General features: G+C 38.9%; 2 long non-coding RNA genes across 4 annotated transcripts; both read right to left on the bottom strand.

Moving 5' to 3' along the window:
• Nucleotides 1-29477: 29477 nt before the first annotated feature.
• Nucleotides 29478-41851, bottom strand: LOC120497038. Its single transcript, XR_005626422.1, has 3 exons — nt 41817-41851; nt 38605-38678; nt 29478-29565 (listed from the first exon to the last, which is right to left on the bottom strand). It is a non-coding gene; the product is annotated as an uncharacterized LOC120497038 (long non-coding RNA).
• A 7720-nt stretch (nt 41852-49571) lies between these two features.
• LOC120497036 lies at nt 49572-71799 on the bottom strand. 3 transcript variants are annotated; one of them, XR_005626419.1, is made up of 6 exons: nt 71540-71799; nt 56689-56799; nt 56051-56151; nt 53764-53863; nt 51324-51446; nt 49572-51129 (listed from the first exon to the last, which is right to left on the bottom strand). It is a non-coding gene; the product is annotated as an uncharacterized LOC120497036 (long non-coding RNA). The 3 variants fall into 3 exon arrangements; XR_005626417.1 differs by lacking the exon at nt 53764-53863; XR_005626418.1 differs by lacking the exons at nt 51324-51446; nt 53764-53863.
• Nucleotides 71800-72089: the final 290 nt, after the last annotated feature.

Genomic DNA, 72089 nt, shown 5'->3' with positions numbered 1-72089 from the left:
AGCTGAGTTTTCAAAAGTCACAAAAACTTTTTTTGTTTTTCTTAAAATGAAACCAGACAGAATTAATTTCTATCCTTCATTTTAAGAACATTTGCTTGTTGTAATAATTTTTTTGTCTGTCTTTAAAGATAAAAAACAAAACATAAATATCAATAAATATTATTTTCATTGTGGAATTTCACTGCAGGACCTTATTAATAAAGACTAAAAGAGAAAAATAAAACATATTTAAAATAAAGTATGTCATAAATTCAGTAGCTTGTGCAACTGAAATAAAGCCAGATTGTCTATTCTCATCATTCAGGATTTACTCTTTATATCTTGATGTTACCACAGATTTCAGTTTTTGTACATAAAGGTACAGAAATAGCAAGGAGAGAGAAAACTTTTGGAAAAGTTTTGTTTCCACTCCTTCCAAAGAACTGTTGTCTGAAATCCATTCAAATGTACCTGCTCCATAGCAGTTAACATTTTTAAAGTAACTCAAATTCAAGTATTCTAAATTACTTTATGAACTAATTTTAGAAATGCCACTAAAAAGCAGAGGAAGTTTGAAATAAATTTCTAGAATAGAATTTCTAGTCCACCTTAAAATTAGTTTAGGCGGGATTTTCTTGTATGCGTAATCATGTGAAGATTTAGACTGCATATTTACTGAATTCTTTATTGGGAGAGATTTTGGATAGTGTCTGGAGTCTATTGGTAAGTGGAAATAAAAATACAGAGCAAATTGATCAAGCCCAAAGGTTGGTTTTAATTAGGAATTTTTAGCTTACTGCATTCCTTTCACAGGTCACAGACATGCTAGTGATTTTAATGAGTACATCCCACTAACATCCAATCTTCAAAAAGACAACTCCTTTTTTCCAGAGTTAGTTAGAATATTATCTCTCACGGCTCAATAAAGATACATATTGGCCACAGGGCTGCAGTTTATGCAGAAGTTGCTCATATCGTAGCAGTGAACTCTCAACCACAAGTATCAGAACAAAGGAAAAAAAGTCAGAACAAAATTTCGTTCTTTCAAAAAATGTTAAATACAAACCTAAGTGCTACAAAAGCAATGTACCACAGTTTAATCCTACATAATTCATACAAACTACTTGATTGCAATAGTAAATTAAGTAATATGATTTTCCAAGTTTCACCAGATTTTAAATTATATATCCTCTCAGAAGAAAGTTTACTATTCTGAGCATTGCATTAGCTCTTCCTTTAGCAGTACACAGCTAAGAACTTAGTGCCTCAGAGCTTTCTATTGTGTCTGAGCTGTCCAGTCATGATGATCTTCCTGCAGCTTCGAAAGTTGTTTAGATGCATGTGAAAGGCTTGTGAATAATTCTCAGTTTGATCTTTTTCAGACAACAATGAAAATACCTAAAAATATTTGATAATATGGCATAAACTAAAATTCCACTTACTTCAGCTTTGATAATGTAGCACCATTTATATGCAGTGGTGTTATCATTAGCAAACTGCACCCTGCATGCAATTTAACCAAATTCAGGTTAAATATTTGCTTTTTGTTAGACAGCCACCAAGGTGCATTATCACTATTCCAATCACAGCTGATCTTCATGTTTTCTCCCATAAGTCCCTGCACTTCAACCTGTGATTATGCTTTCCACAGATTTTTTAGAATTCCCAGAATACTTTGCAAGATCAGATATTAATCACTTATTAATATCTGATCTTTGCAAGATCAGATATTAATAAGTGGCACTGTTTGTGCCACTTATTGCCAACCAAATCTCAACAATTTACAGAAACTATTTGATTTTAACAAAGTCCTGCTATTATTTAAATATCTATCAAAAAAAAATCAGAAATCTTAAAACAGGTCTGGACTTTAGTAAATGACATTCCCACAGTATGAGTCAAAACTGACTCTTCATGGAGTCGTAAAACTACACATGGAATTTTGAAAGTGAACGCACACAAATCACTCCTGTCAGAAGTCCTTCACTAAGCAATTATGTGGCATTCACCTTTAAATCTTTTTTCTCTCAGTTTTGTACCACTTGTGAAATGATTGATGTCTTTTTCTATCCAAAGAGAACAGTGGAAAGAATATTGTCCTCATTTAAAAAGATTTAAGCAGACCATAGAAATGTCCTGAATATTGATTAGGAGTTAGCTTGAAATGAAAATGAAATTCAGCTGTAACTGTACAGTTTCACAGCACAACTTAAAAGAGCAAAGATGAACTGAAATGTGTTAAGATTGACAAATATATATTTTTTAAAAAAACTGGAACTAATAATAGCTGAATTGTCTATTTGTCACAAATACCCATAGGCAAAAAAACATTGTGTTTGCACAATGCATTACTGAGAAAACATCAAATAAAGGCCAGTAGGTTCTTCTTATGTCCTTCATAGGAAATTCCGAGCTAGTATGGAATATGTAGTACCTCAATGTTCATCAGGACAGAGGAACAATGCCATGCAGCTCTCCAACAAATCACAACTAACCAACACTGTTTAAAATTAGATTTTCCATGAGTAATCCACATAACAATTTTTTTCACGTCATGGTTCTATTGAAGAGATTTTGATCTCCCTGCAGATACTTCATAATTCACAGTCACAAACTAGGTCCTTAGCGTTACCAATTAAAGACACAAAGAGGGGTGACAGTAAGACCTTCTCTCAGCATGGGTCCATCAGAGTTGTGCAGTTTCTTCCTGCCCTCCTCCTCTCCAAAAGGTCCCTTAGACATCTGTTAGACTGATTGCAAAAATTATCAAAGCATAGGTGACTCAAATCCTTCAGTTTCAGGCTCAGCCATCAGCTGAAACAGAATGCACCAGGTTTGAGTCACAGTTTCCCCATACCACAGGCAGGTGAGATGTTAGAAAGCCACAATGGCACAGCACTTGATTTGAGTGACATGAACATCTCCTGCCCACCCAGACCAGGCAGCTCCAGCCCTGAGCATGGGGCACCAGCCGGGAGATGGGGAGATGCCAAGGCCAGGCCAGAATCACAGAATCAATTTGGTTGGAAAAGACCTTTGAGATCATCAAATCCAACCTATGAAAAAACACCACATTTTCAATTAGACCATGGCACTAATTGCAGTATCCAGTACTTCCTTAAACATCTCCCGGGGTGGTAACTCCACCACCTCTCTGGGAAGCCCATCCCAACTCTAATCTCACTTTCTGTGAAGAAATTCTTCCTGATGCCCAGCCTAATCCTCCCCTGGCACAGCTTAAGGATGTAGGCCTGTCGGTGGGCATGGCACAGGGGCACCCATTGCCAGCAGGACCAAGGAGATGAGCCCTGCAACAGCATCCATGTCAGGGTAGCAACACAGGGACTTCTTGCTGCCCCCGGGCCCTGGGATAGGAGTCCTGAGAAAAATGTCATTATTTGAGTGGTAGAATCACCTAGCCAGGCCTTTAAAAACAAGCAAAGTATGTTTTTTATTTCTGATGCTTGGTCTTTTGGCAACTTAACCTTTTTCTCTGACTCAGCTGACCAGTTTATAAAGTGAGCAGAACAATATCTACTTTAGAAGAAATTTGGCACCCCTGATCCTCATGTTCTCAAAGTGGTAAATATTACTACATTGCAGAACTATGAATAAGAAGCCAAAAAACAATGCTTTATTTTACTCAGGCTGGTTTTGTCTTTCATTAGAAATGCATTGAATATGGAGAAAGAGGAAAAACATGCTGTTGTCCTTCCCTTCTCCCTTTCCCAAAATTACTACATTTACAGGTGCTGTTGAAATATAATTTACACCTTTTAACCTCCATCTGTGTCATTTGCAGGAGTTATGACAACATTTCACCAATCCTCTACTCCCATCCCCATGGAAACTGCCATCAAACTGCCAAAAATGAGCCAGAATGCTTTAAACTAATCACTTTTCAATGGAGGAAAGCCTCTTTTTTTTCCTGGAGCTGTTTCCATGGGATCAGAAGCCATTGCTGCTTGCTTAATTGTTTAAAATCTTGTCAAGTGCACAGGCAAGTGCTCAGCCTTTTTAAATGTGACTTTTTGTTTTGAATCAGGTTTCTAAAGCAGAATATTCTACCTGATTCTTCTCCTATCCCACCTGAGTTGTCCACCACCAAAAAACTGAACTCAACAGAGTTTTAACAGTTGGAAACATGGAAGAAGTTTCATCATTTAATTTTTTAAGAAAGTTTTCAGGGGAATGAGTGATAGAGAGGATATGTATTACTTTTATTCCACAGGGTAGTTCAGCACCACTACGAAAGAAAGAATTCCTGGGCTGGTACTACCAGCCAGCACAGAAAATGTATCACGAGGTGGAGACTGCAGTCACAAAGATCCAATAGACTTCCTTTGAGAATTTCCATTCTCACCTATAACACCTTTATATCAATTTCCTAACATTTTTTAAAGAAATTGGAATATCAGGTTTCCTTGAGAAGAAGTGAGCAATAACACCAAAAGGCAACTCTCCTGGCTACTGTGAATTCAGAAGGTATATTTTGTTACACAGTTCCTTGAATAAGTACTGCAAGACAAATCAATTATTTCTAGGTTTACAGTTTAGCCCTATACTAGGAAATGTCCTTTAGTGTAAACATAAATTTTCTTATGAAGTTGAAACTTCTGAGTCCACAGTCTGTGCTAATGGCAAACAGCTAGATGTCAAACCAATCTGTTAAAATTATACAAGCATGCCCATGAGCATGTATATGTCTCTGCTCAGGTCAGAGCATCAGGTTCTGTAATAAATTCAATCATTTAAATTGGTAAAGGCACAAGTTACTGTTAATTCAGACAATTATACTAGCCCTGCAAGGGGAACACAAAAACATTTCCAACTACATTCAATGTTTTACACATAAAATATTATAGGAAAAAATGTTATTTATACCAATTGTTTTAATACAAAGTTATTTGGAATCTACAATCCTGTATTTGGAATTAGGACAAAGCATAACACTCCTATTAAAACATTTGGTTATTTTTGAACAGGTCTGAAGATATGCAATCAACTACATGGATTTCCCCTATCATAAGATTACACTGCATTTTGTTCCAAGTGCATGAGAAGCAGGATTTGAAAGTAATAAGTATGTGACTAAGTAAATACCAAGAGAGGGGGATAAAAAGAAGAAAATGTATCCTCACTTCCACCTCTGTAGCATCCTGCAGGTTCCTGGAAGGATACAGCAATCAGGAAATGGATTTTTCAGAAGGACTAAATATCCTTTAATGAGACCAGCTGCAGCATTAAAAACCTCAGCAGCTTAAAGTGGTGGACCAAAGAATGAGACCAATATTTCTTAGGTACCAAAATGGGGCAATCAGGTTGAGAACTCTGCATGAAGTACCTGTTTTTTTAGAGGTTAGTTTGATTTGCTGGGCTTTAAATCAGGATACAACTTTCTCCCTGGATCTCCTGAAACCTTTGCATTGACTATAAGGTTAGCAATTAGCTCTGGCACAGGACAGGTGCTAACCACACCTGAAGCCAAAGTAATTTGAAACAGCTAATTTTGAAAACATTGTTATTTATCCTGGTACATTTAATTGTCAGAGCAGTGATTCAGTTTAAAAGAAAAACCCTCTAATGATTGTTTGGCAACAAACATCAAATCAGCTTCTCTATTGACTCTTTTATAACAAGTTTTCTAAAGATTTTGATCTTCAAACAAGACCCAAATGGCTGTTATAGAAAAACACTGTTAAAGGTTTTCAGATAAAAGCAAAAGAAAGGCAAAGAAAGGCAGCTATGCTTTCTTCTTGTTGATGTTAAATGATCAATTCCATTTTTCTGGAGCTAGATGACCACTGGCCCTATCAGGCTCTTTAATCTCTCATCTCAGGCCTTTTCTGGCCTTTCTTTCAAAGACAGCATACCTTAATTCAGCCTTCTCTCAGATTCAAAATACAATATCTCACTCTTTATAAACCAATCCTTTTTGTTCTGAAGAGTGCACAGGAGCTGAAATATTCTTACATTCCTGACTTATACTGTAGTTTTTCTTTAGATATTGTTTGGCAAGCTCGTAAAATTCCACACATGCCAGGTCTGATGTAGAAACTTCACAACAAAAAGCAATGCAATCATTTTGCCTGACAACTTATTCAGAAAGGAAAAGCAGTATAGTATTAAAATCCACTAGTCATTATTAAAGTGAGATAAATGCTACATTATTTTCTTTTCCGTTATCCTACACTATTCATATTTCTGTGATTCTAGAAAAGCTGATATAGAAGTAAATTAAAATTTACTTAGGACTTAGTGTCAGGAATTTTGGTCTTTATATTTCTCATTATTCATCTGTATCTTCCTAGCAAGAATGCTGGTATTGTTTGCAGAAGTCATTTTTCTCAGTCTCATCACTATGGGACTTGATACTGTTTTTTATTAATGAGTAATCACTATGTATCAGAGTCTTGCTCATTTGTTCCATCTAGGAGACAATTCCTGTCCTCAGATGCCATTCGTTTGAACAGGAGACTCCTGCATACATCCAGTTCTTTGTTCTTCCTGTTTGTGGGGTTTTGTTTTGTTTTAGCACTTAAAAAGAATTTTAAAACACTCTGGAAAAATAAATCACATGCATGTAATAATAGACCGTATCCCCACCCCCCAGATGGGTTATTTTGGGTCACATTTCATTTTCACATCAAGAAAAAACTGGATGAATAGTGAATGGGAAAGTATCATTATAATTGGAATCCTGCTGGTTTATGCAGGCCTGCACATCTGGAATAGGGTGGGAAAAGAGAAAAAGAAGAGTGGGATTCTTCTCACTAGACAAAACCAGGGAGTCTGGAAAGCACATGTCATCTGGTTTCTTAAGTTACAGCGAAAGTTAGCATTCAGAAAAGAAAATGTTCAGCAACAAGCCCTCCCTTCCCACACATCTCAGTTCAAAAGTGCTCCTGTTCTCTGTTTGAAGCTGTACCTCCACCACCTTGGCTGGTCACTTTCTATGAATATGTGGGTTATTTTCCTGCTCTGTAGGCCCCAGTGAACACTTAACTGGGGTATCAAAGTGATTCCTCTCCAGCCAGCCTCCTAGTTACAGTTTAACAGGAACTGCCCTCGTTCCATACAGCAATTTAGACAGGCAAACACGTTCATTCATGTGACTGATAAAACGTGTTTGCTTTGTGTTAAAGAATCTATAAAAGCCTTTTCTAACACTGTATTGAAAGAGTCATGAAGGTTTCATTAGTGGTAAACAACTTCAGTGCCTTATCTGGGTCACTATGGTGTTACACACATGGGTCTGCGCCCAGGGGCCTTTACAGCTCTTTGGAAGCTTCATCTTGAACTCCAGCTGAGCCCCCAGGCGGGGAAAGAGCAGGGGCACGGCCTCTCCGGAACTGTGAAATTACACTCTGTCTCACAGATGAGAGGGGTGGCACGTCCACCCCAAGAATGCACGTCTGCATCCACTCCTCAGAGGTGCCAGAAGGGAGCCAGGGAGCTCCAAAGCATGCAGCTAAGCCACTTCTACGCCACAGTCCAGGAGAGGGACAATGCATGCTGTTGGCTAAATATATGCTACAGGAAGAAGCCACAAGATTACATTAGTCTGTTTTAAAAGACAGTGACAGTGTGGTGATGTACTGTGAGGAAGTATCACATGACCCAAGAATTATTCTTTTTATTACCATTATTTTGTCATCTCCATCTTATTTAGCTCTCCATGCATACTTCCCAATCCATCATACAGCATAATTACATTCAATGAATGAGCTCTCAAGTTACATTGCAAAAAGAAACTCATTCTTAGAAGTTTCTCAACTGAGTCGTAAGCAATTAAAACCATCTCCGAGTGCTTTGTTTAATTTTCTTCAATGGAAGAAGTCTTAGAAGTAGGTAGAAGTAATTTCCTTTTCAGAAGGGCCATGAATTCTTATTATGGCATATGAATAATGCATTGTTTTATTTAAAACATCTGAAGAGCCAGTGTGGGTCTGCTGAAAGCTGGACCTATTGGCAACATAAAGCAGAGGACTAAAGTTCTGCAAATAGTGCAGTGATGAGGGCTGCCTCATCTGTCAGACACCGGGGGCCTATAGAAGAGGGGATCTTGTCTTGTTCCAAGCACAAAGTTGGCTAGAGACATGTTTAAAAAAGTAACTTAATAAGACCAGTCTACTTCATATAGGGCAAGTTATTCGGGTGTCTCAGCCACTTGACCATGAGCAAGATCCAGATATTTCCCACTGAAAATAGAAAACTGGTAAAAAAAAAAACTTCCCTCAGTGCTGTGTCGCTGAAGCAGCATATCCATCATAGTCAGCATGGTCAGTTTTTATAACTAACCCTTTCTAACCCATTTTATAACTCAACACTAAACCATTTTATAATGAACTCTTTCAGATCTTAGGCAGAGAACACATCAGGTTTATTCTGTAGCTGCAATTCTGACTGCATAGTTCTACCACCCTTAACATCACTTTGTCTTTGCTACACTCAGTAACCCCTACTAACAGGTTCACCTTAAATGTATGGTCAAGAGATTGGAGCAATTGGTGCACAAGTGTGTTTAGAAATGTAAATGGTTTTGGGATCTGCTCTTATTTCTGAGAAACATTGCATTTGTTAAAAAAATACAGTTATAGTAGCAAAATCTTTGTTTCTGAATAATGTTTGCATAATTAAGACTCACACTTAGGTACCTATTTTTCTAATCTCAGTGCCTTCTGCAAAACATACAAAGTGATTCTTCACAATTTCTAATGGCTGTCTGAACAAAAGGCTCTTTGTGCACTGCAGGACCAGAAGCTTTACGTACAGTAAATATTTGAGCTGAAGGTGTGCTACTGATAGATTTGTATGCACCATCGGTTTTTTATGTTCTTTGTGTCATTGGCTTGCATCCCACTCTGTGGCCCAGTAAAGTAAATGACTGCTCAGAAAGCTGTTGAGCAGGAAAGAACCTGCTGCATAATACACAAATTGCAACAGATGATTGCCACTTCAGACAATAAAAATCCTGTTATTTTTAATAGCTGGGAGAATGTATGCTTCTTGGACTACATAATACATTGTAATGACTCACAAGACATTTTTAAATACTAAAATTCCAACTTATTTTACTTCAGATCCACCTAGCCAGGTCAATATATTAAAAATATGACCACTTAAAGAAGAAAAAAAAAATGACCAAACTTAGTCAACTAGCTATTTCTATGAAGGGATAAACAGCTTCGATGGACCTATTATTCTGCCTTAATTTTAGGAGAGAAAGCAACTGCTTCAGATAGGTGCAACTTTTAGGCAGCAAAAATATATTAAATTAATTCTTTCTTTATAGGTGTTTTTGTTTCTCTGATAAGTACTTTATTATAATTGAAGAAAAATACCCTTGAGAATGAGAAGAGGCAGAAGACTTGTCTTTGTTAGATTGGAATTTATTTCATTGTGTGGGGACAAACAAGTTAAATTTAAGTTACTTCTGCTGCTATTACTTGCCTAAATCCTCCTTTACCAAAAGAATAGCCCTATTGTAGTATCACTGGTATTAGCTAAAGGGTTAAGTAAATAAAGCTGGTAGAAGTGTCAACATGATATAACACTGTTCTTTTTTCAAATACCATATGAATGTGAGTCCTATCATGTTCTTCTTCCACTTAAGTGCCAAAAACAAGCCAAAGGTCTCAAAATCTCATTCTCTGTCTCATGACTAGAATGAGATGCTGTACAATGCTGTACTTGGTGAATAAAAACTGAGCCATGTGCATTGGATTTCAAGATCAAAACAAAAAAGCATGCTTGAATCTCTACCAGGGATTTAACTCACAGAAATTCTAATAGGTATCCTGGAACAATACCACACTATTTATTCTCTTCCTGTAATTTTGGCAACTTTATTCCTGCAATATAGCATTTCTAAGATTTTTTTTTAATTGCTTATACAACAAGCAAGGTTATTTTTAGTATTAATCCTTACAATGAGGTAATGGGAACTTCCAGATGCCAGACCAATCTATGTCTGGCAAATGATGTGCCCCATGTGGCCTATAATTAACCCATACTCTGTAAGATGTGCCCCAAAGACTTAGCAGAACCTTCTTTGAATGAGAACAAAAGACATTACACCTAATTTAATGACATAAATTAAAAATACTGAAATTGAACCAAAGACTAGACCCATCAATATTATCCTCTATATTGACATTTCACCAAGCAATCAGGGGATTTTTAAATTCTATTTGGGGATGTTTTCTCAGAGAAAGGAGGAAGAGAAAAAAAGCAGAGAAGGGCTAGAAGGTTTTACAATGAGTATTGGAATGGAGAATTTTGAGCTTAGATGTCCTCCAGTTTTTAATTCATAAGCATAATTAACAAAATATTGATAACAGGATAGAATTCTTTAATCAATGCTGTAAGAGTTTCTATGAGATGTATGATTATATTGAAAGAAAATGTATTGGCTTCCTCAACAAATTACATTACACAGTGTTCTAGTGTAAGGTGCCAGGGGATCAGAGGATGCTTCAGGTTGGAAAGAAGCTCAGAACATCTCTCGATCAACCCTTTGCTCAAGGCAGGCTCAGGCATGTGGCCAGACCAGAACACTCAGGACTGGGACCAAAATGATTTTTAAAACCTCCAAGGACAGAGACCACACAGCCCCTCTGGGCACTGTCTTCACTGCTTGACTGCCCTCATAGCAAAGAGGATTCTTCCTGAGTATGGTTTGCTTCTCTCTTGTTTCAGTAAATACCAGCTGGGTCTCACCTTCCCACCTCGCCCTGCTGTCCACAGTGGCAGCACTTTCCCACTTTCCCAGGCCCTGCAGGGCTGCTGTTGGTCTCCCCTTAAAGCTGCCTCCACCCCAGGCTGAATGCCCACTGTTTATCTGCAGCAACTCCATAGTATGTAACACAAATCATCATAAATCCTCCTGCACTCGGGCAAACTTCAGCTGATATCACCCCTAGGTGCGTCAATCAAAGAAAATGCTGACAAGTGGCATGGAAGCTGCAATCGTGCTGCTTCCATCAAATGGACTGCATGAACCAAAAATTTACTCCAATTCCTAATTCCACTGTCTTTCACTGCAGCCTCCAGCAGCACCTCAGGCGTGCCACATGAACCAATGAATTTTTTGTGCTGTATTAAAACGTGCTGCAACTCTAGGCATCATTATGGCTGTGAGAATAGTGAGTTGATTGTACAAAACAAACTGTTGACTGCATTACAGCTTCCCAATGCCAAGAATATGCACCTGATGAGGGAAAAGGTAACACAGAAAGTCTGCTACAGATACAGCAGGTACACTATCCATGCAGAAATTATCTTTTACTATGAGTGTATTCTGATGTGTAATTTCATACCTTTCTACCCACCTCTAGAGAGGCATCAAAGGTCTGAAAACTGAAAGGTTTTTGTGAGGATATAAAGAATATAATTATGAGTTATTTAATGAGTACATTCATTTCTAGCCCATTGTACAATGTTCCATTATATATTATAATGGAAATGATCTCTGTGTGTGACTTTTGGCTTACTCCACCACGACACCAGCCAGCCACCCTTAGGTAATCATGTCCCTGCTAAACCAGACACAGATGGCTTTTGCATGGAGGCAGATGAGGAACTTTCTTGCATCCCATTCCACCACCTGGCTCAGAAATGTGATAACAAGCAGCCAGGGATACAGTCACATCTGATATTACCACAGCCACTTTTTCTACCATGAATATTTATGATAGAAGTGTAACCAAAACATGGATACACTTATGCATATGAGAAGCAGAAAGCAACTTTGAAAAAAAAGTAGTTTACATCCTGCCTTTAAGACACTGGTCTGAAATTTCAGTTTAACAACACATTTCAAATTTTTTAGCATGATCCTATATGAACCATTCAGTCTCTCTTACCTGCAAAAAACAATTGAGAAATACCTTTTTTGATGCCCACTCTTTGTTTCCTGTTGTTGTTTTATACCGTCTGCCCTTTGGGGAAAATACATTAATTTCTCCTTGCAAGAGCTACACAGTATGGAAGAGTAAATCTGGTTCAAGTAGATGTAAATTTGGAAGGGTTTTAGATCCTAAAGTTGAGCAGGATAAGTGCACACAGCAGAAATCAACAGCCTGAGACTCCATCATGGTGTTTGGACAGGGGTTTAGGTCTACTCAAGCACCAGAGCTCAGAGCACGCTCCCCAGCACCCAGCTTTGCACCCATGAGCTGCATTCAGTTTAATTGGTGTTCTAAGCAATAATGGTACATGAGGTCAAAGAACAACTTACACCTGGAAGCAATATGGAAACCTGAAGATGAATGTGGAAACATAGGATACAAAGAGTGTGGCAATGGAATAAATTATCTAGTAAGATTAACTTTGCATTTATAACCTTTCAGCATTCCACTGGTCACTTAACAAGGAAGGACAATTTAGGAATGCTGTTGGCATTCACAAAGCCATTTGTAGTTCTCAACATGCTTTTTATTGTATCTAAGAAATAAAGTTATTCTGCAGCAATTCTTCAAGAGAACTTAGTGAACAAATAGGGCAGCAGGAGTGAGAGGTTTTGGTGAAATACAACATTTAACACTCCTTTGGTAGTCTGAGCACTCATAAGGAAAACAGAACTTAGCCAAGAAAGCAATTAAAACTTCAAGCCAAATCCTCTGAGAGCATAAATCACTTGCACTATTTTATACAAGGTGAAGAGCTGGTCCTGAAATGAATTCACCCTTCTGCTGTGTTATCAAAGAACTTCTATTCACCCCTCTTGCTCACCAGTGCTTGAAAGGAAGCATCCCATGAAGTATATGCCAGAACCCACACAATATATCTCACTGCATTTCCTCATCCTATCCCCTCTGCTGATGACCTCTGGACCCTTTCTTTCAAATCCTCTGTGTTCTGATACCCCCACAGCACAAACATGGTTACCTATTTCCTACAGAAATAAACTTTGTTCAGTAACCATGGACATAGCTTATCCAGTCAGGAAAACACAAAAAACAACTGTCCATTGTGAAAAAAAAATGAAAAGCTCCTGTTCCCATTCAGTGACCCCATCCCCACTGACACCAGAGCAGCAATTTTTCTTATCTGAGGAAACATGACCACATGGGAGAAGATTACAGGCTGGAATATTGCAGTCACATTGAGCAATACCTTTCTTTTTCCTCTTCTGTAATCACAGTACTGAAGGATAGATCTGACAGGATTTTATTGACACAGACTTTTTATAGATCGAGTTAAAAGGTCCCCAGACACTCATTCAGCTTCCTGTACATATAGTACAAAAGCACTGCAGAATCACTGTTAATGAAAATACATTTTACTGTGAATAAGCAGGGTAGGAGAGAGGGGAATTCCAAAAGACCTTACCAGACACCACTTCAGTGGGGCACATTACCTGTGTTAGCTTGCCATAACCAAACAGGAATACCTTCTCTTATCATTAAGGGAATTGTAAGACATGGCCTCAGTCCTTAGCCCGCATCTATCTGATTGAACTTTGGCATACATCTCCTTCACCTCATTTCCCTATCTCAACAATAAAGACTGGTTCCTTCACTTCATCTATCTTGTCAAATTAGACATGTACATGAACCCTTTCACCCTACGTAATGTGGTTGGAATAATGTAAGAGAGCCCTGAGAGCCTTGTATCCAGCCACAAAAAGATCCCTGCAGTGAAACACAGAAGCCATAAACTACTTACAGAAGCAGCACACTACATCACATAACAGTCTGATCTCAGCTGAGCTTCCAGAATTAGGTAGATTAATTATAACTTTAATTTTATGTATTTTGAGATCCTTAGCTGAAGAATTCTGTGAACTATCACAGTAATAGCATCAACACTAGTTAAAATTGGAAAATAACTGCTTCCTTAGCCTCTTGTTTTCACACATTTATCCATTTTTGACACTGATTTTTTTCTATGCTTTAAGGTAAAAACAAAACACACCAGTGTGTCTTGCTAAAACGGGAGCAAATTCCCAGCAGCTTTTGTGCTATGGAACAGTGGGAAAGAAATGCACATAGACACACTTTTCCCATTGTAATGAAGCTCTAACCATACTTGTTTTTGAATAGGGCAACAGCAAAAACAGTTGAAATTTGAAATGAGACACTTGGCACACACATTGTCCTTAATAAGAAGTACATGGTGTGCTGTGTTTGAGGAAGACATGGGTTTTGCTTTTTTTTCCTCAGTACTAATTGACTGGAAAAAAAAATCCCTTCCAATTTTAACAGAGCCTAATAAAGCTGTGCTTTTCTGACATCACAACAGTTACCTTTACCTAGACTGACAAGCTCATGGGCTGCTGAAAAGATATCTGTGAAGGAAATGTTCATAGATAAATAACATCGTACTGTCTGATTCATAAAGTGATAGAAACCTGAGGAAAATGACCTAAAAGTGGTGGCTGATCCATCACAGACCAAACATTGGCTCTTGCAGCTCAGACTTAACTCAGTCTAAATCACAGTTGGAGCCAGAACGCCCATTTCTTCTGGAAAAACTTGTGATTGTCTGCGAACTTCACTATGCCCTGAACTGCCTTTTCACTGAGCTGGAGGCCTTCATTCCTCTTCTCCAGTCATGAATTATTTGGAAATTATGGTTCTGGATGTCCCACTTCCTTTGTAAATAAGCTTAAAGCCCCTTTCACACTCCTGCCTGTGGAGAAAGAAATGCTGGTTTACACTGGATGCTGCTGCTACCACCCTCACCTACCTTCAGAGTACAATTCTCCTGCAAGTTAAATAACAACTATTTTCACAGAACTTTTTTATTTTTAACCTATTTATGGCCTTATTTAATCCTTCATCTCTGTGGCCACTAGAAGGTCACATCTGTAGTGCACTTAGTCTGATCTGTCTCATGGTGAGAGTGGTCCCTGAGCAACCTCCTTATCCTCTGGATCAAGAATTTGAAAGAGAAAAGCATGGCTATACAGGCCACTTACACGCAGTGTATGCCATCAGAATCCTGAGCCATTATTGGATCAGACCAGAGGCACTGAAGATTACATGCAAGACAGCAAGCCAGAACAATGTCATGACTTAAAGGATTTGGAACTTCACCATGTGTAATCCAGGAATATGGTCATACAAACGTCTCCATTTATGGACACCTGAAGGAATCAGGCTGGCATGGAGGGCCACCAGTCTGGATATCTAGGCCCTATTATCTCTAGAGAGATCAAGCACAACTGAAATACAAAGGCAGTTGAGCATTAATCATAATCTAGACGTGTCAGAGTAATCTGCCCAGGCAGAAACAAGAAAGGGGATATATTTACAGGATTGTGAACATGCATGTCACTCTTATTTAATGTTGTCTTTTAGTCATGGAAGATACTCATTTACAGATTGCTCCATAAATAGTTGTAACTTTCCCCCTGACCCTGCAACCAGTCTAACACTTTGCAAACTCCATTTCACCTGCCCCATGCAGCATCACAGTGAAAGCTCAGCAGTGTATGGTCTTTCACTCACGGATCTTAGCTGGTTAAGTTTCCAGCTTAGCAGATATAAAACATTGCTAATGCTCATAATTTAACATTGCAGCAAGCCAAACCCAGGTTCTAACCAGAAAAACAGACACCTCATACGTGCTGCTCTAACTTTCCAGCTCAAATAATTGTCTTGTGCCTGCCAACACAGGACACATGAGTAAGACATTGGCAGTGAAATGAAAACTGCAAGATCAGTTATCAAAGTTTGCAAGCTTTTCTTAGCAACAGAAAAGGCAACCATCATTTTCTGTCTATGCAGGATTTCAGCACAAACAAGCCTCTTTAATTTCATGAAGAGAGAGTTTTTCAGCCTCACATAAGAGGTCACGTACAGCATTCTAGCAGTTCTGCCTGGATATAATCAAATATAGAAGTGCCCACTGCCTCTGTCTTTCACTTCTTCATTTCCCATCCTCTAGTCACTGACAACTTCAGCTAATTATAGCTGCACTTTCTGCTACCTTTTGATTGCTTTTGAAACTGATCCTAAGAAGGTCATATCCAACACCATTATTTGGTCTGTACCAAAATCATAGCATCTCCTTGCAACACTCAGTCTAAAGTGTCTGGCATTGCTGTGAGTCTGGGATAACAGTCTAAATCCTGATCCTTTTGCTGAAGCATTCCAAATTACGAGAAAATATTTTTCTCCCCTGTAGGTCTTCCTAAACCTTAAAGATACTTGTGAGGACTGCACATTAGCAAAGGATCTGGACTGAAATCTGAGATGTGCTAGGACGACACGATTCTTCATATCTGCAGAAACGTGTCATTAGGAGGCATCCACTGTGGCAGAGCCATTAGTCAGAATACAGGTTTAAAGGCAAGAAGTGATGCCAGGGATTCTGGCAGGAAGTGTCACAAAGCTGTGCCAGAGAAGACAGGAAAAGCAGCTCAGTGAGATCACAGAGGTGATCTTTCACATTCACCATTCTTAGTCTTCAGCCAATACCAGGTTGGTGGCAACACATGATAGAAAATCCTGGGGAATGAAAAACTGTAGCAATTACCACCAAAATGCACACTCCACCATGCCACATGTGCCATTTACATCTTTCAGTACTCTCAGTAATTGTTCCAGCCTCAAAACACAGAAGCAAAGCTAAATTTCATTTATGCCTTTCCTATTCTTCTTGATCTGTCATGATTTAAAATTCAGAGTATAATAGATCCATACCTATGTTGTTATCCACCATCACAGGAAGAATAATTTTCTAGAGAAACATGTAAGTGTTACAGAAATGGTGAGAACCATACTATAATTCCCAGTTCTACTCCTGCTGATGATGGTTAGGACCACTGTAACAGACCAAAAGCAGGGAAGTCTCAGTTCTGGTGTGCTGCACAGTCTGCAGAAGACTTTAGTCTGTTCACTTTATGGTTTACCTCTTTTGCTGACCTTGGACACAAAAAATTAGGCTTCAGAGGCAATCACTCATACTGATCAACCCCAAACTCACAAAGCAAAATAACACCTCTTCTACCAGGCACTGCTGAAGCACAGATTCAGACATGTCTTGGTTCCAAGCTCTTGCTGCAGTACCAGGCCTCTTCAGCTTGGGAGCTAGACCCATGGAATCACCTGGGCTTTTGCAAACCAATATGGCATAGTGTCTTTTATTTAAAATATACACACTCCCTTGCTGCTGAAAGAGAGCATTTTGATACAGTTATATCGGTAATTCTGAATTACAAGTTCTTAGAAAGAGATATTGAAGACTATTTAAATACTGGTGCTTCTTGTTGAACTTAGTAGGGGATGAGGTTGCTCACCGCTTTTCAGATTTCCCCTTATTGTACAGAAACAAAAGTGAGCTCACTAAAGGGTTGTAAAACTTCATTGTGCCTTACAGAGTTTTAGATTAGTTTGCACAGAGGGGGACTGAGGGGAAGACTGTTGGGTTTTGGCTAGAAAATCATATTTTAGAACAATGCTAATCAAACTACTAATGACTATCCCATGAACAAGCATGGCCAGCATTGTTCTCTGCAAAATATGTACCAGCATTGTTCAGAGACACTAAACGAGGATTCTTTTGGCTACAATTCACAGTGCAACATATCATATAATATCATTCTGAGGAAGAAGGCCTAATGCTTTGGATACCTACCTGAATATTATTGGTACCTCCTCACTGGAAACTAAGATATCAGCAATGCCACTTTTTGCCAGCCTTTCTTCCTTCAAAGCAAATATTGTGGACTACAAGAACAACTGTTCAATTCCAGCTAAATGAGCAACAGGTCAGCTCTAAGTAAAATAACTATAAGCCCAAAACATAATAATATAATAAGACATTTCCAAACATCCAAAAGATTGTGTTTCATTAATAAGCTGCCTTAAATGCTATTTAAACAAACTTATCCACCACTAATACCAATGTTGACATTGCCCTGGATTTATAATGCATTTTCAAAGGTCATTAATATTGTCATCATCAAATATTCAGCATTTCTTCTCTGAAAGGAGAGGATTTTTGTTTTCTTATATTTGATCTGATAGTATCAAAGAGAAAAAATTCATTTTTTTTTCTGCAAACACTTTTGACTCAGTTCTAATTCAAGACAAAAATAAACTACATATACTCTGAAACTCCAAACATCCCACCAGGCAGGAGCTCAGTTTTCTAAGCAATCTTTATCTTCTGTAAAGATAAGCCATTTTGAATTTCTAGGAAGTTTTCTAAATGCAAGCTAGCCTGTTCTACCAGGACACGGTGTTATGGAAAAAGAATGACAAATACAGAACACCCAGGCAATATTCCATGTGTGCCTTATTCTTCCCTTCAAGATATGACAAATACTTCTGCTGTCCACCCTACTGACATCAAAGCTTCCTTCGGCCCACCATTATCATGGCTGAGCACCAAAGCAGTTGCTGGGTTTCCTTTATTTGCTCCAGCTACAAAGGAAGGAAACATTATTTCTCCTACAGAGAGCCCATCTTAACATCCCTGATGAACACCAGCTAAGGCACCTGGAAGGATCCCAGGAATGTTGGAGACAAAAGCATGGAAGGCCTGGAGCAGGTTATAATGGTTGTTGTTGCAACAGGTCTAAGCAGAGATGATTCCTGTTGCCTCATATCAGACTGATCCTGAACATAGACTACCTTATGAAGAAAACATTCTTTGTTTCCACACCAGTTCTCACACTCCTTAATCTAATCCCTCCTGTCTAAAATGGATGTTTCCATCTGGAGTCCTCTCATAAGTCACAATATACCAAGGTGGATATTTTCATTTTAACATGGAAATTCTACAAACCAAATCACTGGATGGGAGTGATCACTGAGTCAGAGCACCCCAGACCAATAACCTGACATAACTGTTCTCAGTACCATGGGTGGTGGCATTCACATCTGCCTCTATTCATATCTCTACCTTGTTTACAACAAATAATCTAAATTATAGTTTGATAGAAGAGGCCATAACATCTACTGAACACGACTGGATGAATTTATTTGAAAATTATTCTAAAATGTATTGAACATGAGATGCACAAAAAGGTCATTAAATATGCATAGGACGTCTTAAAAAGACTCCAATAAATGATGAAAAGAAAATAGTGTTCAAAAATGCCCACTTAACTACAGACCTTTGGCTCACTTAACAGCTGCTGGAAAAGGTATTACAGGACTTGCAGACTCTTGCAAAAATTCTACTTCGGAAGGCAAATACCTCAGCCTGGCACAAGTTTAGAAAAATAACTAGGCCAGTACAAAAGGATGTTTACTGTATTACATTTCCCTTTTAAATGTGGGCCTTGTTTCTTCTATTAAAATAACAGTATGCATGTGCTTTATCTAGGTTAAGTTATCATTTCATCAACAAACAAGTGCTGCACAGCCCCTCCACCCAACTTTGGAAATAGCCCAAATAAAAGAAAATAAGAGCTGTAAAGAAACACCTCAGCTTTATTACTTTACTTTTCTGAAGTACATCTTTTGTGTGATTCACATGCTTTGCCCATGACACCCATTTAACAGCTGGGGTGGCTACAGGAATCACTGAACCTGTCTCACACTTGCCTTTATCCACTTGGCTGTCTCACAGACAAAACAGGGGTTGACAATCCAAGTGTATTATGAGGGTCTAATAAGCATAATAAGCATATTTATATCTGAAGCTGCTATTCTGGCTTTCAGCACAGCAGGTAAGTCCAGTTTTGATAGTTCACAGCACAGAAATCTATCTGTTATGTGGTATGAGAAGCTGTTGTTAATGAAGAGGTACTTAGCCTTTAATACCACTAAGCTTTTCTTCTTGAGAAAGATGACACAAGGCAAGAGAACAGGAGAGTACAGAGCCCCTTCTGCTAAAGCAAAAAGATAATGCAAAACTTGGAGTTGTAATCTCATGTGCATAAGTTGATGCCTAGGGAGTATTATATACATCCTATTGTTTGCTATACCAACTGGAATTTTGTTTATCCAGAAGGTTCTTAGTTACATGAGTATAGCCCCACATGGTATTAACTGGGGAGGATGACACTTATGAGGATTTCCACTACACCTGTGTGAGAGAGACACTGACAACAGGGTCAAGCCTTGTGTTCAAATCAGCCCACCACAGGAAACCTTGTGCATAATAGCCAAGGGTATAGCACATTAAAAATACATTCTGAGAAGAAAAAAATGTCATGATTTATATTGCAGCTACCAAAACCTCCTTCTTCTCCTTTGCCATGTGCAAGTCATTGTTAAAAGAGCCTCTTTGGTCAGGCCAAGAAGGCTGGCGTAAGGAAAGGGAGGTGCCTGGTTCCTCAACAAGAGATCCCATTAATATTACTGATAGACTATTCTTTAAAGAGATCCATCTGTTTCTTATTTGGCGTATTCAGAATAGTAGCTTGTTACATTTTTACAAGAATCAGTGTGATCCAAGAAAAGCAGAACCTCATGTAATGAAAGAAAAAGAGGGAATACTTATTAAACAATCCCATCAATGCTGTACAATTTAAACATCCATCTCTAAATGGCTTCAGTCTGTTCCATTCACAGCTGTCAAATTTCTTTGCTACAGTGGGAAGGAGACAGAAGGCTACTTATTTCCCTACAGTTTTGCAAAATATGCATAAAAGTAACATCTCCTAAGTACATAATAAATCTCTTCTTGTGAGTCACTGTGAAATGCTGCCCTTCATAGCTGCATTACAAACAGGTTCCTTCGCTCAAAATCCTAAGCTGCCTTGCAAGAATTTAAGCTGAAGGCAGGATCTGAGGTAGGATGAAGTCAGGTTAGGGCCAGTCTATGACAGTAGGTGTCTTTGAATAACAACAGAGAGGGGAAGTCTAGAAGGTGTGCTGCCAAAGGTGTGAGAAAAAAGTGTCACAGCATAAACACTAGGTCTTTCTTCAAGTATCAATTTTGTGATTTCTGAATAACAGAGAGGGTTTGTATTTAGCTTGTACTATATATAGATATATAGATACATATATAGACACATATATAGATACATATATATAAAGATAAGATTTTTCAAATATCTGAAACAGTCAAGAGCATAATTTCTTAGTGAATGTAGCCAATAGAAAGTTATTTGGAATCAAGTGTTTCTGCTAATGAAGAATTAAGCCTAACTTTTAATATTATTTATCAGCACTGCCCCTTCTTGCGGTTGGTACTTGAATCAACATTGTAAAATGTTATATGCCTTCTAGACTTATAAGGTAATTTAATTGTATTCTAAAATACTACTAAATTATCTTTAAGATCCCTTCCAACCTAAGCCATTCTATGATTGTAGGATACTATTCCAATGTTTGGAACACATGTAATCTATTGACAACAATCATGCATAAGTATTTATATGATATTTAATAATTGACCAAGGAAATGACAGGATGAGGTTGCAACAACCAAACCTAATTCTGAACTAAAGTGAGAATTCACAGTTGAGGTTTTGAACAGTAAGACCTATATCAGATCAGAATAAAAGTTTGGTACTAAGACTAAGCTTATGAGAGGTTATTTGATGTTCAGAGACAATATTATTTTCAACAATGTTTCTATGACTTCTATCACTTATTTTATGTAACTGTAGATTCAGAACATGCCAGGAATCAGCTGTAATCAAGCCAAGTAGATAATGCAGTTAAATGCCATTACTATTAGCCTCCAAATAATTGCCTTTTTAAAATTGCCGTACAACTGTGTACAAGAAGCATTCTTCTTTTTATAGAGAAGTACTTATTCCATAGACATGAAGAGAGAGAGTAAAATAGCTGCTGAAATTTTCCTGAGTCTGCAGATACAAAATCATACACCAGCAAAATCAAATGATCATCAGAATTCAGAAACAAGAATTGCCAGTGAACCAAATTTTAGTGGCAGAACCACAAGCGGATATGCTTCCTTTTCAGTTTCAAAATGAAAATGCAGTTAATCACTTTCATGGGGCATGAGAGGAGCAGGAAAACAAAATTTCCTGTGCCTTCAAACACAAGCTGCTTGTGCCCAACAGAAGGAGGAGCACAGCCCTGCCTCCTGTGAAAACTCCAAGTGCAAAGGGCAGCAAGTACCACACACCCCTGTTGGTCCCTACTCCATTGCCAAAATCTCTCCTTTGATCTTCCACAATGCCTGGTGCTCTGTCAGCCCAAAAATAACACTGGTGTTATGCTTCAAATTTGGGATTTGAAACAATGCAAAATGAACTGGTTAGCAAAAGAGTGCTACTGATTAGCACAGACAGCAAGGGATGAAATACAGAATGCTCTGTGACAATGAAGGCTCGTATAGGAGCAGGGCATTTCATCTTGTCATATATTAGGCTAATTCCACAAGCTTCTTCTAATGCACTGCCAGTTTGCAATATGGCTGGAAGGAGGTCTGGGCACAGAAAATAAAAAAGACCTCTGGTTTCCAAAGCTGGAAGGATTATGGAATGGATCTTTCAAAACGACTGGAAAAAGATGCATCGTGAGGCATCATTCCTCTCCAGGACTACAGAGAAGTGCTGATGGTTTACAGAGACCACTGTTAATTCCTCCAGCTCAGAAGAGTTCTCCTCATAATAAATATATCCTCCTCAGGATATGCAGACACACTTCAGTGGAGACAATGCATTTCCTTTCAGCTGTCTAGCAATGAAGACATCTTGATCCCAGGGGCAATGTTAATCAGACTCCAAAAGGACCTCAGCCTACTTGTTATTATTTCAAAACTTTGCTTGAAAGAAAAGAAATTAAAAGAGAAAGTAAAGAGAAACCTGAGAATACAAATATATCTACAAGTACATCCTTGACACCGTTGGAGCTTCAGAATGGTCTGTGCTGGAACTTACTGTGACTAAGCAATGCAATGGAAACCTCACAAAAGACAGGACTTCCTACACACTGCCTTCATCATTTTTGATGGAAAACTTATGATACAACATATTAGCTAAATTTCATATCTACTTTAATTATTTTAGTTCTTTCTCATCTAAGACTGAAACAACAGAGTAGAGATATTTTCAAGCCTGAAAAGCTATAAACCTGTACTTAAATGGGCAGTTTCCAATAACTGCTTTCATCAGAAGTGTGATTGATCCCTGAGAACACAGGACAGACAGCACATCTACCTTGAGGAATCACAGAATAAGCTGGGTTTGAAGGGACCCAAAAGGATCATCAAATTCAGCTCTTAGCCCTGCACAGGACCACCCCCAAGAGTCAGCATGTGCCTGAGACTATTGTCCAAATGCTTCTTGAATTCTGTCAGGCCTGTCTGCCTATGACCATTCCCTAGGGAGCCTGTTAAAGAAATTAATTTCTAGCACACGTGTAACTTTTATCTACTTGTTTACAAATTGTGAACCAAAAAGTGACATGAAATACCATATATGTGGAACTTAGGAACACAAACCACAGAACTATTCCAATCTCAAGCAGATGTAGGGAAAGAAAAATCTCAAATATCGGATCACTCTCACTCTTGTCTTATTGCACCAGCGAAGAAAAACAGTTGCCCAAAATCTATGTCTCATTATAATGCATCAGTAAAGCAACTAAGGTGACCGTAGACTTCTGGAAAGCATTGGGAGCCTGGGTTAAAGTTGGAAGCGAGCACAGGGTTTTCATAAGAAGAGACACAGTCACAACTGACAATTCATCAAAACTGAAATTATTCCCAGAAGAACTTCCTGTCCTTAAAATTTTTTTTTAAATGTTTTAAAAAAGGAAAAGCCCCAGATTTTGAAATTCTAGAAATATGTCATTTCAACATTTTTAAAACAAAAACTCTTGGGTTTGTGGTTGAAAGCATCTTTTCCTGTTGAAACTTAATTTAGTTTATATTAAAAGGTTAAAAAAAGAAAAAAGGGGTCACCATTAAAATGAAATATGTTTGTTTGTTTCTTAAGTCACTCATATATTCACTGAGTCCCATGCCAGGCCTAAAATTTCAAAATCAACAAAATACTGTAGGACAAGAAAACTGTTCTGTATACTCACAAAGCAAAAGGAACATTAGCAGTTCAAGCTCTTCCCAGTTTCCTTGCAGTGCAGCTCCAAAATTACTTTTGAGAATCCCCCTGATGAATGGAAATATAGTCTAGTTCCCCAACCTTTTAAATGTTTAGAGACCTTTTTAATTTCTTTTATATTATTATGCTTTTTTTGGACAAAAACTACACAGCTAGCCCTTACGGGACTAAAATTGAGGAGTTACTTCAAAAAAACACCGCCAAACTGTTCTTTTAGATTAATGAATTCAAAGCATTAAATATATACACTTATATTTTACTATGGCCAATGCATGGAAAATAGATTAGTGACTGTTGATGCTGGAACTATTATGGGAAACTAGGTTGTGGGGGTTTTTCAAAGGATAATATATTTGAAAAACTTAAGATCTGTTAGAGGCTGAACTCCTCTTTTTCAGAATCCATATTTTCCAATCATCTTCTCAGAAAAGCACACAGCACAGTAACAAGAGAAAGTTGAACTTATTTGAATCAATTCAGGTTATAAATTTATGAAACTTAAGACCGGAAAAGACTGCTTGATAAAGCAATCTGAGTGCTTCTATAGGACAAACGATCAAATTTCCTCTGGCTTCTATCACCTTGTGGTCCCATCACTGTATCTGACTGACACAGTGTGTTTGGCTAAAGCAAGCCTTGATGACAGCCCTCCACCTGAGGGACAGCTGAGATATTTATTTAGGCACAACATACGCATCTAGAACATGGCCACTAAAGGGAGTTTAGACACAGACACAAAGGTAACTAGCCACTGACAACAATCTAAAACCTTAAAAATTCCCTCTGGAATTATGCATATCCATTTTGGATACAAAATCATCAACTTTCCCTGAAATGGTTGAAAAGCTGTATCATGATGTTTTTTTCAGTTTTTCTAGGATTATCAAGGACACCCCAATTATGCAGTCCTAGCTGTGCTGCCAAACCCACTCAGCACTGAAGAACTAGTTCTTCTCATGTCCAGCTGTTCAGTCAGGCACATCTTTACCAAACTTTCAACTGACCCACTGAATTCAGGTTTCTGCAGTGACTGATGTCCCAAAATTCTTGAAGTCTGGAGGTTGTAAAAAAGCTGTTTTCAATTGCAGAACTGCTATAGAAAAAAAAAAATCATCTTTTAAACAGTGTGCTATGTTATCCTACAAGGAGAAGAAAATGGAAGTTAAGATTAAAAAGTCATCTACAATAATGAGGAATATCCTCAGATTTTCTTCATGGGATGTCTTTTATTTCACTGAGTGAGCCTAGTTTATTGACTTTATTGACTTCAATAGATCAGTCGGGAAACAGCAGCCTGCATGCTTACTTGTTTATGCATCCTTTTATGAACTAAAGTACATTTTGCTCTCCTGGGAAGAGGAAGTGTCTCTTTAGTCCCCAAAACTAAATTTCCATTATCATAAAATAATGCTACTAATATGAGTTATGATAGAAACACTTGGAAACATTACAGTCTGTAATTTTTTTAATACTTTGGCATAATCAACCCAAAATCAGAAGATGCATTCAGATTAGTGCTCTGGTCATCACTACTTCTAAGAGTTCTTTGTAAGGTCTTTGTGAAATTATAGACTATAGCTCTTAAAGCTAAAAAGGATCACATAAAATATTTCATGTTGTTCTCTGTAGCACAATATAATTTCACCCAGCTGTGAATCCATTGTGTGCTAAGGCATACCAACCGCTCTCAGTTTGCAGACTTCAAGAAATGGTAAGCTCACTGCTCCTCTTCATAATTTGTCCCAGTGGCTGATAACTTCATTGTTAGCAACTGAGGAGTAACGCTAATCTAACTGGCAACCAAAAAATACTGGGAATAGCACTACCTGTTTAAACACTGATATGCAAGATAATTAACCTTTTTGCCAGGTCTGGTCATTGTAAAAGCAATAAGGATTTAAGATTTTAATTTATTAAAGCAAATTTTTGCATTTGTCTCTCATTCATTCATGTTTCTAGAAGCTTATAAAATTTGGAGGCAAATCCATGTTCTGTTTTCCATCTCCATAGGCCACAATGCTTTCAAACAATGACTGGTACTTTCTTCTGTAGCTTTCTGTGATTTTCATGCAGCTTTTTTTCAGGATAGAATGGAAGCCGCCTTCTCACAATGAAATTATTCCCATACGCATTCATAGCTGAAAGTTCATGAGAGCTGCACATGCACAAAAAAGGAATAAGAAATGTGAATACTCTTTGGGACGCCACAGAACACATTTCCAGATAAAATAATAGTCTGCATTTTTGTAGATCTTTCCGTCTTCAAAGTACTGGACGTGCATTCATCATCAGATATTAAATATCCTATGTGTTATTTTACTAAGGTTCAGCTTCTGAGCATCACGGTCAGATTCAGCTGCTGCAGTTCCAGGGGTGACAAAAACCATTGTGTGACTGGAAGACTCTGTAGTGCACCCGACTTTGACACATACATTGCCAGCAGCATTCTTGGAAATTTCACTCCCTGGAAGAAGGGTAGGATATGGAAAGAGCGTGTGGCACAAAGGCTGACTGCTACCATTTATTAAGACCAGGTGGTCTTGATGGGTGGGCTACAACCCCCTTATCTGCCCTCCCTCTGCAAATCTGTACTTACTTTGAAGCTTTACACTTACAAGTTCTGAGTCCTTTATTAGAAGCTGAGGCTCAGCAGCGCAGAGGATTAGTCTTTATTGTCTCACTCATGGCCAGGCCTGTCTGAAGGTCCTTTTCTTCTGTAAGAAGTGGTTATTGACAGCAGAATTCCTGTGGAGGATAACTCCCAGAATATATCCGTACATGGCAAGGAACCACGGTGCAGTGACTCCTGAGGCAACCTGACAGCTGAGATAGTCCTGAAGCACTTGCAGAGGAGCTGCTGAGGTCCCAAAGGAGACTCAGATATGTTTATATGGCCCTGCACCCAAGTAGTAAGCCCTCACTCTAGCTCAGAGTCACCTTGATAGAGCTTTACCAGCTCAATGCCCATCTCACCATGACCACAGCAACCCATGGCCAGGAACTGCCCACTGCAGGGGATTGTTACAGCAGTCAGCACTTCAGAAATGAATGCACAATAAAGACATAAAGAAAGCAATAATATACTTTAAAGTTTCATGTTTAGCATCTGTTACACTGGTGAGATGGAAGCCTAAGTTTGATTTGATCAAACTAAGCAATTCAAGCATATTCTGCCTAATTTTAGTCCAAAGAAAATTGTAGCAATGCAGAAGCAGATGATAAATCAAAAGAAGAAAAATAGAAGTTAAAGCTCTGTTCTGGCCTTTCATCTTTATTACCCTTCTTTATGTGCATATGGTAGGTGTTCAATTCTTTCCAAGTCCGTATGATATTCCCTTGTGCTTCAGGAGCTGTAGAGCTGTAGTTGTCTATAAAAAGGCAACCTAACAGTTTCCTGTGACTGAGAGTTGAATGTGTTATTTGTTACCAGCTGTCCATAGATAGTTTGAGCCTATGTCTTGACTTTAAGTGATCAAACTGACTTTAAACCACTCACTCACGGGGTGCATTCATGTTTAGAGAGAATTCTGTTGCAGTATTTTATTTCTGAATTATGCCATATGACTTTTTTTTCCCCCTAAACCACTATTAAAACCAGAATCTGTAATATGCCAAACGCAGACTGCATTTTTTGGAAAGCTGATACCAAACGTAACAGTAAATGAACCCTTCTGAAAGGTTAAAGTTGCTTTCATATAAAACATTTTCTACCAGGAAATGGAAGTGGAATGTTGAACTAAGCATTTAACTTGAAAGAACTGTGCACAAACTCCAATGGTTGCATTATATTTTAAAATAAAAAAAGCAAAGAGTTTTTATAAGCATACATATTTCTAGCTTCATAAAAAGGGTATTATGGTGACAAGGCAAAATGAATCCCAGTATTTTGGATGCTTCTTTTAACCTTCTAAAAGCTCCCTCCCTGTTCTTTAAATATTCTAGGGCGAGCTTTCACAATATGGTAAAATTCATCTAACAGTTCTGCTCCTTTCACTTCCTTTGCATCCTTTCTTCCCTGACGTGCAGGCTCATTCCTTCCCTTCCACTTTCTGATTTTCACATGGCTCCTCAATAAATACAACTGGATTACTAAACCAACAGAAAGCTCTCCATGTTTTTATTTTGCTGAATTGTTTTCCTACCAGCTGGCAAGGTGAACCAGCTCCAGAAGTTATATAGAAATTAGAGCTGGTGGAGAAGCAATGGTTGAGAACAGCACCCAAGATCTTCTTGGAAGACCTCAAACCCTTAAATCTCCTATTCTACATGATGTGATTGCCTCTTAAAAAGATTGCCTCCTTTTTGAGATGGTGGACCTGTTGCAGTAGATTCTGCAAAAAACTAATGGATGAAAGTAATTGTACCAGACCTGCTACTTACAGAGACAACAAAGATTAATGGCAAGCATGCACCATGCATGCACCATTGCTCAGGTGCAAATATTCCTGCATGAGGGCAGTGATCTCATGACACATCTTTATAGAAAGCAAACAAAAAGTGTCTGTTTCCTGGGTACAATCTTTTGGTTTGGGAGGAAATTAAAAAATGCCGACTTTACACAGTTTACTTGAACTTTGATTTTGATTCTGTGATTATTCAGGAAGGGAAGAAGCCATCCAAATGAGCTTGACATGCTGAGCTGCTGCCGATTTGCCAGATTCCAGTGTCCTCAAGTGTGACACAACGTTATTATTCAGTGTCCTGTATTTAAAATCAGAAGTGATTTAATCTGGCTCTCTGCCATACCACTTGCTGACATGATGACACCATGTAAATAATGCATAGCTCTGTGACCACACCACTTTCATGCCACATGCTGGGAGAAACAGACAACATCTGCTATTATTATTAGCCACATCTTAGATACCTTGGAAATTTGAAAAATTAACATCAAAATTACTTCAAATATTTGTAGTCTTCAGCTCCAAACTTCTTCGTTACAGCTCAAAAGGAACTTGTGCATCCACAGTGATTAGAAACGGAGACTGCTGATTTTTATTCACATCCTTTCAAGGTCACACATCTAAGACCATTTATAAATAACTGAGTTTGTTAACTGACACAAGAACACTGGCAAGACTTATATCTGCTGACTGGAAAGGCCACCATTTTAGAAGAAACCTCAAAATATAACAAAAACCCATTTCTAGACTGCAAAATTTGAAATAATTAGTATCAGACATTGCTCCCTGCTAACAGTACACAGTCTACTTCTACTCTTCAATCATTTCAAAAGGTAAACCTACCACAACGCCATCACGGCATGCTCATCAAACCAAAGTGAAATTGTGGTTTTCACTGGGGAACACTGTAAAGCAAAAAAGCATATCTAATATAATACCTGCTTCTTACATTAGAGTCTTTTATCATCTAAATATCATACAACCTCAGTCGTATTGAGGGCAGACAGAAATATAATCTGCATTTCACGGGACATGTAACAAGATCAGAAGTTAACATCTATAACACTGGTACCTAGCTACTGCTCCATATCCTCTCCCCTTCAATCCTCTGACTACCACACAGAGAAGGGAATGCTGGTATTTTTACCTTTTTGCAGTTTACAATAATGTAAAAATTGCTCTTCTTCATTTCCCTGGGCCTATGTTGTCAGAGCAGGACTGTGATGTGCATTCTTCCTGTGAAGACACACAGGAGTAACTATGAAGTCAGGAGAGAGAACAGAATACAACAATGAAAAACAGAAAGCTAGAAGTTGGGTAGTTACAAGAAGAAGGTTAGAAGTTGGGGTGGCTGTGTTATTGTGGAGAACTTACCTCAATCTTCACTCTGTGGCCATCACTAGTGAAATGCACCTATAGAAATATGCATTTGCCTACTAATTTTAGATTCCCAAAGCCTGAAATAAAAGAATATGTGGCTCAAAACCACTGAACTGTGCAACTGGATCATGATTTCTCAGGGCAAAACAGATGTCTTGCCCAAATAAATTCATTTAGAAACTTTGGAGCATGGCAAACATAAAAAAGAAAGGGAGGGCTTCTTTTCTTTTTCTGCTCCTATGAGACAGTCAGAGCACAGAGTAATTTGATTTCTTTCTGTTCAAGGAAGAATGCACTGGACAACATTCTGTACTTGTTCACATTGTTCAAAAGGATCAGCATTTTGAGAGTCCCAAACCAAGACCAATTCTTTCTGTTTTCTCCTTAAGAAGACCAGGAATCTTGTGGTCTCTTTTCAAAGGAATGACTTTGTCCAGAATCTTGCCTCAGAGATTTATTTTCACTATGTTATTTAGAACAGAAAAGAACACTGGAATGACTTCCTAATTTCTTTAGTAAATCTGTTCTTAATCTACTTTACTCCAAGCATTTTACAGAGTGTTTCTTACATAATGTTCTACTCTGAACTTCTGTAATTACACACTCAGTGGTCAAACTTTCTCTTGACCAGAAAAGACTGTCAGTAATTGCAGTAAATTGAAAGGAAAAGTTTGGGGGAAAGAGTAGGATGGTTGAGAAGATAACTTTGTGCTTAATCTGTGATTTCTGTTCTAACAGCTTCTCTGGGTATGGAGCTGCCCCTCACAGAGTAGTGACAAAGCCTGTCTTGTGGAAGTTTTCTACAGTTTTTGTTTTGCCTGAGGATTGGATTTCACAAGGCTAACTAGATTGTCCTTGTCTAGGAAACCCCAAGGGTGAAGCCAGATGGTGTCTGAGTGCAAACTGCAAAGATTGAAAGTGGGGAAAGGGTAGTGGTTGAAAACCAGGGAATAAAAACCACTGAACTAGATAAGTGGGTAAAGTACAACAAGTTAACAAGAAGTTATGAAGTGGCATGACAAGGGTAATGAAGTATGCTTTTCATAGGCAAAAATGTAAGTATTTTGAGGGGAATGTCAAATGTATTGGAGTCTTTTTTGTAAAGTCCACTCAAAGCTTCCTTTAGCACAGTAGTCTCTCTCCCTTCTCAATGAATTCTTTTGACAATTCTGTTAGCCACAGAAAATTTCCCTAAATTCTTGTTACTAGATATATACCTCTATATGCAAGAATAAATTATTGCAAACAAGTCCAGTACTAGACAAGTAGCAGTAAAAATAGCACAACTTACACATTCTTACTAAGAGCTAGCTCAGCAGTCAGAAGCATTGCCTGAACAGTCAACTATAAAAGCTCTTGTTTTGTGATAACCTAATTTGACTATTTCCTCTACCAAAATGTCCTATTTCATTGACTTAAAATGTACAGGTCAGTCCCACATTTTGTGCAGCTAAAAGTGCGTGCACACTGAAAGAGCAGATTCTAGGTTACTGTGAGATAGTGAGAGCAGCAGTGGTTCTCTTTGGAGGAAATGGTGCACTCTTCCTGCCATCGTGGTTTCTTGATGGTGGAGGAGGAAGGAACATGGCAAATAGAGACTGTGACACATTTAAAGGCAACTTTTCTGATGGTGAATGTTTCTAGAACTTTATCTGGCGTCCGTATTTACAAACGCAAGCACATGTGGTTTCACAGAAACATTCGAAAGGGAAGAGAGAGGAGTTGACCAGCACATGCCTGAGCTGCTGCCTGTGTTAGTTGAGATGGGTGTGCTGGCTACCAGGCCAGGCTGGTAGGGCAGCAGTGAGAGCTGTGAGACACAGCTGGGGATGCCATCACAGCTGTGGCAAGAAGCTGGGTGGAAGGGCAGAAATGCACACATGTACCTGAGCCAAATCAGAGCCCAGGACAATTCATTTCCTTGCTTCTAAGTTGTGGAATTTGTAGAGAAGTTTCAAGTGACACCCAAAAATAGCATTCTTTTAATACACATTAATGATTATTAATGATTATCCATACATCGTTTTGAAAAATTTCTTTGATAAGCAGTGCTAGATCTTTTTAATTTCTACTGCCAAAATTTTAGGTCACTTCTAAAAAACATGCACAATTCCACACAGATGTAATCTCTGCTTGATTGTTTACAGTTCCAGCGTTATACCCTGACTTATCTGTTCTCTTTGGCTAATGTGGCTTGATGATTTTACTCTGTGATTTCCCTTTTCAATCGTGTACATCAGATAGCAGATATTCATACTTCCCTTTCCTACATCATGTGACATTTTCATAATGCAGTGATAACATGGCAGACTTGCTTTTGATCAACTCTACAGCATATCTTAGAAATTAGCACTAATTTTTACAGTACAAATTAGGGAATGCAAGGTATTTATTGCTTGAAAATATTGAATTCTGTGTTACATCTGTAGAAACTCAGTACTCAGTCTGAAGATTCATTTGTTATTCTATTCTAAATCTAATTCTATTTCTGAAACAGCCTCTTTAAAACTGTATCTGCTTCATCTCTGTGCCAGGCTGGTCTCTCTGATATGACTGATGCTTTGGAAGACATTGCCCTGAAAGGAGACGGTGCTTGCAGCAGAGCACTTGAAAGCCAGCGCACCGCCATCCATCTTCTCCTTTACGGCATGTGCTGGGATAAACAATGGGGAAATCAGGCACTTACTGAGGCTGCAAGGAAAAGTGGTGAATCAGTTTCATGCAAAACTTGGTTAGGATTCTAGTTACAATTTTGAAGGTGTTCAGTGTTCCAGACAAACATACACTTAGCTTTCTGCAAAGAGCTTAGGTGTCTTAACTCTGCTTACTTCAGTTCAAGGTGATTGCTTTCAAACTCCTCAAAATTGCAAGAGGCAACTGCTTGAATGCCAAGATATGCTTTAAAATCTGAACCCCAGCTTTTGATGAGCAGTAGTCTCAGTTTAGTCTTGGACTCTCCACTGTATAAGTGCTGCCTGCCTACCCACTAGAAGTAGGTCATTACCACCCATCTAAACAGTAACTCAGAGTAATGAATGGGAAATATCCCTCTTGGCCTGTATTTGAAGTTGTGACATAGAGGCAAAAAGCTAACCATGCCTTTATGACCTTATTATCCTAACCCTCCAGTCTTACCAGCCTTCATACCTCTAATTAAGCCTGCAAAAAAAAAAAAATACCTCACTGACAGTTTTTCCTCAGGCTTGGTATGAGTAATCTGACTACATCTGGAAAATTGCTGTGAAAAAAGATGTTGTGAAACAATTTTTCATTCTAAGAGTTTTTTTTTTATTCTAAATATATCAATTTTTAAATTAAAAAAATAAAAACACTCTAAGCTAGAGTCTGTGTGTCTGAAACTAGAACAAAACCTACACACTTCAGTTAGAATAATGAAAATTTTATCAGTGGAAGATCTAGCAAGCCAAAGTGCTTTCCTTTTCCATTCCAACTAAATCACACATTATTTGGGGTAGAAATTTGGCAGGAAACTCTCTTGTATTATCCCTACATTGTGGCTGGACTGATTTCTTTATCCTTTTTTGATAGATGGATGTCTAGTTGAGCCCTGAATATCTTCAGCAGTACTGATTCCAAAGTTTCATTTGTCAGCTGGTTTCCTTGGCTGTGAGTTCTTATGTTTATAAACTTTTCCCTGATATATAATTCTATTTTTTTCTCACAATGCTTCGAGCCACCTCTTGCTTGCTTGCTTAACTAATGAGAATAATCAAATATCATCTCATTTTCACTGACTCTCTATTTCAGACAATAAGAGGTCACTTTAAACTTCCTGGAATTAACATGATTTAATTAATCTCAACAACATACCATGGGCCTTATTTTGCAAGCCTACCATCAGTTTTCTTACATAGCTCAAGATTTAGACAACTTTTTAAAACAAGTATCTAAAACCAGTTACAGTACTTCAGCATAAAACCATAAAAGACTAAAGTTTTCTTTTCTCATTATGTATATTCCCATGGATTATGTTGTATAAATTGTTATAGTAGCTGCTTATGTGGACCTTTCATCATTCTAGAAAATGTAAGGGTTTGCAGAGCTGAAAACTATCAGTGCTGCAAAAAAGAGTGACACTGATTGTTGAGACAACAGTTGAAGGGACTGACTCTACAGAGCAAAGAAATTGCACAGTACATCAGAATCAAGAATGTCACTGAGTTGTGAGGCTGGTGTCTTTGTAACCACTCCAAGACACTTAAGTAAAGACAAGGAAGGAGAGCTTTATTTCAAAGGGAATAAAGACAACTTGGAGAAAAGGACAGTAGGCTGTGAATTGCAATTTTTGAAAAGGAAGTACTTTTAGGAGCTGATGGGGGATCTACAACTGGCTAAAATGCTTTGGGAAGCTGTTTCTACACTGGATACCTACAGCAGACTGTTAGCCATGCAGCACCAAGCTGCATCACTCAGTTCATGGCTGAGAACCCCAAGATAAAGGAGGCTGAACTGTGACCTGAATGCAGAAAACAGTAAAGTGAGCTAAGTCTACCTTTCCTGCAAACAATTATTACCTACGAACAGGTTCTTCCTTGGCATGTGCAGAGTTTTGTACATTCCTTCCCAAGCTACCCAGTCATTGTCCTTGGCACAGTATAGTACATCTTTTCTGGATAAATTCTACTGGGTGCATTAGAACACAGAAATTCTCTGGAAGACCTAGCCCTGGGTTAGATTTTCACAAAATGCTAATTAAATCAAAAGTATTGAGCATCTGATAGCTTTTGCAAATTCTTCTAAATACATGTTTATCCTGTCTTTGAACAACTAACTGCAAGGGACTGGTCATGGCTCAGAAAACAGGATGCATGAACAGAAAGTTGGGTCAGGATAGTATGACTTTGGGAGTCTTTTCTATTAACGGGATGAGCACTTGGGTCAGACTGTGTTTGCTCAAGCTTCCAGATACATCACATTCCAATCAAACATGCTCAGATGACTAGTGGGAGCTGTACCAGAATGTGTCCCATGCAGTCATTAGTCTAATTTGCCAAGGCATTCTCACACTACTAACCTGGCATGCATCTTTCTAGTTACCATGTAATTGTTTACTTTTTGTCAGTAGTTACACAGTACCAAACGTGCCAAGACCATTCAAATGTTTTTGACCACTTCTCTAGTTCAGTTCCACCCAAGAAAAGTAACTCAGCCAATTCCAATTCTAAAAGGGCTACATCATCTGGCCATTCATCCCTTGTAGTGACAATTAAATAAGTTGTTTTAGAGAAGGAGTGTTATGACCACTGAATATAAAACTCACAATTGCCTCAGAGCTGACCTTCCCCAGGTAGCTTTTAGCCACTATGCCATTTCCTCTGAGCTGTGAACCCTTTAACCCCTGCACATGCATCGGGAACATTGTGTTCAAGGAACACTTAGTTCTTCTTTTCACTGTAGGACTGTCACTTTTAACATGTGAGAAATGTGGTTGTTTTCTTAAATAAAGGAAGTGTGAGTAATTCTGTGAAGCCACGAAGACCAAACTCTGCATACATGTTTGTTCCAACACCTCACATCATTTTAGGTTTGATGTTCTGATGTCCAAAATAACATTACTAAAATTACAGTGCTTTTATGCTATCAAGTCCATCTAGGAGAATTGTTTTCCTGACAATGAGGACAAAATTTCCCAAATCAGAGTGCTGTACTTGCAAGTTTTTTTATTGTGCCTCCATCTCTCTACTTGATAATTTGCTGCTAAGCATTATATATACAATATATATACCATATATATATATACAATACATATATAAAATATACATACTGTATACAAACCACCTGGCAATATTGCTTTTGTGTTGAAGAGCCACTAGCCTACAGTTGACTTTGAGAAAAGTTTGGACTTGTTGGGATACTTATTTTTGCATTTAGATTTGTCTCTCCCACTGTATTCATAACTGGGGGGTGCTGGAGGATGCCACATACCTAAATATGTACCTGGAACATGCAACTTCAAGCTCTGATAGACGTAGACAAGCCTGCTCTCTGATGGAACTGTCCTCTCAGGTACAGCTGCACTGATGTGCAGTCTAGAGAAAAGCCACTTTGAAGTCACTCCTGCATGAAATATTTGCGTGGCCATTAGGACAGCAGGAAACCTCGTGCTGTTGGGCTGCTGCCTGTTATCATTCAAGACCTATCTGCTTCAGCCAGCTCCAGAAGACTGAAGCACAGGCCATAGTAAGCTCAATGAGAAGGTGAGCACAGTGACCTTGAGGAAGCAACTAAGGACAAACTGTATATGGCCAAACCTCTGGCCACACAAGCTACCCACCTGAGCCTTGCAAAGCAACAAGTACCCCACCACACATCTGAGAAAGCCAACAGGTGTATGGGACCCCCAGGATCAATCAGAAGGAGAAGATAATCAGCTCACCACCAGTACTCAGATCCATGTAGGTGCTGAACCTGTCAGGGACAATGTGGCAGTATCAGTTTCAGAAGCAGACATGGGTGCTAGTACACCATGCTGTTCCTCACCTCCTGACCAGAACACCTTGCTGGAAGGCCTAAAGTGCTCTCAGGATGGGATAACTAACCTTCAAGTCCTACTGAATCATCTACAGCCTATAATCAGAATCACATCTACTTCCATATCACATCTAAGGGTTGTGACGCTTTTCAGGCCAGAATCCCCTCTTTTAAAAAGGTAATAATGTCTGAAATCATTCTTTTTTGAGGTTCAGAAACTCTGGATCTTGCCACCTTTAGACAAAACCAGTTAAATATGGTGACACTTTGGGTATGAGCAGCTTTCTTATATATGATTTGAGGATGACAGAACATATGTTCTTAGGTGGGTGAAAGGACAAAAATCAGGCCAATTAATTAATTATTTGAATGTTTCAGAGCAGGAGCTCAGGAGAATCAAGTTCATTAAATTTATTCTAACCCAAGTCTGGCCACTTAAGTCTATGGTAAAACTTTCACTGACAAATATGGAAGCAGGCTGAGACCTCACAGAAGCTTCTTTTAAAGAACTTCTAAATTTTCACCTCATCTCTTTAAAGCATTTTTGCAAGCACATGGACCTCAAAGGTTTCATATAGCTGGTAAGCTAAAACATATGAGGAATATAGCAAATAATTTGTTCTAAGCCACAGAAGAAATCTGTATCCAAGCTAAAAATTGGAGTCAGTAGTGATATCCTGTTCTTCTCACTGAGCTTTCAAGACCACAGGGCAAAGATGATGCTGTCCATGAGTTAAAGCTGTTTCCCTTCTTTATGAAGAAAAGTGGCCATGATGACACTTGTAGCTCTACAGTTTTCCCTATTAAAAAATGGAAGACAATCCTCATTTTAAAGCATCCATTCCAGTTTAGTTAGGCTGAGATTTGAGTGCTTAATGCACTTTAAGTAGAGGCCATAGGAACTATAAAAACTCTAAGATGTTTAATCTGATCCTTTCAACTATAATGTTGAAATACTTACCAAAAAAAATCTATAGACATGGCAGAAACACAGGGAAAACACTTCAAGTTTCCTTACTTTCTTACATTCTACAGAAATCAGAAAGATGACTTCTTCTCTTTGAAATGCTTAATAGTTTCTTTGAAAATAAAACAAAGCATGTATAATTACACAAGTGATTTTCAGCATGTGACCTCTGATAAATCTCAGTTCTTCAGAAAGATGACGAAATTATGTATAAAATCATAATTTTAAAAAAGAAAGAACAAAAGAAAAAAGAACCAACAAAGAAAAAAAAAGCCAAAAAAGCAGAACAGCAGAAATTAGAGAGTGAAAAAATGGCATTGAGGCAGATTTCAGGAAATATATCTCTTTAAAGCATTTTTGCAAGCACATGGACCTCAAAGGTTTCATATAGCTGGTAAGCTAAAACATATGAGGAATATAACAAATAATTTGTTCTAAGCCACAGAAGAAATCTGTATCCAAGCTAAAAATTGGAGTCAGTAGTGATATCCTGTTCTTCTCACTGAGCTTTCAAGACCACAGGGCAAAGATGATGCTGTCCATGAGTTAAAGCTGTTTCCCTTCTTTATGAAGAAAAGTGGCCATGATGACACTTGTAGCTCTACAGTTTTCCCTATTAAAAAATGGAAGACAATCCTCATTTTAAAGCATCCATTCCAGTTTAGTTAGGCTGAGATTTGAGTGCTAGGAACTATAAAAACCCTAAGATGTTTAATCTGATCCTTTCAACTATAATGTTGAAATACTTACCAGAAAAAATCTATAGACATGGCAGAAACACAGCGAAAACACTTCAAGTTTCCTTACTTTCTTACATTCTACAGAAATCAGAAAGATGACTTCTTCTCTTTGAAATGCTTAATAGTTTCTTTGAAAATAAAACAAAGCATGTATAATTACACAAGTGATTTTCAGCATGTGACCTCTGATAAATCTCAGTTCTTCAGAAAAATGACGAAATTATGTATAAAATCATAATTTTAAAAAAGAAAGAACAAAAGAAAAAAGAACCAACAAAGAAAAAAAAAGCCAAAAAAGCAGAACAGCAGAAATTAGAGAGTGAAAAAATGGCATTGAGGCAGATTTCAGGAAATATATTTTCTTTTTCTTTTCCAGTGTTACATTCCAAGATATTTTTAAATCACAGATATTGAAAACAGATTCCCATACAATTCTTAATAAGTTACAGTAGCCACCAGAGTTAGTGGTTCTTAACATGTGGCAAAAAATAAAATACTTCTAACTCAAGCCATGTCATGCTGGTATTTTACCAGCATTCCTCATGCTATTGTTACAATTCCATTAGTTGCATGGCATTTAATTCTTTCTGAATATAAGAACAGATTATCTCCCTTTCTGATATTAACAGCAAGCAGTATAATCATAATAACCATGGTACATTTCATCCCACTGTCTCAAGATACTTTGATCTTTACCTCTGATTTTGGAGATGAAGAAATTTCAAGTCAGAATAATGAAGTGGCTCCCTGGAATCAGCCAAGAGTAGGGCCTAGAATGGAAAAAACAAAAGCAGACCTTCACAAACTTTGTAAATCGTACCTGGTCTAACACAGAGAAGATTTATCATTCTCATCATGTTGCCGTGATCGGCCCCGCAGTGATGCTGCCCACTGACACACACAGCGGGTGCATAGCTGTGCAGTCCCCTGGGAGTGACAACCTCGTGGGGGGTCCTGAGCAGGGGCAAGTGTCCCCCACAGAGGCCAGGCAGAAGGATGCTCCCCTGGAGAGCTGATGCTGTGGTCCTCGACTTGAGGCTCTGCCGTTGGAGAACGGGCACAGCAATGCACAATCAGACATGGTGGGCATGCCCAAACCAGAGCCATGGCCCACCATGTCTGACATGTGGCACATGCCAGTCCTTACCCCCGGGATGTGCATCAGATTCAGATGCTAGGAATCCACATGTATTGGGGCAGCATGAGGACATAAGTCTTATTAAAAAAAAAAGGATAAAATGTATTACTCCTCTGTGATATATTCATAATTATTTAATGACACTTACTGTTTATACTAAACACTTTGAAATAAATCACATTAACAAAACTTACTTGATTTCATAGGCAACTTATATCCAATATTTAATATTTTAAAACTCATTAAAGATGAGTTTTAAATGAATTAACTAGAACATTGAGACAAAAGTCTTTAAAAGAGACTTGAACTATTCATTGAATGGCAACAGAAAGAGATTCTAAAAGAGCTCTCGAAAAGCTTGCTGTAAAGCTAAATCAATGTTTTTATCAGGAATCTTCCCTAGTTAAGTATTACCAAGCAAAGCAGAGTTACATATAAAAGTTCAAAACCAGAAGTCCTGTCATTTACACAAGAATATGTTTCAGAAGCTGCCACAAACTCCTTATGAGGTGCTGTTTACAAAACTGGATGGATTTTCTGTTCAAAGTGGCAAATCATGCACTTCCCCAAAAATTCAGTTTGGGGATGACCAAGCATAATTATGAAACTGGATGGGAAAGATGGGGATAGGAGAAAGACATGAAATCTGGAAAAGATGGATAATAATATTTCAATATCAACATCATATTTTTTACACACACAAAAATATTCAAGTTGGGTTTTTAGCTGAATTTCACTCTGAATTTGCTTCTTTGGCTTTTTTCAACATCACTTTTCCTTACATTCCGTGAGGTACGAGAAATGAAAAAAACAAACTACACATGACCAACAGTAAGGAAAGGCTCATTGCAGGACGCACAGGGCTGGTTATCTGTCTCCCACATAAAATACAATCCAACAGTGGCTACCAAAGGGTTGCTGACTTAGTTGATGCAAATGTTGCGGGCAAGTTAGAAATTTTGGAAATATCTTCTTATTTTGCAACAGTTATTAACACACTTCAGATGAAAGCTTTATTTTTCTTAAGCAGGACAGGAGTTCCTTGAGAGCATGAAATGTACCTGGAATGAAAGCTGTCAGTTTAATTTATATGAAAGATATTTTTTAATTCAAGTGTTAGCTTTAAAATTCAACATTTCATTAAGATGATCTGATATTTGCCAAAATTCACCACCAAACTCACAAATAGGATAATTTGACATTTCTTTTTCATGTATTATCAAGGAAATTTATAGAAATGAAGCTAGGCCTAAACTAAGGGTGCCTGTTGCTCTGACAAAAACACTGATGTCCAAGCCCAGTGTGTTTCCTTTCTTGCAAGGGTGTCAGCAGTACATTTAGCACCAGGGTGGAAATAGGGGAGGTTGGACTAAAGACTCATATTACATATTGCAGGTCTCATATTCCCACTTTGTGCCATTCCTGGATTTATGGTCTGGACATTTCATGGTTTCTTTAGAAGAGTTTTGACAGAAAATTGCTTGTCTACCTAAAATTCAAAACCAGCTTTAGTAAGATACATGAGATACACAGATGAAGCCTTGCCCAGAAAAATATTATTTTCCCAAAAGAAAGCAGTGGGTTATTTTTTGTTTGTTTAAGTCATGAAAAGCAGGTGAAGCAGCAAATGACAGAGGAATTAACTGAATAAAATATAAATGTGAACATCTCTGGCCTAATTGAAATACAGGGTTACTCTGTATGAGATCAGGTGAGGCCTCAGACACACACAGAGTTAAATACAGTGGTGTTGTAGGGATACTAAAACATGAGATATTGCTGCTGACCACAGAGAGCAAATTACAATTAAGTACACATCATTCTGGGAAGTTTGCCAAGGAAAATCCAGGGAGAGGTGGCCATTACTGCTGCTTTGCTTAAGCTAGGGGAAAATGGAGATGTAGTTGCTCTAACTCTTACCAAATGAACAATTGCACTCAGAGTACAAAGCAAATCAGTGCTAATGAGACAAATCAGAAAACCAGCTCTGAGAACAAGTTCAAAGCACAAAAGTAGAAATGCTTCAGCTCTCTCTGTGTTATCAGCTTAGCACTGGGGCAACTGCATCACAGCTGGCTGTTGCTGTGGCATGGTGGTTTGGCACAAAACTAGCTTCACAGACTTAAAGACAGAAAAGCACAAACAAAAAGTACAGATGTGGCATTACAGTAGAAGAAATGAGGGAGATTGAAGAGGCAAAAACAAATTTTGAGCAGCATTTTTACTTTTGATAACAGGGGTACCAAGAAGAGCTGAAACTATGAAGATAGTAATACCAGCAAAACAGAATCAAGAATATTCATACAGAGCTGAATTTCTTCAGCAGACAAAGGAGAAGGACAGGTAACAACTCTGGCCACAGTGACCATAATGGGTAAAGGATGAAAAGCATCCCAACCTACCACTCCCCTTAATTAACTTGAGATTTATTCTACTAGGGGATCCAAACAGACAAAAAGAACACTGCAAATGGCAGGAAGATGTCACATCCTACATTATTACAGCACTTGTTTGTTTTCTTACAGAGAAACTGTCTGATTCAGCAAGAAACAGATTATTCTGACTTTTCAGTCACAGTATCTTTAGAAATTTTCTACGGATCTTTGCTGGTAATGCTTCTATACTTAAGATTTAGAGGAGGGACTGTCTCCTGAAGCCGAGCATGGTCTGCAGCATTAACATGTTCTTGCCACATTCTAATTGTGATGGCATCTAAGCAGAGGGGGACACTTCAGCACCAATCTCTCATGTACCATGGCAAGCAACTTACCTCCTCAAATGCATCCTTGACTGGGTAGCTTTGTTCTGAGTCCAATGTTAGCTCCAGTTCTCCTGGCATTACAAGATTTCTGTTGTTAAAAGATCTCTTTCCTATAATTTCTCATTATATTTTCAATGTTAGAAGTCATCATTAAACAACATAAATTAGACTATGCTCTACAAGATTCTTGAGTACCTCTTTATGTCTAGATCAAATAGTCTTTACTTTTTCTTCTTTTTTTTTTTAATGTGTGAGAAAAATATAATAAGAAAATACTGGGAGTTTCCCCTTGCATGATTTCCTGAGATCCTCAGTAAGCAAAGATCATTTATATTACTGTCTCTCACTATTGCTCAACCTCTCATAAGACTGGGCATCTAAGCTGTACCCAACTACGGCTAATCAAAAAAAAATTTCATAGGGAATAAAAATAATATAGATGGAAAAGTCCAATTTGAAGCATCAGTTTCTATATAAGTTCTGTTTTGTCATTTTTGCCATGATAAATTGGAATTATGGGTCTTCTCTTGACAGATTTCCTTTTCCAGTGTCACCAAAATAGAGAGTCAGCACTTCACAGAAATCTCTGGTGCAAAGAAAGCCATGTCATAGGCATACTACAGAAGGCAAACTCATTCATTAGTCCAAAGTCTCCTTTTAACTCAAACACTCAAATATTAACTCAAATTAAATACTCAAATCAAATACTCAAAATTCACTCAAATATTATGTTTCATAATCAATAAATGTTTAGGACCCAAAATTTACTTAATAGCATAAACCAATATTTCCATGTGGTTTTTAAAAACTCTCAATCCAGGATGAACATTCAAGGGCTTAATTGCACAAAAGGCAACATCACCAACCTGTAACTCTGGATGACCTGTCTTAACACTGAGTGTCAAATCACCTTCAAAAACAATACCACAGTGAAAAAATAATCAGTCTGACCTCAGTGCACATTTGTACACATAATGGTATCACAGAGTTCAGAAATTTGAAACATAATAAATATTCTCATAAATAAAGAAGGCTTTAAAATAATTTGGAAGTACATGAGGAAGCAAGCATTTCGCTGCTCTTTGGTGGTAACCTTTTCCAGGAGTCCTTTCTCAGTCTGACCATGCACAAGGCTGTAGGACTGAAGCAGAAACTGATTAAAATATGCATAGGTACATGCATGTGTCCATGTTTATACACCTGCACACACATTTCTCAGCATGTGAAAAGGAAAGAATGGATGTGGGGATGATTTTAAGAAAGTTTTTCTGCAGGGTGAGCTTAAGGAAGCCAGGGACAACTGCTCTTGGTAGACTGCTGTGAGATTAAGAAAAAAAGGAAATGGTTGCCTTTGATGAAGGAGTTTAGAATAGGTACAGCTGCATTGAGCAGGAACAGGAACTTTGTAATAAAAACACTCTGATGTGGCATTTAACCCAAAACACCAGTCAGTAAAAATAAATGCACAACCACAGAACTTAGGCTATTCTGATGCTGTTTTAATCATTTTAGAGCATCACAGTATCTGGAATTCACTGGAAGTTAAGTTTCTAGTGATTATTTAGGTTTGCTGCAACCAGTTACTGGACATTTTTGTCTTTTACGTAGTTGGGTATAATGTGAATTGATTACAGCATCTGTGAGCACAAAGTTCTGCAGTGGTAACTGCTCAGTTAAGGAAATTTAGTGCCCAGAGCCAGGACACATATCACTCACATTCCTTGTTCATCTCTTTTTCTTATGGAGGTTGTTTGCATGGATTGCTGCTGTCCTAAAGTCCCACAAACTGAAGTCCTCTTGTTTTGACTCATTTGGGCTACTTTTTCCAGTCCAGTACAGCTGTCAGTGAGGGTGGGATCTCTTTGAGAGCAACAAATGAGCCAGATGCATAGTTCAATGGCCAGACACTTCAAGTCATAACAACCTAGTGAAGCAAGATAATTTTGCTTGCAGAAGAATTAGCCTTTATTAGCCACTAATACCACTTTTTGCCCTGCATAGCCCTTTAAACAGCTACAGCTCCATCGACATCACATTTTGGAAAGCTTACTAGTGGCACATCTGGTTATAGAAAGCTTAGAGGGCTTCCTAGAGCAGCTACCACTTATTAAGACATGAATGAACTTAAACTATCTGATGAGGAATGAGCTGAAGTTACCACACGCAGGCATTCATATGGAGTAAATCTTGTCATTCAGACCACAAATTCTGCAAGACATTTTTGCCTGTGTCTAATTTTTGTCATATGTTTATCGTGTGTATATATAAGTAGTATAGTTCAAATTCATATGAATAACTTATGAGGTAAGAAACGATGGAGCACATGTACAGAATTGCATCTATACATATATATTTATATATGCACTTATGATATTTAGTCCTGGGTTTAGAGACAGAGATGAAGTTGTCAGTACTTTTCATTTTTCTACCTTCTCTGCTTATGCAGAATTGAGGAAAGTCAACAGCCTAGCTGCACTCACAGACTCACTTTAGATATGTTCTGCATTATTCACTAGGATTTACAAAACTAAATCAGGAGTGATTACTTTCTTTTCCTACGGAAGTGTGCAGTGCTACCTTATAACTTTGTGATACTGCTGTAGATTAAAAATCACATGTTGATCTAGAGACAAGAGATCAAATCTATTTTAATCAGCTATGGCACTCCCTACACAGCAAATCAGTAGAAGCTGCTAAGATTCCAGCCAACTAAGTACTCACTTGATTTCATTTCAAAGGGTTTAAAGTCTAAGTAAGGAGAAAAAATATATTTTATTCTGCATAATGTTTAAAGAGAGACAAGAAAGTACAAGGAAGCTGTGCAGGTTGCAATGATGAGAGGGTGAAGAGAAAAAAAAATCTAAAAAAAAAATAGTGTATTAAAGAAACCACTTGCAAGTTTTCATTAATTGTAGTCTAGCTTTGAAGAAGAGGAAGAACAGCAAGTATTGTAGGTTCTCAGTCATGTTATTTATGTACAGAATCCAAACCAGTTGCACTTTTTAGCAAATATAACTATAAAGAAGACTTACAAAGGCAGCTGATGCCTAAAAGCAGTAAAAAGGCCAACAAAGGAAAGACAGGGAGATAACTTTAAGTTGTCTACCTCAAAAAAATTAGGGTGTGGGCCTCTGTACACTGGGACTGTGCCTTAGACACTGGAAGTAATGGTCTTGCTATTTCCCAAAGCACAGCATCACCTTGCCTCTCCTACAGCAGAAAGAAGTCTCCCTACAGATGAACTGCAGTTTGATGTCTTATATTTTAAGACACCGTATGTCTTAAAAGATGGACTGCATATGTGATGTCTTATATTTTAAATTTTACTAGTCTACTAAATAATGAGTAGGTCTTGATGTGTTTCTCCTGGATTATAACAGTAATAATGTACAAAGCAAAACCATGTTTTCTTACAGCTCAGTACCCTTCAAACCTAAACTGAGTAAAAAGAACAAATAAGGTTGAATTATTTCCTTTAATGTAACTGATATTTTCTGTGGATCAGAAGCATGGTTAGAAATATTTCTAACACCAACTTTTCATCATTTAGAAAACTTTAAGGAAGGCTCCCTGGGACAAACTGGAAATTCTGATGAACAAGTTTCAGTATGGAGCTGCTGACACGTGGAATCAAACCAGGATTTAGCATTCGTGGGTAGGATGTATGATCACCCAAAGCATACCTGAACAAAAAGGGGGAACCAATCCAACCAGACGTCAGGCTGTGCCAACAGAAATAATAACATATGTCCGTGTGTTATTATTATATGTTATGCCCATATAACATAACATATGCCAACATAACACAGGATGAGGAGGGGTGTTTTCCCTCCATCTGTCACACACCAGCATGGCTTTGATAAGAAAACTGTGGGTATATATCTTTCCCATGGTTACACCAAAGAGAATTTGTCTCTGCCTTTCCTCCTGATCACATCCTCCAAAGTCCACCACAATGGATTTTCACCCTGGCAATTATCAATGAGTGCAGATGCAATCACCCTCTTTTTGCAAGTAGGCTGGATAAGTTCCTACACAGCATTTGAATGGGTAGGCCCTTAAACATTTCTTGTGTATGGAAAAAAAAAATCCCAAACATCTCATGGAAATGCAAGTCCTCTCCCATCTTAGCAACACCAATTCTCCTCATCAGTGCCACAAGCAATATCTACCTTTGCATTTTCACTTCCCCTATACCTCAGAAATATCTCATGAATACCACCCAAAGTAAAACTGAAACACAACACAAAAGCTTATCTGCCAGTTCATCTGGCAGCTCTGCTGCTCCCAGTACTGGTGCCACACAGAGAAGGCAAGAAGGTGAAGAAAAATGGTTGTGCAGGAAAAGCTTCGAGAAAATACCTAGCTTGCCAGTTCCCCTTGCAAACAAAAATTGCTATCAAAGGTGAAACCTGCTTTGTACAACACACAGAAAGAAAATAAACACCATAGAAAGGACATGTGCTGCAGAGTAGCAGGAGCAGAAATTCCCATCAACACTGTGAACTGGCTAAGATCACTAGTGAAAAAGAAAAACAATCTTCTAGGAAAAGCAAAGAAACCTAACAACATGGTAAAAGCTAAAGTGAAGTTCTTCCTATCAGTGCAACACACTTGAAACTCAAGGGAGCAGGAGAGAAGGGAACCCACACTTGCCCACCATCCACAGAAAATTCTGATCCCGAGAACAAATTTGCCATGTACCACAAACATAATAAGTGTCATCTGCACCACGTGATGCTGCCAGAGATACTGACAGTCTCAGCAAGTTTCTGGATTTGATGTATCAGGAACTGAGTTGCCACAGACCCACATGGAAAGGACAAACCTGAAAGGAGGGATTAGAATTGGCACAGGCAACGTGGGTTAAATGTGTACAATGCTAAAAATCAGGCTGACATTTTTGTTTATGTTCCCTCTCTCCCTGCCCTCGCAAGCTCTCGTTATTAAAGAGTGAAGAACAGTGTCGGATCTCACACAGAGTCAGCACGGCATGACACAGGAAGTCTGCACTAAAGCAATTTTATGGATATATGATTTCAAATGTGATCAAAACTTCCTCCACGACTCCAGCTTTTCTGCTTCAAAGGTTTTCCCGAATTCTGGGGGTTATTGACATATACCTAAGGACTTCTTTTCTTAAATAAATAGAAAATTGAAGTGTTCTGGATCTGTCATAAACAGACATCGTAGAATATGGGATATTGCTCTGGATACCCAGGCAGTCTGGAATCAGAGAAGCCCTGCAGCTGAGGCTGGAGCAACAAGAGGGATTTTGCATTCCCATTATCTCCTATGCAGTCAGCTCTTGGCCACAGAAAACCTGCAGTTATGCTTTAATTGGGGATTTAATCTGGAGAGATTTAACTATATGAAATCTCTGTAGAGGGGGATCTTCCCTGCCACCTCCCACAGGAAATGAGTGTTTGGAGTTATATGTCTCTGGTCATATTAGCAGAACAATTTGGCTATCAGTTGCAAGGATATTTAGGGGACTTATCAGATTGTAAAATACTAAAGTGTGATGACTATACAGCAAGTATAGTGGCCAGTCATCTGTGGCTTGCCAGACAGAAACTTTGAGTCACAAAAGCAGGGGCTGTTAGCCAGTGAGCCCCATGTGCCCATCGCCAGCCCATTAAAGGATCTGCCACAGCAGAGCTGGGCTGCAGCACTGGTGCACCTTCACTTTCAGGGAGGCATACCAGTCAGAAGCTGTTCATCCCGTTCACCGTGTATTAACTTGGTGCTTATGTGATGCAGGAACTTTCATAAATTGTTCAGTGAGGAATTTCGGCAATGGTTTCATATTGCAAGGCTTCTTTTTATATCCCCTGTTGCCTTTTTCAGGCCCTATCCACCCATTCCTTACAGCTATTAATAAAGTATCCCTTCCTCCAGCTGTCAAACCAGGTTTTACAGTCTGTTTTTAAGCTATTGTTGCACTTCTGACAATTAAGACTTCACAGCTTATGCTGGTTTTTCCCCCTTAATGCAAAGTGCATTTTTAAAGGAGCTATATCAGCTGACATCTTGTCCTAAAAATAGGCAATGAAAAAGCTAGAACCTAATGAAATGCTTCCAGAACTTTTTTTTTTCAGTTCAACTCAAGTATTTCTCATAAATGCAATTTCTTCAGCAACACAAATTGTACTTCTCTGTATCAGCAGAAAGGAATTTGAGGGGAAAGTTAATTCTAAGCCAAAAGTATCCTGACAAAACCAGTGTTCATGCTGTCCTTTAAGAAGGCATGTCCTCTTGCTACCCCTGCATTGGGTAGATTCACCCACACAATGGACAGAGAAATGGAATACATATGTTATTTATGCTTTATAATACATATCCACTGCAGCTGTTATGCCTATTCCACATATGGTACATTCAGCACCGATCTCACCACTGTCTTACCAGAAGACTGCATCTAAATCTTCAGTAAAATTCTGGGGCAATTAGGAGGTTGATGCCTTGAGAAGCTGAACCTGGACCAGAGACTAGACAGAGGTACAAGAATGAAGTAGGCATTTATTAAAAGGTCTTAAAAGGATACACCTTGGGCAGAACAAGGGCCAGGGCTACACCCAAGATGGACCTGAAAGGGTCACAAAATGGACCACTGGTCACAAGGCCTCACACTTTTATAAGTTTTGGTCCATTTGCATATTGGGGTTAATTGTCCAATTACAGCTTCAGGTTATAAAGTCCCATCCTCTTTGTTTGCTCCCCTCAGTTCTTCTTTGTTTATACTTTTGGACCTGAAGTTTCTAATGGTTGTCCTTGGTCTCAAGCTGGAAAGGGATTGTTCTGTCTAACTACCCTGTGACACCTAATGTGAAGCTCAGAGCTACATACCTAGGCAGCAGAGAATCTGAGAAATGTGAAAGTTAAAACTTAAGGCATCAAGGTTAGGGAGAGACAGGGTAATGTCACCATTCAGCTTTACTTCCTTAAGCCTGGATCACAACCAGGTACATATTCCAGTTCCCAGGACAACAGTACCCAAATCTTGTCAGCTTGATTCAGAAAACTAAAGATCAGACACCAACACAATGAAAAATGAACAAGAATTTTGTTCACACCCATTTTTTCTTCTTTTTTCTTTCCATGTCATGTTGACAAACCACACAAACAACTGAGTTTCCCTACTCCAAAATTTCTCTGCTTTGGACCCTCAAAAAATGGAGGTGCTCAAAATAAACAATCACTTTGAATATCTTGGCCTATATCCCAGTAGGAAGTGAATCTAATCACGTACACAGCAACCTTCAAACTACACAAGGATGAAGCGCTAGAACAATAAAACTGTAAAATGCATCATGGAAACGAAAAGCAGCATGACACAGCAACTAAGATCATGCAGCTCTCACTTATCTATTTAAACTGTAATTGGTCCTACTTGGTTTGCTAGTGCCTGCCATGAACAAAAACCCCATTAGTTTTCCCTTCCTTGAAAAGCAGGCCAAAGCCAGTTCTTATACCATCAAGTTTAAAATATGTGCAGGAAGAGCTCCATGCATGTTTTACCTGTGCTGTTTCCTTTTCCTTAATGCATACCTGAAGTAAAGGCATCCCAGATTTCTCTTATTCACTGCTGACTGCTCTTTTTTGTGTTGACTCAGCCTTTCAGAAGAGTTGCTACCTCTGCAGTTCTGGTATCATTTTTATTTAATGATAACATAAAGCTGTACAAAAGGTATATACTTGATTAGTATTATTCTTTCATCTAAGAATACTCATTCACAAAACCAAAATGCATGGCGAGAAGTAACAAGAAGCATCAGTTCTTGAACAATAAAACCACTGAAAGAAAAAGTTTTACAAGCCAGCTCTGGTGCACAGACCACAAAACTGCTAGTAAAAACTGCTAGATTAAACTATTTTCATTGTCTAGGATGGAAAAAGGATGAGACAAAGAAAGAATAAAATTAATCCTTGTACAACCTTATCATAATTAGAGCTGAAAAAAATATGGAAATGTAATCCTATACAAAATATTTTTGTTCAACATTTTTTTCCTAACTTGGGATGATTAAGTAAATATCAGCTGCTTTGTTTTGTTGGGATTTTTTAAAGAATTTTCAATAAGAAATAAAACTTCGGGTTTATTTTGGGAAGACATTTGAATTTTTAGTATTCATGAATTGAAAAATATTGTTTCAATTTGCTGGGCTCTTTCACTATTGCATTTTTCATGAGACCCACAGGAGTAAATGTCTGCATCCTTCATCCTCTTCTGTGGGACAATGGCTGCCATAATGTACCAAGCTCCTCAAAGAAAATCTCATGATTCTGAGTCTTAGTGGCAAATACCAGTTGGCAAGCAAGCTCAGACCAGCAGAAACTGGGAGCAATAGGCATGCAAAAAATAAATTGACTAGAGAAATACACCACAAAAGGGAAACACATAATTTACTCAAAACTAAATAGTCCTATAATGGAAGGCTTCATTTTCTTTTCTAAAAGAAAAATAAAAGAGCCCAATGTTAAAAAAAATTAATTTATTTCCATAATGTGTTAATTTTTCAGAAGTTGTTTTAGAACATTGTCCTGCTGGCAAATTCCTGCCCTGTCTAGATTTGTCCCTTTTAATCCCTGGTATTTTATAAAACCCTAAAAGATAATTCTGTTGTCAAAATTAACCTTGAATACCATGCAAAAAGCAGGTTAGGACACAACTGGTAAAGAAGCTATAGCAATATTTTCTTAAAGTCTGTTCAATAAATTCTCTGTGTTAAGGTTAGTATATAAAGCTTAGACTTCTGAACATTTAGGTATCACAATGCCATTGTAATTCAGGGAGGGAGGCCAGTTTGCAATTTAAAATATACAGAATTGGGCAAAACATTGCCTAACTTCTTTTCCTAGCTCTGCCAATGACCTACTGTAGCCTTGCTGAAGTAATTTTAACTATATTCGAAAGCTCTATTAGGATACCTATCTTCTTCCACAAGATGCACAAGATGTAACTCAAGTCTATGTAATACCAAAGAAATCCAGACAGAAATGTACTAGGAAAAATGGAAACAAATACCAAAAATGTATATTTGATGCTGTTCTCTAAGCCTCTGTTTGATTAAATAACATGCCCTTCTCCTTGCAGTTGATTGAGTGGTTCTTGCTTCATACTGTAGGAGTTTTATCATATTGGAATTGGTTTTCTCAGAATGATTTATCATTATTTTATTTTTAAAGCTTTTTTTTTTTTTATTAGAAAGATAAAATAATCTCATGAGAGAAACTTTCAAATCAAGCATTCCTCTTGGGTTTTCTGAGGTATTTTCTTCATCCAGACCAGACTGCTGCAGGCTTCCACATAACACAGGACCTGAGGAGAACAAGAGAGGAAACAGTTTACACTCTCAAAATGCCCACAGTTGTCTCAGACAACTTGGAGGCCTATCAAGGCTCAGGGCCACTGTATTTTATGGTCAGACGAGAATGCAGCTTGAAGTTGGGCAGGAAACAAGTGTCACAAGCCCAAACCACAGATTGCATGCCTGCCTTCACCATCCAACTCACCCAGGGTTGAAATCTGGGAGACACCAGTTGGGAGAGCCCACAACGGCGCTTCCAAAGCACAAGCTGTGTTGTCCATGGGCAAAAGGAAGGCAGGATCTCTGAGTGCCAGGATACAAAAGGAGCCTGTATGCATGAGAGCTCTTATCACTGGCAGGCTCTAGGACTCACAAAGTCAGAGCAACCAAGCCCAAAATACATATATATGCAAAACAAGCCACAAAGTTTCCACCCTGATGAAAGCACAATGAGGAAAATCTTTCCGACAGATTCACAGCTGGTTTCAATCTACAGCCTAAGCATATCTAATGGGTCTCTTTTATCAGAGGAGCTCTCATAGGGCTCTGGCTGCTACTGAGGGCAGCTTGCCACTGTGCAGACCCCTCAACAAAAGTCTGAGAGGACACTGTGTACTCCCTACACGAACTGAGGCATGGGGTAATAGAGACCATCTGCTCCAAATTCTGGCCCCACTTGCACCTTTATTAATCCATTCCAGCTCCTAAGATCTTACTCCAGCTAGTGTAGCTGCCCATATGAAAGTATCAGAAAAACGCAAAACATTCCTCTAAAAATCTTACTTTTTGTAACGGTCTCAGAAGTAAATCAAAGGATTCTACCCATATGAACACAACACATGGTCTCAAACCCTCCTAGGTGAAACTCTGGCTTCTCTAGAGACAGAAGAATTTTTTGCTAGGAGAGGCTTAAGAGAAGCTACCACATTCAGTAAAATGCAGGACTTTTACCTTCTACAAACTACTAAAAGAGAAAAAAAGTTCAAAACATCACATCCACTTATGAAAATTTGCAAGCTAGGGACTTGAGAAGTTATTGTGGGCACGTCATGTTGTAAGTAAAAAGTACTTCAAATATATATTACTTTATTTTTCCCCCTGTGGTTTACAGATTTGTCCTGAGACAATGGAAGTTTATAGAGAAGGGAGAGATGTCTGTGATTAAGGCGGCTTTCAGCTCTTCTTCCTACAGATACCCTGTGGATATTGCTGTATTCTCCAGAATCCAAGCTTCCACTTAAAAAACAATGAAGTTTCTAGCCCATCTGGGTTTGCGGAAGCAGAATGTAAACAGATGTACTGTTGTCTTATTTTAGAAGCTATAGCAAGCCAGACTGAAACAATAGCACTAAGAAATGTCAACTGCTCCCATTCATCTCAGTGGGGTGGGGTGTTAACTTTGAAGCCTAATTGTGACCACTTTAAAGTCAGCCTTTTAACCATTTCACTGCTATTACTACATCAGAAACTGCAAAGTAATGAACTTACCCAGCCTCTGTGTTTGTATGCATTACTCCCAGACCTTCCATTCACTTTAAAAGAATACTGCATTACAATCGAGCTAGTTTGAATATTCCTTTACTTAAGAAGTTAGCTGAATTGTTTGCTACTGTCTTTCAAAATTAGGGTTAAAAGAAAGTCAAGGGTGAAAGGTTAGCTTCATTATTGTTGCTCTCAAAAGTGCAACACGTGGGATTTCATGCTTTTTCTTTGATCAGGGTAGCAGTTCATTTCAATAAACAGACAAACAGCTACATACAAAACTAAAAATAATGACTAAACAAATAACACTGCACCATCAATCAGGAGTAAAAGAACAAAAAAGACATCCTAATGATGTGGTAGCATATACTTGCAAGAAGAATAAAAAAAGGGGAAAGAGGAAAAGGGTCTTCATTTTCAGAAAGTTATACTTGCCGTCACCTTAAATCCAAGGTGTATTAGCCCTGGTTTGAGTACACAGAGAAGCTGCCCTGCTAAAGTTATTTTACATCCCATTTCCAAGAAGCTGTTGCATTCTTCATCAGTGGTCACTCTGAAGCCTGCATGTGAATTTTCCTCTGGGACCACCAGCTGGAGACTAGTAGCTCTACACACACATTTTTGCAGACATCACTTCAGATGCTCTGAGAACTCATGCTGAAAATTATTAGGGCAAGCTACTCTACTCTAGCTTATGCTTCTGAGCATCCAGAATCATGCTGATGTGAAGTGTCACAGGAGTCATGGCACTGCAAGGCATGATGGAGATGCCTGGCTGGGTTTGGTGGGACTGTTTGCCCCACACCTCCCTTCTCTGCTCAACCAGCCCTCCTGCCCACCTGCACTGCAGGACATCTCTGAGTGCCTGCCCACTGTGTCTGCCACAGCTCATGGGTGACACAGGATGGCTGCAGAGCAATATATGCACTGAATTAATACTTCTACAGTTACAATCCTGACAATCCTTTTCACCTGTCATTTTCTTCCTAATATAACAGATATTAGGCTGAGAAGTCAACACTAACATCACCACTGCACCACTTTGGTCATCATTATTACATCCATGCTAGGTACCCTAACCAGGTAATCCTGACATGTCTCAAGATGCCTCCATTGCAGCTACAGACACTGGCTCAGGGGAAGCAAAAGAGGAACGGCAGTACCTCAGCTGCATGACAGAGCAATGGGAATAGCATCACCCAACAAAAGACCTTGAACAAGCAGCTTGGACAAGAGTAACTTCTCTGGGTCATAAGGCAGCAACTGGAAGAAAGTTAAGTGCATAAGACATACTATATTTATTGAAAAATAACTACTTGAGCACACATTCTCACTCCTGAATAAAACTGTCTTTGCTTGGGAAGGTCTTGAATTGATAGGAGTGCCTACATGTGGTAAAGGAATAAGGTTCTTTTGGTAGAAGGGGGAAAATTTTCCTGCCTACACAATGCCTAGGTGTTTGTGCAAACAAAGGCCTAATTCATCCAGTGCAGGTTCTTTTGCCTGCTACAACAGACAATACCCTGACATTGTTATTAGGAAGTTATGAATGCACAATCCTTCCATGTGTAAATTCCCCTGTGTAGCTGGATGTTAGGGTGTTTGAAATTTACCCTGACTGCTAAAATCACCAGATACACACCCCTCCATTGTCAAATATCAGTGTTTCCTAAGTCTTGATCTCTAAACTGCAACATAGGATTTGTAAAATCCTCTTGATATAAAGGTGAAAATACACCTCTGCTTTCACTTAAAAACCTGTGTGCTTCACAGGTTTTTAAAACTGACTTCACACACAAAAGGCCTGCTATGGAAAGACAGACACCTTCATTTTCTATTAACTTCAATCAGCTGCAGCAAGGTGATCAGTTTCTGCAGAAGGTGCTGAATAAGATCATATATAAATTCACAGAATTATCTGAGTGCTGTTGAACATGTTTTCTGCAGATGCTTAGAGGTGCAGAACAAAGGCAGCTGAAAACAGACTTGGTAAGTTTACAATTTTACTTTATCACTGTATTAAATTCCCATTCAACATCCATAAGGCACCACACACTTGTTATAGAAAAAAATAAACAGTCTCATAAAAACTAGACTTGCCAGTCTTTGCTCTGCCATGCGTCCCTCTTCTTTTCAACTGCAAGCAAGTAAAACAACCCCCTGACAGCTGGATGTGTAGAAGTCTGTGCTGGCAGTGTCCTGGTCCAGAGCAACACTGCAGGCTGGAATGCTGACGCTGGCAGGGCTGCCACTGCGTTTACTTAACACTCATTTCTCTCAGTCTGCTTCAGACCAGAAATGCAGGCAATGAAAACCTATCCAGCCTTTGAGAACCTCAGCCATAGCAGTTTAGCAGAGCAGGGTTTGTGCAGGTACATGAAAGAGGCATTCAGAAGACACTCCCATTCAAGGGAGGCAGAAAGAGAGCCCCCAGCTGTCTCTGGTTACCTTTTATTGGCATGAAAAGAAGGAGGCAGGAGGGGCAAGGTTTCAGGACAAATGAAAAACAAGCTTTCTAAGATTCACTGTTCAACCTCAGAACAAAAGCTCAGCAAATTTAAGCTACAGGATCTTAGTTCCATTTCTTTCAGTTTAGTAATTTATTACAGAGAAGAGAATGAAAAACCTGCTTCAAATAGTGGATTAAACATTACCCTGAAACAGAACTAAAGAGAAAAAAAAATTGTGAATTCAGATAGTTTCTTGGGCAAAAACTATACATTATGAATTCAGTTAGTTTCCTAGAGAAATAAAAAGCAAATTGGCAAACACATGAGAAAGTGTACCATGTTAGTAGGTATCCAAGGCTCCTGGGTTAAAAACATTTACATCATGATGAAAGCTGGACAAAACAGCTGTCACAGAAGCATTATTAAGGGTATAATCTGTAAACACTCACCACCCAAATTAAACCAAGATCTGTTGAGATGGACGAGAAATGCCTCATTTTGGAAGGCAGGCCCAATGGCCTTCTAGAGGAAGCCAGCCCAGGGCAGCATGAAAGTGTGGGGGCACTGGCAGGAGTGTCACCCCCTGGAGCCACCAGCAGCTGGGTGGAGGAATGCTGGCCAGCAAACACCCCCACCCCTCAGCCAACAGGGGCAGACAGCCTGCAAAGCCCTGCACTGTCTCAAATTTGCTGCAAGCTTGAAGAAAACCCAGTTTTGTGTCTTGCATGACATGGCAGACTCTTCCCCAGGCAGGGTGGATGCACAGATTAGATCTGGGTTTGCTGTATGGAGCACCTTAGAGAGAAGATGAATGGGCCAAAGCTTCCTCACAGAAGCTTCCCCTTAGAAAACCCAATGCCCTCCATGCACCCACGTGCAGTTTGTACCATGAGCTGAGCTGCATAAGGGCACAGTATGGGGACCCTGCATGGTATGGGATGGCTGCAGGGACCCTTCCTGCAGGCCAAAATACAGCCCTCTATAGCAAAGGTCAGCACACCTGCTCATGAGAGATGAAGAGAGAAGTCTTAGTGCTGCATCCAAGTCCTCCTCATTCCATGGGGACAGCAGAGAGTTCCTCCTTCACAGGAAATGTAAGGTCTGCAGAAAACAGTGGTGAGGACCATGAAAGTATAGATTTTGTGATCAATAAATACGTTCCACAATTAAACAAGCTGTCAGTTGCAAAAAGACAAATAATAACCACAATACCTAATATTTACACAATTCTCTATACAAACCTATTGTTTTTCTGTAGAGTGTACAAATATTACCTAACCAGTCACCTGAGGACACATGGTCAAAGCTTTGGCTTCATGATGAACTGCAGAAGTCTTTTAAAGTGTGACCACACTCTCCAAAGTTTGTTGTGTTGAATCTAGGCAACACACGTTTAGGTACACTTGTGTAAATACCTTGAGATAACTCAGAGCCCTTTATAAATTTAGGTGGCCTTCATGACAACTAAATATAGGTGGGTCAGTGAGACCTGAAAAAATTATACATATGAGGTTAGGAGCAACTTCAGTTGCTCAATTTTTCAAAGACCAGTAATTTACATCTAGGTTATAAGTTTTTGCTAATGTTTCAATTTCATGATGTGTCTCTAAGGCGTTATCTACCCAGAAAATAAATTACCTGGTTGAAGCAATGATCTGGATAGCATGCTAGCTATCGCCTTGATACACAATGAGACAGAAAACCAGGAAGGATTTATCTGGAATTCATTTGGCAGTACTGTAGAATTTTCTGCAAGGGAAAATATGCAGTTGTTTATGCAATTCCTTAATTCTTTGAAGAGGTGAAATGTATAATTTAGAAAAAGTTTTTAGACACACTTAAGAAGAAAAATATTTTACTCATTACAGTAACTTCTTTTTTCTAAATCATTCTTTTAGTCTCTTAACATATCTTGAAACAAACATGGACTGCCAAATATCTTAATCAGAGTACTTCTGATCTGTAATCTCTTTGATACAGATCCTGTCTTAATAAATCATTTCACAGTCTTGAAGAACCATTAGAAGCAAACTACAGCATTTGCAGTTGTAGTATAAAGTTACTTGGCATTCCCATAGGTGATAGGAGAGACTAGAAACAATGGTCAAAATTCAATATTAATACATTAATATTTAAAAATTAGTGCATAAGGACTTGATTCCTGTCGCTTTTCAAGCCATGCTATTGAAGCGGAACTTAAAACCTGACATTAAATGTTATGAGAGAGTATGATAAGGTGCATTCCTAGAGAAACATGACTGAAGGCAACAGGAATCATCCCAGCAACATGAATAGGATTTGGTCAAAGCCTGTGTTAAATGCACTCTGAGGAGGGAGAAAAGAAGCAACAGGATTTTAATCTCTTAGGCTCAACAGCAGGATTAATTATTTTGTCTCAGATCTTTCACACAACAAATACATTTTGGATGCTATGTTAGAGATAAATAAGTCAGTATTAGTCTTATTTTGCTAAAGAACATTTACTGGCAGCATCTTTTCATCTCTACTCAGATTTTATGTTGGGGCAAATCTTGGAGGTGGGAGAGTAAGTACTCTAGCAGGCATCTGCTAAACATAATGCGGTTGTACTCTCTTATTAAAACTGTACTCTTTCAAGTGTTTTTCATGGCATTCATTTTCTATGCAACATTCTGCTTTACTACTATCCCAATATGACCCTAATCAATTTTTCATCCTGGTCATATTTGCCCACCTGACTCCTCACTTGCAGAGTCCTTTTAGCACTTCACTGGGCCAGTTACGCTTCCCTTTCTGTTTTAACTTTGTTTTATTGTATGTCAGTCCCTTGTGGAAAATGGACACTGTGCCTGCACCTGAGCTCCCACCCACATAACCAACATTGGCAGAGTGTTTAGGAGATTCTTCTGGTTCACATTTCTGTTACGGTGCCAAGTTCATGTGTCATGTGCTACTCAGGTCCTCCTGTTTTCTCCTTGACCGCTTGCTCTTCCCTTCTTCTCCTGAACCATCCCACTTTCCAGAGCAAAAAAAAAGGAGCTGCTCACACCAGACATGGCCAGAGCCTGCCCAGAGTATTCTCCGAGTGTGGCCCCACGCTACCACAGTCTCATCAGCACTAACTTGGAAGTCCTACCCATTTCTGGAGAAAGCCTGCTGTTCACATATCACATTGGCTCAGCAGAGAAGTAGCAGTCTCTGAAGGGATTTAGCTGTGTTCAAAATGAAATATTTTTTCCCACTTATACATATGAACAGCTGCACCCCAGTTTTAACATCCCCACTACCCAGGGCAGGAGAACAAACAGAAAGCTTTCCAGGAGCAGTCTTCAACAAAAATAACAAAACTGACTTAAGAGTTTCAAAGCTACACAGAAAGACCCATCCTTTCCAAAATATGGAATAATGAAAAAGAGCAATCCTGGTGACAATATTATTTGCTAGTGAACAGATGCAAGCTTTGTGTGACTTACAACATGTAGTAGTAAATGCAAGAAATTGCAGGATCTCACTTGCAGGAAACACCAACCAAAAAATTCAGTACTAAATATGATTAGAAAACACTAAAGAATTTGAAAGCTTTGCTTCAGATATCATCATCATTAATTACTGATTGGACAGGAAATTCACATGACAAGCTTTTTAGAAAGGTTTTGTAATCTGTTTCCAAATGAACTGTAATAAAATGTTGAGAAAAAGCCTCAAATAATGAAATAAATCAAGTTATCATAAGTCACACTGATTTACATCAGTATTTACCCGTCATGAGATGCTTGGTATTTAGATGTTTTAGAAGCTAGATATTTAGAAATGTTTAGAAGTTTTAGTATTTTACTGACTCACTTCTTCAGGGCATTTCTGTCAGAAAGAGACCTTGAAAAAGAAACAATACACATATTTTTGAGGAGCATGCAAAGGTAGTTGCAAGAGAGGCACAGAAATAGAGATTAATGAGCAAGATTAATGAAAATTTGGATATCATCCTCTGTTTATCCAAAGTTGCCTTTGGTTTAGAAACTTGGCTTATGAGAACATGTGCTATCTGTCTAACCAGGCATAACCACCAAACTCTCTCATTCTACCTTGACTCCTGCTCTTTTCCTGTATTTCAATGCTAGGTTGTACATGAATAGAAAATTACTATGTTTTTACAGTTCTTGGGAGTTCCAGAAATACGTCCCAGGTTAGGGAAATCCTTTTCTCTGGACACACTTATTCAGCATCACTACAATCCACTATAAATATACTACTTACACTTTAAGCTGTTGCCACTGCCTCACAAAGCAGACTGAAATTTTGTACACAACTTTGATTCCTATGAAGCAAACATAAGTTTCACAAAATTTCCCTTCCTACTACTGAGAGAGAATGGCCTATGAAATTCATACTGCACAAAACCAGAACAAAACACTTTGGAAGAGGAAGCCACTATTTGATGCTGCAGGGGGAAGAAGGCATAATTTAACTTGTTCAAAGCACTTGGACTGAACACCTTATTCTTATCATTTATCCCATGTAACAGAGCTCATCCAATTGATCTTTATTTGGATAAGTAACTTTGATGACCTCCTGGTCATTAAAGTGTTTTTCCCTTCTATCTGTCATCATACAGACTGAAGATTATGAAGTTTTATTAAGTCCTTGGGAAGGGGTTTTCCTAACAAGCTTTAAAAAAAAAAAAACCCACAAAAAACAAAGTATTTCGTTAACTTGTTCAAAGCACTTGGACTGAACACCTTATTCTTATCATTTATCCCATGTAACAGAGCTCATCCAATTGATCTTTATTTGGATAAGTAACTTTGATGACCTCCTGGTCATTAAAGTGTTTTTCCCTTCTATCTGTCATCATACAGACTGAAGATTATGAAGTTTTATTAAGTCCTTGGGAAGGGGTTTTCCTAACAAGCTTTAAAAAAAAAAAAAAACCCCACAAAAAACAAAGTATTTCATCATTCAAAGAAGGTGCAGACAACTTTCATGAAGATTTTGTCTACTTTCCAGAGTTGAGGCTTTTTAATTTCTGCAAGGTAATACAAGCAAAATACAAGCAAGATCAGTTTCTGGGAAAACACCTGAAAATATTGTGAATAGAATCAGAGAAAAATTGAATAACTGAGTTTAAAGGAACCCATCAGGATCATTGAATCCAACTCCTGGCCCTGCACCATACCATGTGCATGAGAGCATTGTTCAAATGCTTCTTGAACTCTGTCAGGCTTGGTGCTGTGACCGCTTCCTGGGGAGCCTGTTCCAGTGCCCAGCCACTCTCTGGGAGAAAATTTTTTTCCTGATAGCCAACCTAAACCACTCCTGACACAACTTTGTGCCATTTCCTTGAGTCCTGTAACTGGTCACCACAGAGAAGACATCAGTGTCTGCCCCTCCTCTTCCCCTCATGAGAAGTTGTAACTGCAATGAGGTCTCCCCTCAGTCTTCTCCAGGCTGAACAGACCAAGTGACCTCAGCCACTCCTCATATGGCTTCCCCTCAAGGACTTTCACCATTCTCTTCTCCCTCCTTTGGACACTCTCTAATAGTTTAATGGCTTTTTCTTTTTTTTCATACTGCAGTGACCAGAATTGCCCCCAGAACTCAAGGTGAGGCTGCCCCAGCACAGAGCAGAGCAGGACAATCCCCTCCCTTGCCCGGCTGTGACACTGTGCCTGATGCACCCCAGGACAGGGATGGCCCTCCTGGCTGCCAGGGCCCTGCTGACTCAGATTCAGTGCAAAACATAAGGGAGGTAACATGGAGGAGGTCAGGAGATTGAGCTGCACTCAGGATTGTGCATTACTTTACAGACATTGCTGTGTTACAGCTAGCAGAGATAGAGGTCTGTATGGTTTCTATCATATTGTTGTCCAAAACAACACTAGGAGATAAAAAGACACAGCTGTGAAGTACACTGAGATGTGGTTTCAGAAAAATAACTCCAGTTTCATATCTCAGTTGGGTCATGCTCCCACAACAGGAATGAACATTTTGTAATTGCATCGACCGAACAGGACTTGTACAAACAAGACCTGATTAAGTTTTGTCTTCCAGTTTCCAATGTTCAACTGCAGCTTTTTCTAAGAATTTCCTATTCCTGGAAATTATGAATTTTTCATGAGTCCTCTGATGAACTGTGAACATATAATGGAAGATTAGGTGATTGAAATTAATTCTTGTGTCCAGTTAATTAGCTTGGTTTCAAACACTGAATTGTAAATATACTGAGAGTATGTGACTCCAAACACTAATTATACTATTTCTAAATTGTTATAGGACATTTCTATATGTTCATATACCTTGTTTACAAATGTTTCCAGGGTTTTAAGCAGTTTAACTTAATAACCCCAGTAAAGCCTAAGCCTAAAGGTCACACATGTCAGTGTGATCAAAGTCTCTCTGTTCCTAAATGAATATACAATTCAGTGCAATGCAGCTAACACAATTAAATCACTGCTGCCAATTGATAGAGGCAAACAGATCACAGCCTGGGAGAAGGTCTATAGGCAGAAGATCCAAACATTCCTCTCAATGTCATCCCATGCTTCTGACCAGAATTTAAAAAAAAAAAAAAATCTGAAATCCACCTTTCACCCAAAACAAGAAAAAATAGTCAAAATCACTACAGGAGGATGACATTAATGCAGTAATCCATCTATCATTAAAACACCCACTGACTGTCTAAGCAGAATCTCCCTTTTTTTTCTTGTCCAGAGTGGCATTTTTAATGTAAAGATTTTGGATGGATTTTCTAGGGGGAAAAACCTCCACAAACGAGAAAGCAAATGTAAAAAAACCCATATTTCAACATTTAAACTAAGCCATCTTGCTGCCTATATTAACAAAAATAGACTATAATATAAATTATATTTTATCTCAGGTTTTCCTAGGAAACATACACATATATAAATTTCTGGGGGCAAGGAAGGGTGAACAACTGCTGGAAAAAAAATACACTGAGATAAAGGTAAGAAGAGGAAAAGTGAGGATGTATCCCAAAGGCTCTTCTATTTCCTGTTGCCACTACAGGAAAGGACAAGAACTGAGAAGGTTCCTGTCTGCTGCTGGCTGGCTTTGTATATTCCCTGGTGTTTCACTGCTTCAGTCTTGGTCTCAACAAGTTTTTTCACCCTGGTATCTGTATCAGTTATTAGCAGTAAGACCAGAAAGAGACAACTCAGCAGCAGAAAGGCAACTCTTCTCTCTACAGGAAAGAAGTTATGGAATAGAATCAGATTTAAAAAAAAAAAAAAAAGCCTACCCTCAAGCCAGATTTTCTAAATTTAAACATTTCTGACAGCATCACAGTTCATACAGCTGTGTTGAAAGCATGAGACTATGGAATCTGCCTGTGGCCGTATCTGAGAACTCTCCTGCAAATGGCCCATGTCTGTGTTAGCTGCCTCCTTCAGCTGCTGGAAGTGGGTGCCTGTGTGCAACCTGCCTGTTGGAGTGGCCTCTGCAATAACCAGAATTTCCAAAATTACCAGATTGCTCTAAAGACTTGGGGCAGATAAGACCATGGCCCAAATGGGAACATTCCCAGGCACAGCCTAATTTATTGAAGTACTTACACAACAGTAATGTATTTTTAAACTAACATTCTATACCTTCGTTTTTCAGGAGGCAGTCACAAGTGACCAGCAATCCTGTTACTAGCAAAAGGTGCTCCCCAGGAAACCTACAGGTGTTCACTCTGCTGAGCTCAGGGATGAGTTGAAGTTTTTTGGGGGGTACCTAAGAAGCAGGTATGCCTCAATAGCATCACAAAAACAGACACCTTAACATGGACTCCCTATATCATCTTATAACTTTGCTTTGTGGAACTTTGTGAAACAAGCCTTCAAAATTCTCAGGATCTAACATACAAGCACATGCACTGCAAACAGCCTCTCACCAGCTAAGTTTGCACTGTTACTCCTTAACCTGAAACCTCAGGTTTAAATAACTGTCAGTTGATTTTATCAATGTTTGGTTTATGAGTCATTCAGCCAGTACAATGGGCCGAGGAAGAAAACAACACTTTTACACACATGCCCTAATTTTTCTGCTGCCATGGGAAGCTGGAGAAGCAGAGAGAGGGCACAGGAAGGAATTGTAGCCTGAACAAAAATATATGTCCCAACCCAGATTCTACCTGTTAGGCACACATAAACTCATAAATCAAGTCATGAGCAGAACAGCAGGAAAACAGCTCTGGGACATTATACCAAATGTTTTGGTATAGTTTCAAGTTGCAGCAAGACACTTTCTGCTAAATTGTTTCCTATTTAAATTTGCTCCTTTGCACAAACCACAGATTTCCATACTTTTTTTTTTCTTTTTCTTTTTCTTTTTTTTCCCACCAGTGAGTCTCCAGAAATTTGAAAATAGGGGAGGGAGAGAAAAATCACTTCTCTGGATTTAGTTTTGTACAAAGGTCATGTAAAGAAGGAAATGTCTGCCCTCCCACACACATGTGCTAAGGACAGTTTTGCTAAAATTAGCCTCTGGTGGAAAAAAACACAGAATCAAGTTGTTCTCACGAGCCTTTCTCTTTTCAGCAGAATCCTGCACCATCTCAGAGCCCAGCAGACTCAGCCTTGCCTAGTGCTGAGCACCTCATCTGGCCACTGGCTCCAACAAAAGCAGCAGAGAGCGAGGTACAGTTGCCAGTCTCAGATTGCACAGATATGCCCAGACTGGAATCATCTGGGATGCATTAGACTGGGAAATCTCTCGTCTGTGCTAGCATACCTGCTTTTCATTTGAGGCAAGTGTCGTTGAAACAAGATTTATATGTTAGACTGCACTGATAAAATTGTGTCAGAACCTGGGTTGGTCACTCTTATCTCGACATTAAAATTAAATATTCCTATGAAAACTAGCCTTGACTTTTGTGGCACAAAGTAAATAAAAAACTATTTATTTTGTTTGAAGTGGTGAATTGCAGATATCAGAATAAAACATAAGGACGGGAGTGGAAAATTTTGCATTATGGCACTAGGTCATTAATTATGTTTTATCTGTTCTACAAAGTAATTTTCCTATTCTCTGTAAATTGTTATAGCTTCTAAACCTGATCACAATTTCAACAGTAATAGACCAAAACCAGTATGCAAATACTAATTTCCTATCTTATGTTCAGGTCTTGCTTGCAATTGTTCAAGTACATTAGATTTATGACTGTTTACCTTATCTGCATCTTTTATTCAGAGGTGTGGACCCTTACCTACACCTTTGTGATGCCTGATTAATGTTCAGGGCTTCAACCTCTTTCTTGTATTCTCCAGCACTTCCTTGCTTCAGCCAAATCAAAACCATAGGCAGCACTTCAATACTCAAATTTTTGCCAAACAAAAAACAGCCCCAGAAAGTTCCCTGGCCTTCCTGTGTGGTCAGCTGGAGCAGGCAGACCCTTCCCAGAGGCACTTATTTTCACCATCACCACCCCCACCTCTCCACAGTAACACACATGGGATGAATTGTTCTCTAGACATGCCTATTTAGCCTCATTGACTATAGACAGGGGTTAGGTGAGTAAATGCATTTCTCAAAAAAGGCAAGATGAATCTGTTACTGGAACCTAAGCCTCAGGGAAAAGAAAAAAAAAAATTACCGTAAATAAGAACACATGGGTGTCTTTTCCTTTAAAAGCCTTACTCTGTGGATCCCATGGGATTATACACCCACTGGGCATTCTGCAACTGCCCTGGCTTCCAGTATTTCTGGTGCAGGTCTTGGCATTGATTTTTGACCTTTTGGAGCCCTCTTTGTGTTAGGTAACACGGCTCGCTCGCTTTCCCCAAAATGCACAGGAGAGTAGAGCAGGAAAGTGAAAGCATTAGCAACATTCCATCATGCAGGGAAAGAGTTAAAGGTACAAGGAGCAAGAAAGCTGTCTTTCTTTAGGAGCTCCTACCGTTTCAGTCACTTATTAAAAAAGGATTTATATTTCTGAAGTAAGGATCTGTACTTCCTCCCTCTGCTGAAGCCTTGTGTTTCTCTGCCAGACTGTGATGAAAAGGGCCCTCCCTTGCCCATTGCCAGCCAACGCTGACGTCATCCTGTTATTCTTTTTCACCTTGCACACATGTTGAGGCTTCTCTGTGGAAGTCTTGCTGAGACACACATCTCTTTGTCTCTTGTTCCTCTCTGCTCGGAAGGCTTTTTTTTTTAATCCCAGATTTATTTTGCACATAGCTCAAGAAGGAATGTTTCTGGGATTTCTGAGAAGGAGGATCCATACAAGTGAATAATGCTGTTCACTAATGGCATCCAACCATCCATTAAAGCCAGAAGTCATTACTTTGAAGACAGTGTTGTACAGAGCTCTAACTAAGAAGTCTTGCTCACGTCTTGTTTGAAAACTTAGACATTGTACCTAACTACAACTGATCTGAGCAGGAGGGTCAGGAGGATGAGCCCCTTTTGCACCACAGCAGGGTTTGGTAGGTGGCTGTGGAAATGGTCACAGGGTGATTTAGCTGCAAGAGACCCCTCTCCTTCCTGCATTTCTAGAGAAATGCTGCAAAGGCTCAGTGTCTCACAGCACTTCTCCCTACTGGAAGGGAGAGATCCAGAGGCCATCCTTGAGGCTGCATTTAAAGACATGGCTAGAGATTGTCTCAATTTTTTTTCCTGCTGGTGCGCATTCTTGGCTGATCTGTGCACGTCAAGCATACATGGCTGCAAAGGAACTCCTGCAGCCACTTCCCTTTGCCTGGCCAGGTCACTTCCATGCATCCAACTCAGTTCTCCCAGTAAAGAGAGAACCCTTCACAAGTGGGCATCACCATCATTTGCCAGAGGAGGTTGAGCTTATAGGCAGCCAGAGAACTACACAGCGAAGACACAGTGAGCACTGCAGACCACTCCCAAGATCACTTCAGATATGATGCAGGTATAGCCACAGGCTTTCCTTGTGGGAAGGAGAGAAAATTGGATAGCTGTATGTTATGTACCTCTGAGGTTTTTAGAATGAAGAGAATAAAGTGAAACAAGATTAAGAGGTGCATTAGGTTGTCTCTGACAGCTTTTTTCTATTTATTGGAAAGAGACTCCCACTGAGCTCCTGGGAGGTTCTGAGCCCCTGAGGACTCCATGAAGAAGCTAAAATTTGTAGCCACAAATGGCACTGTTTTTCTGTGCAAGGTTGAGCTATCAGGGAAGGTATCAGTGCAGCCTGTTGCTACTGATACAGTAAGCAGAAGACAGAAACAGTGGATCTTTTGTTTATCAGCCCTCTACAGTGTACAGCCCCTTTGTGAATAATAAGTCACCTTTCTGCAACTCTCATATGGTGCAATGCAACATTTTCAAGTCAGCTCAGCTAAACTGAACCTGCAATCAATTGATATCAGTGGGGTAAAATAGTCCTGATAAGAAAAATGTCTGTACAAGGAAATTCTGAGATGCACGGTGCAATAATAAGTTAAACCAGGGAGGACACATTCTTTCTAATAAATGCAAGTTACTTTTGGCTGGGCTTCACATCTCAGATTTACTGCTCATACTATGGGAATCATTGTATTGCCTTATCACAGGCTCATATGAAGCTGTGCTTACTCATGCTTGCAAAGCATTTAAAGATTAGAGAGAGCAGCGTCTGTAAAACCATAAAGAATACTTTGTTATCATTATTATTTCACCACAGCAATAGGGAAATATGCTTTAAAAATGCTTCAGTTCGTTAGTTCATAACTATCTTTTAGCCGCTAAAAGCAAAAACCAGCAAGCTGCAAGGTAGCAGGTTCAGACTTCATTTGTCTCAATATAGGCCTATTTGTTTGCCTCTACCACAGGTGGTGATTACTTTTTACACTTTTTTCATTAAAAAGATAAGAAGTAGATGCAGAGGTGAAGGTAAGAAGTAGATGTAAAGTAAAAGAAAATAAATCTGAGACTCATCCTGAAACATCTGTGTCCTAAAACGTGACCCTCTAGCCCACATCCCAAGTGGCTATCCTTCTCCCTGCATAAGCTTCTGAGGTCTCATTAATGCACCAGGCAAGTCTACACAGCAAAGGGCTGTTAGAGATCCTGAGCAGCTTTGAGAAAACTGGCTCATCTACACGGTGCGTTGCAATGCCGTGCACGGATTCTAGCTTAGATCCCAGAGGCAATATAGCCGTGTCTGTATAGCAAAGCACCCACGCTAATTAGCCCTGCCCCTGAGGATGCTGCAGGAATGGAGCTAATTAAGTATGCTGAGAGGCACCTCTGTTAATTAGCCCAGGGAGAACAGAACAACACTAACGGAGCTTCCGATCATGGCATTGGCTCAGGGATCTCTATAGTGTATTTGGCTGTGTAGCATAGCTGAGCCCACAGCTCTCTTGAGCACCATCTGAAGAATCTAAATACCTTCTTTCAATCCAGTCTCACCATCTGACTCTGCTTTTGCAAGTATTCATAGCTGTTTTTCTCTTGATGGTAGGAAAATTAAGTAAATAGATTCAAAAGAATGAAGAAAAAAAGCCAGTAAAAACCACACTACAATAATCTAGTGTTATTAAATTCAGCTACAGGTAGTGACATGCCTATAGGGAAGCACTGGATATTCCTAACCCATCTTGATAAAAGGCATACTTTGGCTAGTGGTGCATGTTTTGCAAGCAGTGTATCTCTAAAGGTATGTTAACTCAAGCCAACTCAGTTACCAACACAGACTATGATACATTGAGTTGTAGCCATGCAAGATTTTCCATTACTAGTTCAGGGCTGAATGAAATCATTGACGCACAGGTACACACCTAGGAAAGACGAGCAGGAGTTTTGTCCCCTTTCCTTCTCCCCTGGCTGCACCACGCGTCAGGTCAGGGCTGTTGTGGCTGGTTCTCTGCCTGCAGCAGAGCCCAGCTCACCAAGGATCACTGTCCGTACAGCACGCAGCCCACACACGGCTGCGCCAAGCACCGCACGCAGCTATGCCTCCAACTCCCTGGGTTGCTATACAACAGCACAGGGGTAAACAACGCCCTGTCTCCACTACAGCCAGCACAGATAGAAAGATGGTGATGTGACTATTGTTAAGGGAACGCTTCCAAATGCCTTTCCAACCACCATATCATAGGTACGCATAGAAACGCTGAGTTTATGCCTTTCAGAGAGAAAACGTGCGTGCTTTATGCCATTCCAGGAGGGGAGTTTATGGTTCTTATTCTTGAAAAATGGAGCACAGTGATTTTCAATTACCTTCCAGGCATGTTGTAAAGGCACCCATTTCTTTCCCATATGTTTCAGAAGAATGTTTTTGCACATGGGTAACTTCTGAAAAGGACATAAAGCCTTTAAGTCCCAGTTTGAGTTCTTGATCAAAATGCAAAAATGCATGGTGAAATTTTAAATCAGCTTCAAAACCTTATAACATGAAGCTGCTGGAACCATTGAGAAAGTCAAAACTTTTAAGTAGCTATTAGGAAAACGTAAATACCAGAGAAGGCAGAGGTTTCTTCTGGAATTAACGTGGTTGTGGTAGAGAGAATACTTAGGTTTCTTCTAAAGATTGCTACATTTTAGGTACATAAAAGCAAAAAAACCATGGCTCTTATCTTTCAGGTTCCCAATAATTTGCTATTATGATATGAAGGTGGGGGTGGTGTATGTAATATTTCTGAAAATCAGAGTTCAGTATTTAATCTTTACTTCTTATCCTTTAGAAAAAAAATCTTAAAAGTATGGTTTATGTAACTTTATGATAATTGTCAAAATAATATAGTGTTCTACAGCATTTACTAATGCAAACTGGGTTATCTCACACAACCTTGACTTTACAACAGGGGTTCTGGATATATACCAGACACACAAAATGGTCATTAACTTGATATGATATGAGAAAGGTGTTGAAGGGAATAACTTATATAGTAGTAATAATGGTTCTCTCTATGAACAATTTATCTTGCTTTTGAATGGCAAAAAAGATACTTTAACTTGCCTTGTCTCTGGGCAACTTTAGAGTGACCTAGAGACTTCTCAGTTTCAGAGTTCAAAATTGGCCCCTCCTTTTATACTTGGCTGATGCTTAGACCAAAGCTGTAATGCATCACAGTGTCTCACAGAGACCTAAAAAATAGAAGAGACTGAAATCCTAGGCAGGAGCATCCCGTAACTCTATAAAAGTCAACGCTGTGTCCCAAAATAATGAAAATATCTCAACTTTGTTTCCATCAGTATAAATAACTCAGATTTTCATCTTTACTGCAGAACTTGGCTAATACCCTTCATTTTGTTCAGTTTTACATCCACCAACAACCATTTTCTCCACTTCTACCTATTCAAAACAAAACCTGAAGCACAAAGGTTATCAACTCCCAAAACCTCTTGTGCACAGACAGACTCACAAGGTCTCTGTCAATGAACAACAGCTAATCATTCATTCTCATTATACTGGCACATAAATCTTCTGAGTGACCAGGGGAACCAGAAGCCTGCTACCCTCATAACATTCCTTGCATGCCTGCTGAAGGCGTTGTGTCTATACATTGCCCACGATTCCCAGAAATACAGAGTTAAGAAAAATTCAAGAGACTTAAGAAGCACTAGGAGGGAAGGATAACCTGCACGTAAACATTGCCAAGAAGCCCTCAAAACTAATTGCTTGAGGTGGTTATGAAAATAAAGAAAAAAGCCTGTGATGCTTATCAGTCTTATTTCTCAGAGGCTGACTGGCCTTAGCATAGTTTTACACATCATAAAAAAAAAAAAAAAAGAAGAGGTTAATACTAGAGCTTATCATTTTATTCAGCTTGAGAGCCCTTAAAGACCTGCTAATGGAGGTGCTACATGGACAAGATTTTCACATTTTTTGAGGTATCCTGCACTGACCTCCTCCAATCATCCACAGAAACTAGAAGTCCAGCCAACAACAAGCAGACATTCACAGGGCTACAAAGTCATCTGTGAGACACAAAGGTCAATGAAGTAGCCAGAAGTGTGTCTGGGGTGTAAACATGGCATTTTACAAAAACAGCATGGTCCAGATCTGCCTGATGTGTCCACACAGGCATAGCCAATGCCTTTTGTGCAAAAGGCCTAAGCGCCATTTCATGTGAAAAAGCATAAACATCTATCTGCCCTCCAAACTCCAAGAATTATAAATAGTTTGAGTGACAAATGCTTCTGTCACAGTGTTCGGGATACCTTCAAAAGATATTCCCAGCACTATATGACTAACCAAAGCCTGGCAGAGTTCACCCTTATAAATATATCCTGGATAAGCCTGTTGATTTCAACAAGAATTTGTGTGTCTGTGTCTAAAGGAAGAAGAGAAGAAGCAGGAAGGTTGGTCATGTCAGTCACTTGTGTAAATTTTTCAAGCTGACTGGTAGAGTTTATTATCTAAGTTTGACAATAATAAGAGCATTGAATTCCTAATGTTGTGTATTACGTTGCACAACAGGTTTTATCACAGAAAAACTGAGTAGTCTTGATGAATGAAGTTTCACATAGGTTACTGTTGAAAAAAAAATTAGACATTATTTGCATAGATTGCATTAAGTTGATTGTTTCCCACCCCTCCCAAGTACCTCAGTAGCTTCGAAATAAATTATAGTCAGAGGATTATTAAAATAAAATTTTAAAAAAGTCCTGAAGTAAATTTCAAACCACAAGACAAAGCAAACAGTACCATAGTCTATTTTCAGATCTCCTCAAAGTTATTCATATTCTAGTTGTCAAACAATCATACAACTCCCAGACATTTTTTTTCCCCTGAAATCCTGTTATGGAGTCTTCCACAGACACATTAAATTATTTCCTCTTCCATATGTCAAGAAGGAAGAAAGAAGCAACCATCTTTAAGTCACATGTGTTTCTCTTTAAGAAAAAGGGTCTCCACAGTTCAACAAGGCAAATAGTTCTCTGTAAATGAAGTCATACTGAGATTTTTAAAGCACCTAGGACTAGGAAAGCAGTATTGGTAGCAATGTCATTGTCACACAAGCTAGAAATACTCCTTCTCACCCTGTTTTTTTTAATTCCAGCCTTCCTGGGACAGTGTTTCAACCTGTACAAACCAGATTCTTTGCTAAATTTATGACTGTGTTGAGAAACACGTCACTACAGTGGAGCACAAGGAAAGCTGTGTGAAATACTAAAGGTTTAAATGCCCTTTCAAAAATATTTGTTGTCATTCTGACCCAAGTGCAAGAAAAAGGGAGACAAAACATTTGTAATATCAGCTTGCCTCTGTTGGTAGAACCTGAATATGGGATTTTGCCTGGTTTATTTTAAGTCTGAGCAGCTAGCAGCTGGAGTATGTCCCACATGCTAACACTTGGAATTCCCCAGGAAGAAGGTTTGTTTCAAATGTACACGCCAGCCTTCCAAATCTGGTTGTCTTTGTGCTTTATTAAGTTTACGAACTCCATCCTTGCCTCAAGTCTCGATGGTAAAGCACCTATTCTGAGCAAGTGAACATTCTTGCCAGCTTCATATGGACTGGTTTTGATTTAAATGCAATCTACGAACGATATCTACTTGCACACGCATACACACCCCAGGCAGATACTGAACAGACGCAGCCTTGCAGACTTACACAGCAGCTGTGACAACAACTGATGTCACCTCCTTTGCAGAAATTTCCACAAGCGTCTTCCAAAGGCCAAGTTAAATGAGATAGAGCTTATCAGTTTCTTTAAAGTGCTCTGGATGAGACCATTCCATGTGACCCCCTTCCTGGCCGCGGGGGTGTGGTATGTCACAGTTCCCCTATCAGCTGGCACATGGCGGTAGGAGATATGAGACAGCAGAAAAGTAGTAGTAACAACATCACCCAGCCTGCCGAAGACAGAGCAAATACGCTGAGTAACTTCAGTGTGTGCTCACTTACTTTCTGCAAACAGGTGGAGGGTGTTCAGCCCTGACTTCTGCTTGCACATCCCACTCGGCACAGATGGGTGGTAATGTTGCCAGCTATGCTTTGGAAAGGCTATGGTTCGTTAGCGTCGTATTAACGCCTCTAGCAGTGAGTTGCAATATTCTTTTTTTTCCTTCACAAACTTTCCCCTTCTTTTGGATATTCTGTGAACAAAAAAGAAATTACTAGCAAGGATGATTTTCCAAAAGCAATTGCTTAAGATAAATTC

The sequence above is a fragment of the Passer montanus genome, unplaced genomic scaffold, assembly GCF_014805655.1.
Source record: "Passer montanus isolate IOZ18808 unplaced genomic scaffold, ASM1480565v1 scaffold12, whole genome shotgun sequence".
In the NCBI taxonomy this organism is placed as follows: Eukaryota; Metazoa; Chordata; class Aves; order Passeriformes; family Passeridae; genus Passer; species Passer montanus.
Note: the sequence above shows the minus strand (reverse complement) of the source record. Positions and strands in the feature narration are given on the sequence as shown.